Source organism: Lissotriton vulgaris, chromosome 5, assembly GCF_964263255.1.
Source record: "Lissotriton vulgaris chromosome 5, aLisVul1.2, whole genome shotgun sequence".
In the NCBI taxonomy this organism is placed as follows: Eukaryota; Metazoa; Chordata; class Amphibia; order Caudata; family Salamandridae; genus Lissotriton; species Lissotriton vulgaris.
Window position 1 is genome coordinate 1,844,329,082 of NC_141693.1, and position 72,089 is coordinate 1,844,401,170.

Consider the following 72,089-nt stretch of genomic DNA (forward strand, 5'->3'; position numbering starts at 1 on the left):
CTATCACTGATGCCACCCCACCCATAGGGGCCTGTTACCTATCCCTGATGCCACCCCACCCATATGTGTCATGTGCTCTACCACTGATGCCACCCCACCCAAAGGGGCCTGTTACCTATCACTGATGCCATCCAACCCATAGGGGCATGTAACCTACCACTGATGGCACCCCACCCATATGTGTCATGTGCTCTATCACTGATGCCACCCCACCAATATGTGTCATGTGCTCTACCACTGATGAAACCCCACCCATAGGGGCATTATACCTATCACTGATGCCACCCCACCCATAGGGGCCTTTTACTTATAACTGATGCCACCCCACCCATGGGGGCATGTGCTCTACTGAGGAAATATAAATTTTATGGTCAAGAAATGTTCCCTAACGTGTACCCCACCGTCTCCATGTACGAGCTTAAAGTGCATGTAACTTCCCTCCTGTGCCAGCTATGAAGACGCAAATACATTTGCGTCCAACGTTAACATGTCCTCTTTCAGATCCACCCTGAATGGGTTGAATATTCCGTTCCTAAGTATGCCTTGCCAACGTCTTTATGTGGTGTACTTTACACGTTTTTCAGCTCTGGCGAAGTAGGCCCTGAAATCTGCCATCAAGCCTTTTCCTGCCTTCTGACTCTGAACGCCTCAGCCTGGGCTGCCTCTGTACCCGTGACCTTTACCTTACTCCCTGCGCGGCTAACGGCGCTTAGCTCAGCCTGTTGTCTGCCAAGACTGTATTCAACCTTCGAATTATCTGCTCCGCTCCTCAGAAATACATTCCTGCCTACTAGTTCAAGTAAACACCCTTCCAGCTGCAGAGCAAAGGGCCCGGCCTCACTGTCTCCGTGCAAGTAATTCATAGCTCCTGTTACCATGGTAGGCCCATGCCCCTCGCATCTCATGCAGACACGTAGACGCTTATACACGCACTCACAGTCAGTATAGAATAGCCTCTGCCCAAGAGACCTTTCCCTCTAGATAATATGGTTCCCAAACATCAGATATCAGATATGATATAGGTACAAGTTGATCTGACATGCCAGACTTCTGTCTCTTTCCGCTAGTGTAAATGTCAAGTCCCCTGCACCCTCCAGCTCCACGTCAATCACACGTCATGCAGCTGCGCGCGCATCCAGATCTCAGATTTCTGCTGACATTGCCAGATTCAGCTATGTACCCACCTACTTGTGACACTCTCATGTGACGTTTCTAGCACACACCTCTATGTTCACGCCTAGTTCACGCCTTCTAATTACGTATTGCTAACACGTGTATGCTTTTATCTTGTCTCTCTCAGCTGTTACGCCTACTGTATTGGTATCTATTGTATGATTTAAGTATAAAAGTTATGTCTTGTCAATAAAGTATGCTCTATCCCTTCCTGAACCCCAGTGGTGTCAGGAACCCGATATCCGGTTCAAGAACCATTCCTTTTTAAGGAATAAAACCCCTAAGAACTCTAACACCACGGACTCTGCGTCTTTCTTTCCGATTGAGTTATTTTTGTTTAAGTACTTACCTGCATAGAAATTAGGACGGTAGATCAAATATTTACCACATTATTTTGGCGCCCGAACAGGGACCCCTCCCCCACCTCACGCGCCGGTTGGTGCGTTGCAACCTTTGCCCCCTGCCATAAGTCAAGACGGACAATTACGCGTACCCGCAGGATTTCCTGTATCTCCCTCTGGCCCACGGAGGTGACGGAGACTGCGATCAGCACCCAGACGAGGCGGTGAGGAGTGCGGAGGATCCCGACCAGAGCCTAGCCGAAAGAAGCAAGGTCCGAGGTGTCAAGAGGCCCACCAGTTTCCGAAGTATCCACGTGTCGAGTCGAGTCGAGCCGAGTCCGGTCCAGTCCAGTCGAGTTTTCCGAGGCCTTCTGTTCCGTGCTTCCCGGTGAGTACCATTGCTGGGACGTATCTAGACGGGTGCATTATTATGTATCCGGTAAAGACGGGTTTGGGTACACAAACGCGGTCTGCACTGTTTTAGACAGTGTATCTGTGCTGTTTAGCAGTACATCAGTTATTCAAGTTCTTGCACTGTTCTCCAACAGTGTATCTGTACTGTTTAGCAGTACATCTAGTATCGTGGGTAGTCATATGTGTTCAAAATGTTTTCATGTAATTAATGTCGTGGTATGAGTGATTGTTTGATGTTCATTACTGTGTTTTTGTGTAACTAGCTGTGTTCAGAGTAAGTAACAAGTATCGAGTGTCCAGTACCAAGTAACAAGATGCCGTTTTTCAATAAATTAAGACAGATCGGAACTAGGAAAGGGATACTAGAGGAAGAGATTCCTATCCCACCTAGGGACACTCCTGGAAATTTTATGTACCATAGGCATGGCTTAGATGCCATACTGTACCTAGATTTATGGGCCGATTATACCAAGCACCTAGACGAGAGACACAGATGGCCCGTTACAGGAACATGGGATGCCGAGTGCATCATGAAGGTAGAAGAAGCGCTATGGAAAAAGAAAGCCAGACAATCTCAGAAAGACGCCATAGAATTTTGGCGTAAAGAATCACATAAACGTGCCGAAAAAGCACTCCGTAAAGAAGACAGACATAGAGAAGAGTCGGATAAAGTCCGAGAAAACGAATTAGTTAATGAAGGGATCCGAGTAAAAGCAGAACAAGTAGACCGTATGCGAAACAATCTTGTAAATGGCATGCACTTTGTGGCCGAGGGTTTGCCTGAAGCCACTTCAGAAATACCGAAAGATCTGCCGCCACCATTGGTTCCGACTAAAGTAAGTCACAGGACCACTAAAGATATATTCCTTGCTTCCTATCTAGACGATGTAGCTCCCGCTTACACCAATTCACGTGCCCACGTACCGCCTACTGACGGTGACGGAGGTGGCAACGCACTCCAAGATAATGTCCCGCCATTACCGCAACAAAGCTCACCCGTTCAACAGTCTGCTCCACCTGCTCCTCCACCTCCACCACTTCCCACATCTAAGATTGACACTCTAAATCCGTTTGCGCCTGATTCTAGTAAGAGACAAGTTCAGGTACAGATACCGACTCCACAGACATACAATTTTCAAGCTTCCGCTACAGGAGGTGCGACAGGAGGTCTCCAGACCCCGCCACCAACACACAGATTGAACGTTAGGGACATAATGAAGCAACGTACACCCCAAACACCACGTTTGGACATGCTTAAAGAACCCCTTCCAATTTGCAGATACGATCCAGTACCAGGTAAAGACGATAGAATGTTGTTAGCATCACTACGCATACGAAAAGTTGCAGACTACCTAGTGTTATTTCCAGGAATGACTGAGCACCTAGATAGAATATATCATTTTGTCCAGACTGGGGAAAATCCTGAAAGTATTAAAGAGGCCCTGGCTCACCAGAAAGTAGACATTCAAGGTTGTATATTACGTTTTTTCATAAATTGCTTAATAAGAGAACGAGACAGGCCTGGAGTAGACCAGGAAGAGATGGAAGCACTAAACAAGTGGGGTCAAAATATAGCCGAGGGAAAACATGACAAACTGAATTGTATAGCAAGTATGTACAAGAAAATCAGAAAAGCAGTAATAGAAATACACGAAAAGGAACAAGAAAAAGAAAAAGAAAGTGACAGGAATGACTCCTCCGAGGAGGACGGACCTGAAGAACCAGACACGACTAAAGAAATGATAGCGTATGTAGGTAAGGGAAATTACCTTAGGAAAGGCATTCGTCCAGAAAGCAAGAGAGTTTTCCTCTCTGGTATATCAAAACCGAATTCTCCTGAATATCTGTTTCAAGGTACCGATAAAATTCTTCAAGAACAGATGGGGTACCATGTACTCAATTCTATGGATGAACAAGAACTAGCCCGGTCAGCAGTACTATGGGCTGACAATCCTAACACATACAATGATGATACAGTAGCACAGACATTTCTGAACCTTTCCCCAGACGAGCAGAAATTAGCTGGTGTATACATGATTCAGCATCTCATCACTTTATATAGACAACAACATTCTGATCCAGGTCCCTTACCGGATACTTTAGAAGCGCTACTTATGAATAGATGGAGAGGCCTAAGTACCAGATTAATTCAAATAATTCTAGAACAACGCCGCAGATATAACACTTTCTTAGGCCCACAATATGTTTCAGCTCCGCCCCCAGAAAGAAAAATGTGTCATTTTGACAGGCAGAATCCCTTACGAGAAGTACACCCAGTTATGAATGCCAATAATACCTTGGAACGTGTGTTTGTGTACACACCTTTAACAAAGTTAGAATTGTTAGAAATGAAGAAACTAGTACCCTGTCACGATAAAGACCCTGCAGGTTTTCACCGAGAACTTAAAGACATGTTACTCATGGGAGATTACACGTATACGGATATTATGAAATTGTTAAAAGTACTGCTGCCCACCGGCATTTACGAGAAACTCAAGGAAAAAGAATGGGAGGTGGGAGATAAAAAGATTATATGGACTGAAATAGAAGACGAGGAAAAAGGTCGTACTCCAGGGCTAGGCCTTGGGGACAAAGCTAAAGCATTACCAGGTTTAATAGTACAGGTTTTGCCAAGATTATTGACAACTAAAAAGGAAGACTGGGACGCAATCTCAGCCTGTAAACAGAAACACGATGAAGATACTAGTGACTTCTATTCAAGATTCGAGAAATGTTTCATTATTAATAGTGGCCTGAAACCAGGTAGCGAGTCATACCCACATCTTTTTGTAACAAAACTAGTCGAGAACTCCCTGACACAAGTTAAGAACCGTGTATATAAAGTTGAAAGTACATGGCAAGCAAATACGCCATCCCAGATGTTACAAATGTTACAATACCACCAGAACAGAATTAGAGAAGAACAGGATCACGAACAGAGACGTATGAAAGACACGAAAATGAAAATGTTAGTGGCACAGTCGGTTCCAGCCGACGGTCAGAGAAAGGGTGCGACCCAGACAGGTAATTCAGCAGTTCCCGTTAAAGGGACATGCAACTATTGCAAACAGCCAGGTCACTATGTACATGAATGTTCAGTCCTGAAACACAATATAGCAACAGGTAAAACTAAAGAAAGACCGCGTCAGCCTAGACCAGACCAGGTCCAGCAACAGACTTCACAGAGTACACAGCCTATGCATGCTCCACCACATACAGCACAGACTGCAGCGGTATCACAGCCACCGCCACAGCCCATTGCCGCGACGCAGCAAGTTTCACGACAGATGAACCAGTATGCTCAATCTGATTATCCCGATTATCAGCGATACACATGAAACAGCCTAGAGAGGGAGGTTGGCTTGCCTCTTATTGAGATTCCTGTAGATCAAGAGGGTCCTTATGTACACAGTCAAGTATTGGGAAAAGACCGAAAGTTTTTAATTGACACAGGGGCAAGCCGCACAACAATCAGCCATGATGAAGTCCCAGGGGCACCCCTCTCAGGCTCACAGAATGTTTCCCTTGGTTTTTCAGGACAGCCTATTGTAAATGAGGTATCGAAACCAGTCCCCCTAGCAGTAGGTCCATTGTCACGCGTTACAGACTTGTTACTCACGAAATCATGTCCAGAAAACTTGTTAGGTATCAAAACATTGAAGGTTCTAGGAGCAGTGATATGTTGTTCTCCGGAAGGAGTTAGACTTTTTCTACGTGACTTTAAGGGTCACTATGTATTACGAGAGTTAGATGTCAGATTGAAAAATGTACCGAAATACCTGTGGGCACAAGGCCCAACCGATGTAGGTTGTATGCACATTACACCATACCGTGTTACACTCAAACCAGGAGTTGTTTTACCCCGAATCAGACAATACAAGTTACCACCCGATGCTGTAGTGGCTTTACTGGAAATCATTGAAGAGCTCATTGCCCAAGGAGTGGTCCTAGAAACCGACTCCAATATCTGTAATTCCCCTATCATTCCGATTCTTAAACGTACTGATCCCAATGCACCGCCAGTATATCGGCTGGTGATTGATTTACGAGAACTCAATAAATGCATTGTCCCACAGTATCCTGTGGTTCCCGACATCTCATCCTTATTGACTACTATTGATTCAGAAGCGACGTTCTTTACTGTAATTGACCTCAAGAACGCCTTCTTCAGTGTACCCATTGATCCAGAGAGCCAATATCTCTTCGGATTCAGTTTAAATGGACGAAGTTTCAAATTTTCACGCGCACCTCAAGGATTCACAGAAAGCCCCAGCATCTATAGCCAAGCACTGAAAAGACAACTTGATTGTATCCAAATGCCAGTTAACACTGCCTTACTACAGTACGTCGATGATCTGCTGATCACCGCACGAAGTGAACCCGAATGTGAACAAGCATCACTGACAGTTTTACATTTTCTGGCCGACAAGGGACACAAGGTGTCCCCTTCGAAGCTACAATTCTGTGTTCAGCAAGTTGTGTACTTGGGTCACTTGCTGTCCAAAGTGGGGAGACAGCTCACTCCTGATCGCATCCAGTTAATTGTAAACATGCCACAACCCCAGACACAAAAGGAAGTGCGGGCCTTTATAGGCCTCACCTCGTACTGCAGACAATGGATTCCTCAATATGCATTTCTAGCTAAACCACTCATTCAGTTGACAACACAGGAGGCAGCGACTTCGACTACCCTCCCTTGGACTCAGGAACATACACAGGCCTTTGAGGAATTAAAGAAAGCTTTATGTCAAGCACCAGTTTTAGCGACACCATGTTACAGCAAACCTTTTACACTTTTTGTTACAGAACGTGATGGTACAGCGTTGTCTGTCCTCACTCAAGATCAAGCAGGTTCACATAAGCCTTGTGCTTATTTTTCAAGTACATTGGATTCAGTAGCCCAGGCACTCCCTGCGTGCTTAAAATCAGTTGCAGCGACAGCCCTAGCAATCAGACAGAGCGACTCAATAGTATTAGGACATCCCTTGACAGTACAAGTTCCACATTCTGTAGAGGTCCTTCTAAACCGAACACAGACTCAACATCTGACTATAGCACGACTGACAGGTTATGAATTAACGTTATTCCAGCCACACATAGAAATCAGACGCTGTAACCTTCTAAATCCTGCAACATTGTTACCTTCGATTACGACAGATTCAGCCCAGCATGATTGTATAGAGATCATTAATGCAGTAACAAAGCCCCGACGAGACCTAACAGATGTTCCATTGACTAATCCGGACCTGACACTTTACGTGGACGGTTCATGTATGAGAACAAGCACAGGAGAATTAGTAGCCGCATATGCAGTGACCTCTGAAACTGAAGTCAAAGAAACACATCGTATTGATACACTGTCCGCTCAAGCAGCAGAGCTTATCGCTCTGACCCGAGCCTGTATACTAGCCAAGAACAGAAATGTTAACATATACACCGATTCACGTTATGCTTTCGGAGTCGTACACGACTTCGGAGTGTTATGGCAAGAACGAGGTTTCTTGACCTCTCACGGTGCCAAGATTCAACACGGTCCCCTTATTCAAGCACTGTTAGAAGCAATACATTTGCCTTCAGGCATATCCATCATGAAGTGTAAAGCACATACTAAAGTTACAGACTCCATTTCCCAGGGTAACGACCTGGCAGATCAAACAGCAAAACATACAGCATTGACTCACACTCAGACAACTGATGTAACAAAGATCATAGTGCCGACACATTGTATGACAGTTAGGGATCCCACACTAGATGTAATCGATATTCAGACATATGCTACTCCAGATGAAATCAAGAAATGGACTGAACTAGGAGGGATCCAGACAGATCAGGGATGGATGACGAAGGGAAAATCTACATGGTTTCTCCCCGATTCTATGGTTCAAGTCATAATAAATACAGCACATAGTCCAGCACACCTAGGGGAAAAAGCTATGTTAGACAGTTTACAGAATCTCTGGTACAACAAACATTTACGAGCAGCAGCAAAACAGAAAGTGCGTACTTGCATGATCTGTTGTCAGTTCAATCCAGGTAAAAGCGTCCCTGTAGAGCAAGGTGGATTTCATCCTCCCGATCACCCTTTTGAAGTTCTCCAGATGGATTATATCCAGATGGACCGTTGTCGAGGATTCAAGTATGTCCTCGTAGTTGTTTGTGCACTTTCCCGTTGGACCGAAGCATATCCAGTCCCAGATTACACTGCCCCGACCACTGCCAAGCAGCTGGTTCGTGAATTCTTCCAACGGTACGGCTTGCCTCGTATCGTGTACTCAGATAACGGACAGCCATTCTCGTCCGAGCTCATGAAGCAGGTTTCACTTCTGTTAGGATACCAGTGGAAATTCCATTGTGTCCGACATCCCGAGGCAGCTGGCCTTGTAGAAAGACACAACCAGACACTGAAAACACGCCTTGCGAAAATATGTAAAGAGAAAGGGGTCGACTGGATAGTCGCCCTGCCAGTTGCACTGTTCTATATGAGAATGGTCCCCCATTCGAGATCAGGACTATCCCCGTATGAGGTGGTCTTTGGCCGACCACCAAATATGTGGGGGACGCCCATGCCTAAGAAAATAACCGATGTTGATTGTAATATGCTGACAGATTACCTTGCCTCCTTGATGTCTGCACTCCAATCATGTCGTTCACAGGTTGCCGCAGCCTTTCCCGACAACACTGATGTAAAGCCACACGATGTCCGTCCAGGTGACACTGTACTGATCCGCAACTTCGACAGGAGAAGCCCGCTGGAGCCCCGCTGGAAGGAGCCGAAGATCGTCCTTCTGACCACGAGGACGGCAATTAAAGTAGAGGGCCGAAAGGGGTGGATCCACACGAGTCATATTAAAAAATGTAATGAACTGTTGCCAGAAACTGACTCTTCCACCCCCTCAAAGGACTGCCTCGATTCTAGTAACTTTAAAGTTCCCAAGAGAGAGAAAACTCCCCAAGAGGAGTATAAAACGAAATTGCGGTCTAGCAAGTCAGACAGTTTAATTGTTTAAGTCCTCCCCTAGGTGAATCGGTTAAATTAGTTTCTGACATGTATCCCCTAGACCGAGATAGAGAGAGAGAGAGACAATTCAAGAAACGTGCATATTGTAAATCACTTCGTAGTCACTGTATAGTGACATTATTGGTTATGTTTTTTCTAAGCCTTCTGATTATTGCTGCCAGTATATTGCTGCATATATATTACCCTATCTTCAAGCATACTCAATCTGCTTACAATGTCACTGCCGAACATTCTTTTAGTGAATTACCCCCTCACGAGCTATCTTACAGACTTGCGCTGCGCAACAACACATTCATTAGTATGTTACATCACTCCCATCAGACTAATAATGCTACAAACTGTTGGATATGTGGCCGACTCCCTCCCTATCAGAAATACAAGGGAGTTCTGCCTCTTTTCCCATACCCGTTCACTCACAATGGCTCATGTGGAGCATGGTTTAGATTAATTAATTCTTTAGACTCTGATATTGCTGTTTTTTCGAAGGAAATTGGGTTTGGGGAAACCTGAACTTAGTTTTGCTTAACGCCTGTTACCCTGACAAGAAGGGACTTCCCACTAGAACAGGAACTGATCTAGAAAATGAAGTATATGGATTAGGTAATTATACAATTAACCTCATGATTCTTACTGTTGAATCCGAAGCTGCACCAGTTCTCCCTGCCATGTCAGTATTACCAGTCACGGGTGACTTATGTGTCAGAAAGAAGGGTTCAGTACACTTAGGTCATAGTAAATGCACTACTGTGGTCGAATTCAGTGATCAAGGCAGGTCTACATTTAGAGCTACTCGCCATTCCTACTTTGTTTGTGGCCATACCGCATACATACGCTTACCTCCAGATTGGGATGGTACCTGTTACATTGCATTCCTTCTGCCACCTGTTTTCCTAGCCCCTCCTGATTATCACAGAAATACAAATCTAGTAACTACTAGACTCCGAAGAGATCTCCCGATTGTCGACTATACTGAAACGGCATGGGAGCAATACACAGACTTCAATAAAGGTTTTTTCCCCTACTTAGGTACTGTTTTTAATAGTAAACTGATACGAAAATTTACCAGAACCCTCGAAGCAGTAGTGAATGAAACTACTTCCGCTCTAGGCAACTTAACAGAGGAGCAATCTGCCATGCGGGTTGTTGTTCTTCAAAATCGTCTTGTTATTGACGTCATCCTAGCAGATAGGGGCGGAGCCTGTAAGGTCATCGGGTCAAGTTGCTGTGTTTTCATTCCAGAAAACGCGCCAACAGTATATAAGGCTATCACACGTCTTCATAAGATTGCAAGTTTGATACATCAGACTCCAGGCACCTGGACTTGGTCCGGTTGGTTCTGGACAACGTTGACCGCTTGGGGATGGAAGATCCCATCCTTCCTAGGCATTGCCCTTGTCATAGTATTCAGTTGCTGCCTTTGCCTACAATGTGGGCCAGCGATTTGTGGTCTATGCGCCACATCATGTATTCCGCATTCAAGTTCCCACTCAAAACGCGAAAAGAAGAAAGAAGAGCAAATGATGTTACATGAACAGACTGATCGATTCATGAGGATCGATATATCATGAAGGGTCCGTAGGGAACAAGGAGGGAATGAGGAAATATAAATTTTATGGTCAAGAAATGTTCCCTAACGTGTACCCCACCGTCTCCATGTACGAGCTTAAAGTGCATGTAACTTCCCTCCTGTGCCAGCTATGAAGACGCAAATACATTTGCGTCCAACGTTAACATGTCCTCTTTCAGATCCACCCTGAATGGGTTGAATATTCCGTTCCTAAGTATGCCTTGCCAACGTCTTTATGTGGTGTACTTTACACGTTTTTCAGCTCTGGCGAAGTAGGCCCTGAAATCTGCCATCAAGCCTTTTCCTGCCTTCTGACTCTGAACGCCTCAGCCTGGGCTGCCTCTGTACCCGTGACCTTTACCTTACTCCCTGCGCGGCTAACGGCGCTTAGCTCAGCCTGTTGTCTGCCAAGACTGTATTCAACCTTCGAATTATCTGCTCCGCTCCTCAGAAATACATTCCTGCCTACTAGTTCAAGTAAACACCCTTCCAGCTGCAGAGCAAAGGGCCCGGCCTCACTGTCTCCGTGCAAGTAATTCATAGCTCCTGTTACCATGGTAGGCCCATGCCCCTCGCATCTCATGCAGACACGTAGACGCTTATACACGCACTCACAGTCAGTATAGAATAGCCTCTGCCCAAGAGACCTTTCCCTCTAGATAATATGGTTCCCAAACATCAGATATCAGATATGATATAGGTACAAGTTGATCTGACATGCCAGACTTCTGTCTCTTTCCGCTAGTGTAAATGTCAAGTCCCCTGCACCCTCCAGCTCCACGTCAATCACACGTCATGCAGCTGCGCGCGCATCCAGATCTCAGATTTCTGCTGACATTGCCAGATTCAGCTATGTACCCACCTACTTGTGACACTCTCATGTGACGTTTCTAGCACACACCTCTATGTTCACGCCTAGTTCACGCCTTCTAATTACGTATTGCTAACACGTGTATGCTTTTATCTTGTCTCTCTCAGCTGTTACGCCTACTGTATTGGTATCTATTGTATGATTTAAGTATAAAAGTTATGTCTTGTCAATAAAGTATGCTCTATCCCTTCCTGAACCCCAGTGGTGTCAGGAACCCGATATCCGGTTCAAGAACCATTCCTTTTTAAGGAATAAAAGCCCTAAGAACTCTAACACCACGGACTCTGCGTCTTTCTTTCCGATTGAGTTATTTTTGTTTAAGTACTTACCTGCATAGAAATTAGGACGGTAGATCAAATATTTACCACACTACCACTGATGACACCCCACCCGTAGGGGCCTGTTACCTATCACTGATGCCACCCCACACATGTGTCATGTGCTTTACCACTGATGCCACCCCACCCATAGGGGCCTGTTACCTATCACTAATGCCACCCCACCCATAGGGGCCTGTTACCTATCACTGATGCCACCCCACCCATAGGGGCAAGTAACCTACCACTGATGCCATCCCACCCATATGTGTCATGTGCTCTATCACTGATGCCACCCCACACATATATGTCATGTGCTCTACCACTGATGCCACCCCACCCATAGGATCATGTTACCTATCACTGTTGTCACCGCACCCATAGGGGCCTGTTACCTATCACTGATGCCACTCCACCCATAGGGGCCTGTTACCTATCACTAATGCCACCCCACCCATAGGGGCATGTAACCTACCACTGATGCCAGCCCACCCATATGTGCCATGTGCTCTATAAACTGATGCCACCCCACCCAACGGGGCATGTAACCTACTACTGATGCCACCCCACCCATATGTGTCATGTGCTCTACCACTGATTCCACCCCACCCATAGGAGCATGTTACGTACCACTGATACCACCCCTCCCATAGAGGCCTGTTACCTATCACTGATGCCACCCCACTCATAGGGGCCTGTTACCTATCACTGATGCGACCCCACCCATATGTGTCATGTGCTCTATCACTGATGCCACCCCACCCATATGAGTCATGTGCTCTACCACTGATACCATCCCACCCATAGGGGCCTGTTAGCTATCACTGATGCCACCCCACCCATAGGGGCATGTACCCTACCACTGATGCCACCCCACCCATAGGGGCATGTTACCTATCACTGATGTCACCCCACCCATAGGGGCCTGTTAACTATCACTGATGCCACCCCACCCATAGGGGCAGTTACCTATCACTGATGCCACCACGCCCATAGGGGCATGTAACCTACCACTGATGCCACCCCACCCATATCTGTCATGTGTGTAACCTACCACTGATCCCACCCCACCCATATGTGTCATGTGCTCTATTACTGATGCCACCCGACCCATGGGGGCATGTAACCTACCACTGATGCCACCCCACCCATATCTGTCAGGTGTGTAACCTACCACTGATCCCACCCCACCCATATGTGTCATGTGCTCTATTACTGATGCCATCCCACCCATAGGGGCGTGTTACCTATCACTGATACCACCACACCCATAGGGGCCTGTTACCTATCACTGATGCCACCCCACCCATAGGGGCCTGTTACCTATCACTGATGCCACCCCACCCATATGTGTCATGTGCTTTATCACTGATGCCACCCCACCCACATGTGTCATGTGCTCTACCACTGATGCCACCCCAACCAAAGGGGCCTGTTACCTATCACTGATGCCACCCCACCCATAGCGGCATGTAACCTACCACTGATGCCACCGCACCCATATGTGTCATATACTCTATCACTCATGCCACTCCACCCACATGTGTCATGTTCTCTACCACTGATGCCACCCCACCCATAGGGGCAGGTTACCTATCACTGATGCCACCCCATCCATAGAGGCCTGTTACCTATCACTGTTGCCACCCAACCAATAGGGGCCTGTTACCTATCACTAATGCCACCCCACCCATAGGGGCATGTAACCTACCACTGATGCCAGCCCACCCATATGTGTCATGTGCTCTATAAACTGATGCCACCCCACCCAACGGAATATGCAAAAACAACAGGTGATGGACTGAATGTGGATCAATGTCACACACTCACCCCAGTCCAAAGATCTGGGCCCAAATCCATCGTTTTTTTGCACTCCACACCACCCTGGGTTAGACAATGGCGATATGCAAATCAGCTCTGACCCTGTGCCCCATGGGAACAGTCCAGTCCGAACTACAAAAGCCATGTCCTTCCCAGAACGGAATCAAGCATCCGAGGACCGGACCGGTTTCGAGGTAACACCTCTCATCAGCCCGGCTAGCTTGACTCCAGTGGTGTGGAGTGCCTGGGACCCACGTCTGGGCATCCCCAGCGCACTTAGGGCGGAATATGCAAAAACAACAGGTGATGGACTGAATGTGGATCAATGTCACACACTCACCCCAGTCCAAAGATCTGGGCCCAAATCCATCGTTTTTTTGCACTCCACACCACCCTGGGTTAGACAATGGCGATATGCAAATCAGCTCTGACCCTGTGCCCCATGGGAACAGTCCAGTCCGAACTACAAAAGCCATGTCCTTCCCAGAACGGAATCAAGCATCCGAGGACCGGACCGGTTTCGAGGTAACACCTCTCATCAGCCCGGCTAGCTTGACTCCAGTGGTGTGGAGTGCCTGGGACCCACGTCTGGGCATCCCCAGTGCACTTAGGGCGGAATATGCAAAAACAACAGGTGATGGACTGAATGTGGATCAATGTCACACACTCACCCCAGTCCAAAGATCTGGGCCCAAATCCATCGTTTTTTTGCACTCCACACCACCTGGGTTAGACAATGGCGATATGCAAATCAGCTCTGACCCTGTGCCCCATGGGAACAGTCCAGTCCGAACTACAAAAGCCATGTCCTTCCCAGAACGGAATCAAGCATCCGAGGACCGGACCGGTTTCGAGGTTACACCTCTCATCAGCCCGGCTAGCTTGACTCCAGTGGTGTGGAGTGCCTGGGACCCACGTCTGGGCATCCCCAGCGCACTTAGGGCGGAATATGCAAAAACAACAGGTGATGGACTGAATGTGGATCAATGTCACACACTCACCCCAGTCCAAAGATCTGGGCCCAAATCCATCGTTTTTTTGCACTCCACACCACCCTGGGTTAGACAATGGCGATATGCAAATCAGCTCTGACCCTGTGCCCCATGGGAACAGTCCAGTCCGAACTACAAAAGCCATGTCCTTCCCAGAACGGAATCAAGCATCCGAGGACCGGACCGGTTTCGAGGTAACACCTCTCATCAGCCCGGCTAGCTTGACTCCAGTGGTGTGGAGTGCCTGGGACCCACGTCTGGGCATCCCCAGCGCACTTAGGGTGGAATATGCAAAAACAACAGGTGATGGACTGAATGTGGATCAATGTCACACACTCACCCCAGTCCAAAGATCTGGGCCCAAATCCATCGTTTTTTTGCACTCCACACCACCCTGGGTTAGACAATGGCGATATGCAAATCAGCTCTGTCCCTGTGCCCCATGGGAACAGTCCAGTCCGTACTACAAAAGCCATGTCCTTCCCAGAACGGAATAAAGCATCCGAGGACCGGACCGGTTTCGAGGTAACACCTCTCATCAGCCCGGCTAGCTTGACTCCAGTGGTGTGGAGTGCCTGGGACCCACGTCTGGGCATCCCCAGCGCACTTAGGGTGGAATATTCAAAAACAACAGGTGATGGACTGAATGTGGATCAATGTCACACACTCACCCCAGTCCAAAGATCTGGGCCCAAATCCATCGTTTTTTTGCACTCCACACCACCCTGGGTTAGACAATGGCGATATGCAAATCAGCTCTGACCCTGTGCCCCATGGGAACAGTCCAGTCGAACTACAAAAGCCATGTCCTTCCCAGAACGGAATCAAGCATCCGAGGACCGGACCGGTTTCGAGGTAACACCTCTCATCAGCCCGGCTAGCTTGACTCCAGTGGTGTGGAGTGCCTGGGACCCACGTCTGGGCATCCCCAGCGCACTTAGGGCGGAATATGCAAAAACAACAGGTGATGGACTGAATGTGGATCAATGTCACACACTCACCCCAGTCCAAAGATCTGGGCCCAAATCCATCGTTTTTTTGCACTCCACACCACCCTGGGTTAGACAATGGCGATATGCAAATCAGCTCTGACCCTGTGCCCCATGGGAACAGTCCAGTCCGAACTACAAAAGCCATGTCCTTCCCAGAACGGAATCAAGCATCCGAGGACCGGACCGGTTTCGAGGTAACACCTCTCATCAGCCCGGCTAGCTTGACTCCAGTGGTGTGGAGTGCCTGGGACCCACGTCTGGGCATCCCCAGCGCACTTAGGGCGGAATATGCAAAAACAACAGGTGATGGACTGAATGTGGATCAATGTCACACACTCACCCCAGTCCAAAGATCTGGGCCCAAATCCATCGTTTTTTTGCACTCCACACCACCCTGGGTTAGACAATGGCGATATGCAAATCAGCTCTGACCCTGTGCCCCATGGGAACAGTCCAGTCCGAACTACAAAAGCCATGTCCTTCCCAGAACGGAATCAAGCATCCGAGGACCGGACCGGTTTCGAGGTAACACCTCTCATCAGCCCGGCTAGCTTGACTCCAGTGGTGTGGAGTGACTGGGACCCACGTCTGGGCATCCCCAGCGCACTTAGGGCGGAATATGCAAAAACAACAGGTGATGGACTGAATGTGGATCAATGTCACACACTCACCCCAGTCCAAAGATCTGGGCCCAAATCCATCGTTTTTTTGCACTCCACACCACCCTGGGTTAGACAATGGCGATATGCAAATCAGCTCTGACCCTGTGCCCCATGGGAACAGTCCAGTCCGAACTACAAAAGCCATGTCCTTCCCAGAATGGAATCAAGCATCCGAGGACCGGACCGGTTTCGAGGTAACACCACTCATCAGCCCGGCTAGCTTGACTCCAGTGGTGTGGAGTGCCTGGGACCCACGTCTGGGCATCCCCAGCGCACTTAGGGCGGAATATGCAAAAACAACAGGTGATGGACTGAATGTGGATCAATGTCACACACTCACCCCAGTCCAAAGATCTGGGCCCAAATCCATCGTTTTTTTGCACTCCACACCACCCTGGGTTAGACAATGGCGATATGCAAATAAGCTCTGACCCTGTGCCCCATGGGAACAGTCCAGTCCGAACTACAAAAGCCATGTCCTTCCCAGAACGGAATCAAGCATCCGAGGACCGGACCGGTTTCGAGGTAACACCTCTCATCAGCCCGGCTAGCTTGACTCCAGTGGTGTGGAGTGCCTGGGACCCACGTCTGGGCATCCCCAGCGCACTTAGAGCGGAATATGCAAAAACAACAGGTGATGGACTGAATGTGGATCAATGTCACACACTCACCCCAGTCCAAAGATCTGGGCCCAAATCCATCGTTTTTTTGCACTCCACACCACCCTGGGTTAGACAATGGCGATATGCAAATCAGCTCTGACCCTGTGCCCCATGGGAACAGTCCAGTCCGAACTACAAAAGCCATGTCCTTCCCAGAACGGAATCAAGCATCCGAGGACCGGACCGGTTTCGAGGTAACACCTCTCATCAGCCCGGCTAGCTTGACTCCAGTGGTGTGGAGTGCCTGGGACCCACGTCTGGGCATCCGCAGCGCACTTAGGGCGGAATATGCAAAAACAACAGGTGATGGACTGAATGTGGATCAATGTCACACACTCACCCCAGTCCAAAGATCTGGGCCCAAATCCATCTTTTTTTGCACTCCACACCACCCTGGGTTCGACAATGGCGATATGCAAATCAGCTCTGACCCTGTGCCCCATGGGAACAGTCCAGTCCGAACTACAAAAGCCATGTCCTTCCCAGAACGGAATCAAGCCTCCGAGGACCGGACCGGTTTCGAGGTAACACCTCTCATCAGCCCGGCTAGCTTGACTCCAGTGGTGTGGAGTGCCTGGGACCCACGTCTGGGCATCCCCAGCGCACTTAGGGCGGAATATGCAAAAACAACAGGTGATGGACTGAATGTGGATCAATGTCACACACTCACCCCAGTCCAAAGATCTGGGCCCAAATCCATCGTTTTTTTGCACTCCACACCACCCTGGGTTAGACAATGGCGATATGCAAATCAGCTCTGACCCTGTGCCCCATGGGAACAGTCCAGTCCGAACTACAAAAGCCATGTCCTTCCCAGAACGGAATCAAGCATCCGAGGACCGGACCGGTTTCGAGGTAACACCTCTCATCAGCCCGGCTAGCTTGACTCCAGTGGTGTGGAGTGCCTGAGACCCACGTCTGGGCATCCCCAGCGCACTTAGGGCGGAATATGCAAAAACAACAGGTGATGGACTGAATGTGGATCAATGTCACACACTCACCCCAGTCCAAAGATCTGGGCCCAAATCCATCGTTTTTTTGCACTCCACACCACCCTGGGTTAGACAATGGCGATATGCAAATCAGCTCTGACCCTGTGCCCCATGGGAACAGTCCAGTCCGAACTACAAAAGCCATGTCCTTCCCAGAACGGAATCAAGCATCCGAGGACCGGACCGCTTTCGAGGTAACACCTCTCATCAGCCCGGCTAGCTTGACTCCAGTGGTGTGGAGTGCCTGGGACCCACGTCTGGGCATCCCCAGCGCACTTAGGGCGGAATATGCAAAAACAACAGGTGATGGACTGAATGTGGATCTATGTCACACACTCACCCCAGTCCAAAGATCTGGGCCCAAATCCATCGTTTTTTTGCACTCCACACCACCCTGGGTTAGACAATGGCGATATGCAAATCAGCTCTGACCCTGTGCCCCATGGGAACAGTCCAGTCCGAACTACAAAAGCCATGTCCTTCCCAGAACGGAATCAAGCATCCGAGGACCGGACCGGTTTCGAGGTAACACCTCTCATCAGCCCGGCTAGCTTGACTCCAGTGGTGTGGAGTGCCTGGGACCCACGTCTGGGCATCCCCAGCGCACTTAGGGCGGAATATGCAAAAACAACAGGTGATGGACTGAATGTGGATCAATGTCACACACTCACCCCAGTCCAAAGATCTGGGCCCAAATCCATCGTTTTTTTGCACTCCACACCACCCTGGGTTAGACAATGGCGATATGCAAATCAGCTCTGACCCTGTGCCCCATGGGAACAGTCCAGTCCGAACTACAAAAGCCATGTCCTTCCCAGAACGGAATCAAGCATCCGAGGACCAGACCGGTTTCGAGGTAACACCTCTCATCAGCCCGGCTAGCTTGACTCCAGTGGTGTGGAGTGCCTGGGACCCACGTCTGGGCATCCCCAGCGCACTTAGGGCGGAATATGCAAAAACAACAGGTGATGGACTGAATGTGGATCAATGTCACACACTCACCCCAGTCCAAAGATCTGGGCCCAAATCCATCGTTTTTTTGCACTCCACACCACCCTGGGTTAGACAATGGCGATATGCAAATCAGCTCTGACCCTGTGCCCCATGGGAACAGTCCAGTCCGAACTACAAAAGCCATGTCCTTCCCAGAACGGAATCAAGCATCCGAGGACCGGACCGGTTTCGAGGTAACACCTCTCATCAGCCTGGCTAGCTTGACTCCAGTGGTGTGGAGTGCCTGGGATCCACGTCTGGGCATCCCCAGCGCACTTAGGGCGGAATATGCAAAAACAACAGGTGATGGACTGAATGTGGATCAATGTCACACACTCACCCCAGTCCAAAGATCTGGGCCCAAATCCATTGTTGTTTTGCACTCCACACCACCCTGGGTTAGACAATGGCGATATGCAAATCAGCTCTGACCCTGTGCCCCATGGGAACAGTCCAGTCCGAACTACAAAAGCCATGTCCTTCCCAGAACGGAATCAAGCATCCGAGGACCGGACCGGTTTCGAGGTAACACCTCTCATCAGCCCGGCTAGCTTGACTCCAGTGGTGTGGAGTGCCTGGGACCCACGTCTGGGCATCCCCAGCGCACTTAGGGCGGAATATGTAAAAACAACAGGTGATGGACTGAATGTGGATCAATGTCACACACTCACCCCAGTCCAAAGATCTGGGCCCAAATCCATCGTTTTTTTGCACTCCACACCACCCTGGGTTAGACAATGGCGATATGCAAATCAGCTCTGACCCTGTGCCCCATGGGAACAGTCCAGTCCGAACTACAAAAGCCATGTCCTTCCCAGAACGGAATCAAGCATCCGAGGACCGGACCGGTTTCGAGGTAACACCTCTCATCAGCCCGGCTAGCTTGACTCCAGTGGTGTGGAGTGCCTGGGACCCACGTCTGGGCATCCCCAGCGCACTTAGGGCGGAATATGCAAAAACAACAGGTGATGGACTGAATGTGGATCAATGTCACACACTCACCCCAGTCCAAAGATCTGGGCCCAAATCCATCATTTTTTTGCACTCCACACCACCCTGGGTTAGACAATGGCGATATGCAAATCAGCTCTGACCCTGTGCCCCATGGGAACAGTCCAGTCCGAACTACAAAAGCCATGTCCTTCCCAGAACGGAATCAAGCATCCGAGGACCGGACCGCTTTCGAGGTAACACCTCTCATCAGCCCGGCTAGCTTGACTCCAGTGGTGTGGAGTGCCTGGGACCCACGTCCGGTCCTCGGATGCTTGATTCCGTTCTGGGAAGGACATGGCTTTTGTAGTTCGGACTGGACTGTTCCCATGGGGCACAGGGTCAGAGCTGATTTGCATATCGCCATTGTCTAACCCAGGGTGGTGTGGAGTGCAAAAAAACGATGGATTTGGGCCCAGATCTTTTGACTAGGGTGAATGTGTGACATTGATCCACATTCGGTCCATCACCTGTTTTGTTTGCAACACCGCCCTAAGTGCGCTGGGGATGCTCAGACGTGGGTCCCAGGCACTCCACACCACTGGAGTCAAGCTAGCCGGGCTGATGAGAGGTGTTACCTCGAAACCGGTCCGGTCCTCGGATGCTTGATTCCGTTCTGGGAAGGACATGGCTTTTGTAGTTCGGACTGGACTGTTCCCATGGGGCACAGGGTCAGAGCTGATTTGCATATCGCCATTGTCTAACCCAGGGTGGTGTGGAGTGCAAAAAAACGATGGATTTGGGCCCAGATCTTTTGACTGGGGTGAATGTGTGACATTGATCCACATTCGGTCCATCACCTGTTTTGTTTGCAATACCGCCCTAAGTGCGCTGGGGATGCTCAGACGTGGGTCTCAGGCACTCCACACCACTGGAGTCAAGCTAGCCGGGCTGATGAGAGGTGTTACCTCGAAACCGGTCCGGTCCTCGGATGCTTGATTCCGTTCTGGGAAGGACATGGCTTTTGTAGTTTGGACTGGACTGTTCCCATGGGGCACAGGGTCAGAGCTGATTTGCATATCGCCATTGTCTAACCCAGGGTGGTGTGGAGTGCAAAAAAACGATGGATTTGGGCCCAGGTCTTTTGACTGGGGTGAATGTGTGACATTGATCCACATTCGGTCCATCACCTGTTTTGTTTGCAATACCGCCCTAAGTGCGCTGGGGATGCTCAGACGTGGGTCCCAGGCACTCCACACCACTGGAGTCAAGCTAGCCGGGCTGATGAGAGGTGTTACCTCGAAACCGGTCCGGTCCTCTGATGCTTGATTCCGTTCTGGGAAGGACATGGCTTTTGTACTTCGGACTGGACTGTTCCCATGGGGCACAGGGTCAGAGCTGATTTGCATATCGCCATTGTCTAACCCAGGGTGGTGTGGAGTGCAAAAAAACGATGGATTTGGGCCCAGATCTTTTGACTGGGGTGAATGTGTGACATTGATCCACATTCGGTCCATCACCTGTTTTGTTTGCAATACCACCCCACCCAACGGGGCATGTAACCTACTACTGATGCCACCCCACCCATATGTGTCATGTGCTCTACCACTGATTCCACCCCACCCATAGGGGCATGTTACGTACCACTGATACCACCCCTCCCATAGAGGCCTGTTACCTATCACTGATGCCACCCCACTCATAGGGGCCTGTTACCTATCACTGATGCGACCCCACCCATATGTGTCATGTGCTCTATCACTGATGCCACCCCACCCATATGAGTCATGTGCTCTACCACTGATGCCGCCCCACCCATAGGGGCATGTACCCTACCACTGATGCCACCCCACCCATATGTGTAATGTGCTCTACCACTGATGCCACCCCACCCATAGGGGCATGTTACCTATCACTGATGTCACCCCACCCATAGGGGCAGTTACCTATCACTGATGCCACCACGCCCATAGGGGCATGTAACCTACCACTGATGCCACCCCACCCATATCTGTCATGTGTGTAACCTACCACTGATCCCACCCCACCCATATGTGTCATGTGCTCTATTACTGATGCCACCCTACCCATAGGGGCATGTAACCTACCACTGATGCCACCCCACCCATATCTGTCATGTGTGTAACCTACCACTGATCCCACCCCACCCATATGTGTCATGTGCTCTATTACTGATGCCATCCCACCCATAGGGGCGTGTTACCTATCACTGATACCACCACACCCATAGGGGCCTGTTACCTATCACTGATGCCACCCCACCCATAGGGGCCTGTTACCTATCACTGATGCCACCCCATCCATATGTGTCATGTGCTTTATCACTGATGCCACCCCACCCACATGTGTCATGTGCTCTACCACTGATGCCACCCCAACCAAAGGGGCCTGTTACCTATCACTGATGCCATCCAACCCATAGGGGCATGTAACCTACCACTCATGCCACCCCACCCATATGTGCCATGTGCTCTATCACTGATGCCACCCCACCCATTTGTGTCATGTGCTCTACACCTGATGAAACGCCATCCATAGGGGCATGTTACCTATCACTGATGCCACCCCACCCATAGGGGCCTTTTACTTATCACTGATGCCACCCCACCCATAGGGGCATGTGCTCTATCACTGATGCCACCCCACCCATAGGGGCACGTAACCTACCACTGATGCCACCCCACCCATATGTGATATGTGCTCTACCACTGATGCCAACCCACCCATAGAGGCCTGTTACCTATCACTGATACCACCCCACACATGTGTCATGTGCTTTACCACTGATGCCACCCCACCCACAGGGGCCTGTTACCTATCACTGATGCCACCCCACCCACAGGGGCCTGTTACCTATCACTGATGCCACCCCACCCATAGGGGCCTGTTACCTATCACTGACGCCACCCCACCCATAGGGGCAATTAACCTACCACTGATGCCACCCCACTCATATGTGTCATGTGCTCTATCACTGATGGCACCCCACCCATATGTGTCATGTGCTCTACCACTGATGCCACCCCACCCATAGGGTAATGTTACCTCTCACTGATGTCACCCCACCCATAGGGGCCTGTTACCTATCACTGATGCCACCCCACCCATAGGGGCATGTAACCTACCACTGATGCCATCCCACCCATATGTGTCATATGCTCTATCACTGATGCCATTCCACGCACATGTGTCATGTGCTCTACCACTGATGCCACCACACCCATAGGGCCTGTTACCTATCACTGATGCCACCTCACTCATAGGGGCATGTAACCTACCACTGATGCCACCCCACCCATATGTGTCATGTGCTCTATCACTGATGACACCCCACCCATATGTGTCATGTGCTCTACCACTGATGCCACCCCACCCATAGGGTAATGTTACCTATCACTGATGCCACCCCACCCATAGGGGCATGTAACCTACCACTGATGCCATACCACCCATATGTGTCATATGCTCTATCACTGATGCCATTCTACCCACATGTGTCATGTGCTCTACCACTGATGCCACCACACCCATAGGGCCTGTTACCTATCACTGATGCCACCTCACTCATAGGGGCATGTAACCTACCACTGATGCCACCCCACCCATATGTGTCATGTGCTCTATCACTGACGCCACCACACCCAGATGCGTCATGTGCTCTACCACTGATGCCACCCCACCCATAGGGGTATGTTACCCATCACTAATGCCACCCCACCCATAGGGGCCTGTTACTTATCACTGATTCGATCCCACCCATAGGGGCATGTAACCTACCACTGACGCCACACCACCCATATGTGTCATGTGCTCTACAACTGATGCTACCCCACCCATAGGGGCATGTGCTCTATCATTGATGCCACCCCACCCATAGGGGCATGTCACCTACCACTGATGCCACCCAACCCATATGTGTCATGTGCTCTACCACTGATGCCACCCAACCCATAGGGGCCTGTTACCTATCACTGCTGTCACCCCACCCATATGTGTCATGTGCTCTATCACTGATGCCACCCTACCCACATGTGTCATGTGCTCTACCACTGATGCCACCCAACGCACAGGGGTCTGTTACCTATCACTGATGCTACCCCACCCATAGGGACATGTAACCTACCACTGATGCCAGCCCACCCATATGTGTCATGTGCTCTATCACTGATGCCACCCCACCCATATGTGTCATGTGCTCTACCACTGATGTCACTCCACCCATAGAGCATGTAACCTATCACTGATGCCCCCCACCCATAGGGGCATGTGCTCTATCAGTGATGCCACCCCACCCATAGGGGCATGTAACCTACCACTGATGCCACCCCACCCATATGTGGCATGTGCTCTACCACTGATGCCACCCCACCCATAGGGGCATGTAACCTACCACTGATGCCCCCCACCCATAGGGGCATGTGCTCTATCAGTGATGCCACCCCACCCATAGTGGCATGTAACCTACCACTGATGCCACCCCATCCATATGTGTCATGTGCTCTATCACTGATGCCACCCCACCCATATGTGTCATGTGCTCTACCACTGATGCCACCCCACCCATAGGGTCATGTTACCTATCACTGATGTCACCCAACCCATAGGGGCCTGTTACCTATCACTGATGCCACCCTACCCATAGGGGAAGTTACCTATCACTGATGCCACCACGCCCATAGGGGCATGTAACCTACCACTGATGCCACCCCACCCATATCTGTCATGTGTGTAACCTACCACTGATCCCACCCCACCCATATGTGTCATGTGCTCTATTACTGATGCCACCCCACCCATAGGGGCATGTAACCTACCACTGATGCCACCCCACCCATATCTGTCATGTGTGTAACCTACCACTGATCCCACCCCACCCATGTGTGTCATGTGCTCTATTACTGATGCCACCCCACCCATAGGGACATGTTTTCTATCACTGATGCCACCACACCCATAGGGGCATGTTACCTATCACTGATGCCACCCCACCCATAGGGGCCTGTTACCTATCACTGATGCCACCCCACCCATATGTGTCATGTGCTTCATCACTGATGCCACCCCACCCACATGTGTCATGTGCTCTACCACTGATGCCACCCCACCCAAAGGGGCCTGTTACCTATCACTGATGCCATCCAACCCATAGGGGCATGTAACCTACCACTCATGCCACCCCACCCATATGTGTCATGTGCTCTATCACTGATGCCACCCCACCTATTTGTGTCATGTGCTCTACACCTGATGAAACACCACCCATAGGGGCATGTTACCTATCACTGATGCCACCCCACCCATAGGGGCCTTTTACTTATCACTGATGCCACCCCACCCATAGGGGCATGTGCTCTATCACTGATGCCACCCCACCCATAGTGGCATGTAACCTACCACTGATGCCACCCCACCCATATGTGTTATGTGCTCTACCACTGATGCCAACCCACCCATAGAGGCCTGTTACCTATCACTGATACCACCCCACACATGTGTCATGTGCTTTACCACTGATGCCACCCCACCCACAGGGGCCTGTTACCTATCACTGATGCCACCCCACCCATAGAGGCCTGTTACCTATCACTGATGCCACCCCACCCATAGGGGCAAGTAACCTACCACTGGTGCCACCCCACCCATATGTGTCGTGCTCTACCACTGATGCCACCCCACCCATAGGGTCATGTTACCTATCACTGATGTCACCCCACCCATAGGGGCCTGTTACCTATCACTGATGCCACCCCACCCATAGGGGCATGTAACCTACCACTGATGCCATCCCACCCATATGTGTCATATGCTCTATCACTGATGCCATTCCACCCACATGTGTCATGTGCTCTACCACTGATGCCACCACACCCATAGGGCCTGTTACCTATCACTGATGCCACCTCACTCATAGGGGCATGTAACCTACCGATGATGCCACCCCACCCATATGTGTCATGTGCTCTATCACTGACGCCACCCCACCCAGGTACGTCATGTGCTCTACCACTGATGCCACCCCACACATAGGGGTATGTTACCCATCACTAATGCCACCCCACCCATAGGGGCCTGTTACTTATCACTGATTCAACCCACCCATAGGGGCATGTAACCTACCACTGACGCCACCCCACCCATATGTGTCATGTGCTCTACAATTGATGCCACCCCACCCATAGGGGCATGTGCTCTATCATTGATGCTACCCCACCCATAGGAGCATGTAACCTACCACTGATGCCACCCAACCCATATGTGTCATGTGCTCTACCACTGATGCCACCCCACCCAAATGTGTCATGTGCTCTACCACTGATGCCAACCCACCCATAGGGGCCTGTTACCTATCACTGATGCCACCCTACCCATAGAGACATGTAACCTACCACTGATGCCACCCCACCCATATGTGTCATGTGCTCTATTACTGATGCCACCCCACCCATATGTTTCATGTGCTCTATCACTGATGCCATCCCACCCACATGTGTCATGTGCTCTACCACTGATGCCACCCCACCCATAGGGGCCTGTTACCTATCATTGATGCCACCCCACCCATAGGGACATGTAACCTACCACTGATGCCACCCCACCCATATGTGTCATGTGCTCTATTACTGATGCCACCCCACCCATATGTTTCATGTGCTCTATCACTGATGCCACCCCACCCGTATGTGTCATGTGCTCTACCACTGATGTCACCCCACCCATAGAGCATGTAACCTATCACTGATGCCCCCCACCCATAGGGGCATGTGCTCTATCAGTGATGCCACCCCACCCATAGGGGCATGTAACCTACCACTGATGCCACCCCACCCATATGTGGCATGTGCTCTACCACTGATGCCACCCCACCCATAGGGGCATGTAACCTACCACTGATGCCCCCCACCCATAGGGGCATGTGCTCTATCAGTGATGCCACCCCACCCATAGTGGCATGTAACCTACCACTGATGCCACCCCATCCATATGTGTCATGTGCTCTATCACTGATGCCACCCCACCCATATGTGTCATGTGCTCTACCACTGATGCCACCCCACCCATAGGGTCATGTTACCTATCACTGATGTCACCCAACCCATAGGGGCCTGTTACCTATCACTGATGCCACCCTACCCATAGGGGAAGTTACCTATCACTGATGCCACCACGCCCATAGGGGCATGTAACCTACCACTGATGCCACCCCACCCATATCTGTCATGTGTGTAACCTACCACTGATCCCACCCCACCCATATGTGTCATGTGCTCTATTACTGATGCCACCCCACCCATAGGGGCATGTAACCTACCACTGATGCCACCCCACCCATATCTGTCATGTGTGTAACCTACCACTGATCCCACCCCACCCATATGTGTCATGTGCTCTATTACTGATGCCACCCCACCCATAGGGACATGTTTTCTATCACTGATGCCACCACACCCATAGGGGCATGTTACCTATCACTGATGCCACCCCACCCATAGGGGCCTGTTACCTATCACTGATGCCACCCCACCCATATGTGTCATGTGCTTCATCACTGATGCCACCCCACCCACATGTGTCATGTGCTCTACCACTGATGCCACCCCACCCAAAGGGGCCTGTTACCTATCACTGATGCCATCCAACCCATAGGGGCATGTAACCTACCACTCATGCCACCCCACCCATATGTGTCATGTGCTCTATCACTGATGCCACCCCACCTATTTGTGTCATGTGCTCTACACCTGATGAAACACCACCCATAGGGGCATGTTACCTATCACTGATGCCACCCCACCCATAGGGGCCTTTTACTTATCACTGATGCCACCCCACCCATAGGGGCATGTGCTCTATCACTGATGCCACCCCACCCATAGTGGCATGTAACCTACCACTGATGCCACCCCACCCATATGTGTTATGTGCTCTACCACTGATGCCAACCCACCCATAGAGGCCTGTTACCTATCACTGATACCACCCCACACATGTGTCATGTGCTTTACCACTGATGCCACCCCACCCACAGGGGCCTGTTACCTATCACTGATGCCACCCCACCCATAGAGGCCTGTTACCTATCACTGATGCCACCCCACCCATAGGGGCAAGTAACCTACCACTGGTGCCACCCCACCCATATGTGTCATGTGCTCTACCACTGATGCCACCCCACCCATAGGGTCATGTTACCTATCACTGATGTCACCCCACCCATAGGGGCCTGTTACCTATCACTGATGCCACCCCACCCATAGGGGCATGTAACCTACCACTGATGCCATCCCACCCATATGTGTCATATGCTCTATCACTGATGCCATTCCACCCACATGTGTCATGTGCTCTACCACTGATGCCACCACACCCATAGGGCCTGTTACCTATCACTGATGCCACCTCACTCATAGGGGCATGTAACCTACCGATGATGCCACCCCACCCATATGTGTCATGTGCTCTATCACTGACGCCACCCCACCCAGGTATGTCATGTGCTCTACCACTGATGCCACCCCACACATAGGGGTATGTTACCCATCACTAATGCCACCCCACCCATAGGGGCCTGTTACTTATCACTGATTCAACCCACCCATAGGGGCATGTAACCTACCACTGACGCCACCCCACCCATATGTGTCATGTGCTCTACAATTGATGCCACCCCACCCATAGGGGCATGTGCTCTATCATTGATGCTACCCCACCCATAGGAGCATGTAACCTACCACTGATGCCACCCAACCCATATGTGTCATGTGCTCTACCACTGATGCCACCCCACCCAAATGTGTCATGTGCTCTACCACTGATGCCAACCCACCCATAGGGGCCTGTTACCTATCACTGATGCCACCCTACCCATAGAGACATGTAACCTACCACTGATGCCACCCCACCCATATGTGTCATGTGCTCTATTACTGATGCCACCCCACCCATATGTTTCATGTGCTCTATCACTGATGCCATCCCACCCACATGTGTCATGTGCTCTACCACTGATGCCACCCCACCCATAGGGGCCTGTTACCTATCATTGATGCCACCCCACCCATAGGGACATGTAACCTACCACTGATGCCAGCCCACCCATATGTGTCATGTGCTCTATCACTGATGCCACCCCACCCGTATGTGTCATGTGCTCTACCACTGATGTCACCCCACCCATAGAGCATGTAACCTATCACTGATGCCACCCCACCCATAGGGGCATGTGCTCTATCAGTGATGCCACCCCACCCTTAGGGGCATGTAACCTACCACTGATGCCACCCCACCCATATGTGTCATGTGCTCTACCACTGATGCCACCCCACCAATAGGGGCATGTAAACTACCACTGATGCCACCCCACCCATATGTGTCATGTGCTCTATCACTGATGCCACCCCACCCATATGTGTCATGTGCTCTACCACTGATGCCACCCCACCCATAGGGTCATGCTACCTATCACTGATTTCACCCCACCCATAGGGGCCTGTTTCCTATCACTGATACCACCCCACCTATAGGGGCCTGTTACCTATCACTGATGCCACCCCACCCATAGGGGCATGTAACCTACCACTGATGCTACCCCACCCAAATGTGTCATACGCTCTATCACTGATGCCACTCCACCCACATGTGTCATGTGCTCTACCACTGATGCCACCCCATCCATAGGGCCTGTTACCTATCACTGATGCGACCTCACCCATAGGGGCATGTAACCTACCACTGATGCCACCCCACCCATATGTGTCATGTGCTCTATCACTGATGCCATCCAACCCATAGGGGCATGTAACCTACCACTCATGCACCCCACCCATATGTGTCATGTGCTCTATCACTGATGCCACCCCACCTATTTGTGTCATGTGCTCTACACCTGATGAAACGCCACCCATAGGGGCATGTTACCTATCACTGATGCCACCCCACCCATAGGGGCCTTTTACTTATCACTGATGCCACCCCACCCATAGGGGCATGTGCTCTATCACTGATGCCACCCCACCCATAGTGGCATGTAACCTACAACTGATGCCACCCCACCCATATGTGTTATGTGCTCTACCACTGATGCCAACCCACCCATAGAGGCCTGTTACCTATCACTGATACCACCCCACACATGTGTCATGTGCTTTACCACTGATGCCACCCCACCCACAGGGGCCTGTTACCTATCACTGATGCCACCCCACCCATAGAGGCAAGTTACCTATCACTGATGCCACCCCACCCATAGGGGCAAGTAACCTACCACTGGTGCCACCCCACCCATATGTGTCATGTGCTCTACCACTGATGCCACCCCACCCATAGGGTCATGTTACCTATCACTGATGTCACCCCACCCATAGGGGCCTGTTACCTATCACTGATGCCACCCCACCCATAGGGGCATGTAACCTACCACTGATGCCATCCCACCCATATGTGTCATATGCTCTATCACTGATGCCATTCCACCCACATGTGTCATGTGCTCTACCACTGATGCCACCACACCCATAGGGCCTGTTACCTATCACTGATGCCACCTCACTCATAGGGGCATGTAACCTACCGCTGATGCCACCCCACCCATATGGGTCATGTGCTCTGTCACTGACGCCACCCCACCCAGGTACGTCATGTGCTCTACCACTGATGCCACCCCACACATAGGGGTATGTTACCCATCACTAATGCCACCCCACCCATAGGGGCCTGTTACTTATCACTGATTCAACCCAACCATAGGGGCATGTAACCTACCACTGACGCCACCCCACCCATATGTGTCATGTGCTCTACAATTGATGCCACCCCACCCATAGGGGCATGTGCTCTATCATTGATGCTACCCCACCCATAGGAGCATGTAACCTACCACTGATGCCACCCAACCCATATGTGTCATGTGCTCTACCACTGATGCCACCCAAACCAAATGTGTCAAGTGCTCTACCACTGATGCCAACCCACCCATAGGGGCCTGTTACCTATCACTGATGCCACCCTACCCATAGAGACATGTAACCTACCACTGATGCCACCCCACCCATATGTGTCATGTGCTCTATTACTGATGCCACCCCACCCATATGTTTCATGTGCTCTATCACTGATGCCATCCCACCCACATGTGTCATGTGCTCTACCACTGATGCCACCCCACCCATAGGGGCCTGTTACCTATCATTGATGCCACCCCACCCATAGGGACATGTAACCTACCACTGATGCCAGCCCACCCATATGTGTCATGTGCTCTATCACTGATGCCACCCCACCCGTATGTGTCATGTGCTCTACCACTGATGTCACCCCACCCATAGAGCATGTAACCTATCACTGATGCCACCCCACCCATAGGGGCATGTGTTCTATCAGTGATGCCACCCCACCCTTAGGGGCATGTAACCTACCACTGATGCCACCCCACCCATATGTGTCATGTGCTCTACCACTGATGCCACCCCACCAATAGGGGCATGTAACCTACCACTGATGCCACCCCACCCATATGTGTCATGTGCTCTATCACTGATGCCACCCCACCCATATGTGTCATGTGCTCTACCACTGATGCCACCCCACCCATAGGGTCATGCTACCTATCACTGATACCACCCCACCTATAGGGGCCTGTTACCTATCACTGATGCCACCCCTCCCATAGGGGCATGTAACCTACCACTGATGCTACCCCACCCATATGTGTCATACGCTCTATCACTGATGCCACTCCACCCACATGTGTCATGTGCTCTACCACTGATGCCACCCCACCCATAGGGCCTGTTACCTATCACTGATGCGACCTCACCCATAGGGGCATGTAACCTACCACTGATGCCACCCCACCCATATGTGTCATGTGCTCTATCACTGACGCCACCCCACCCAGATGCGTCATGTGCTCTACCACTGATGCCACCCCACCCATAGGGGTATGTTACCTATCACTAATGCCACCCCACCCATAGGGGCCTGTTACGTATCACTGATGCCACCCCACCCATAGGGGCATGTAACCTACCACAGACGCCACCCCACCCATATGTGTCATGTGCTATACCACTGATGCCACCCCACCCATAGGGGCATGTGCTCTATCACTGATGCCACCCCACCCATAGGGGCATGTAACCTACCACTGATGCCACCCAACCCATATGTGTCATGTGCTCTACCTCTGATGCCACCCCACCCATAGGGGCCTGTTACCTATTACTGATGTCACCCCACCCATATGTGTCATGTGCTCTATCACTGATGCCACCCCACCCACATGTGTCATGTGCTCTACCACTGATGCCACCCCACCCATAGGGGCCTGTTACCTATCACTGATGTCACCCCACCCATAGGGGCATGTAACCTACCACAGATTTTTTTTTTTGTTAAACCGTTATTATTGCAGATCCAAATATACAGTACATCATTCGGGATAAGTTCCATTATCGCAGAATCCTGGCCCCCCCTTAGTCGAGCATCCGTGTGGTATACACAGCCGTTCTGCCCACATCCCGGAGGCCGGGCGGCGACACTCAACCACATGTTACATCCTCACATTTTTCAACAAGTACGGTCGTCGTGTGAGGAAATCCGCTGTCTGCTTTTAAAGTTTTCTCTCCTCTCCCCCAGAATTCTCATGAATTTCGCATTTTTTCTCCATTAATTTTGGTCTTGCAGTCCCTCCCTCTGTCCTCCCCTCCAGTGTCCCCCACTGCGCCTAGCACGGGAAAGTTTGTCTGTGTGGTGGTTAACAGGAAAGTCTTACCATTTACTGGGTGTGTGTGACTGGCGAGGGTGCCGGCGCTATGGCTGCTCCAACTGCATTATCAGGTTCCTCCTCCTCTTCCCCCTCAGCTGGACTATCTCGCAGCGCCTGCTCTAAGATCTCCCATTCCATCGCTGCTTCCTGGGCCCTCCCATCTGGTTTGCGGCGAGCCAGTTGGTACCTGAGTGTGCTCTCACTAGCCGCCCATTTCAGAAATTCGTTCAGCCATCTCCGGTGTGTTGGACCTGTCTTCGACTTCCACCCCTTGGTCACCTCGCTCTTGGCCAAGATTAGGCCCATGTCTATAAACTTGCTGGATATCTTATTCTTGGGCGTGTGTGGGAACCAGTGAAGTATACTAACTGCCTTATCGTACTGTAAGTCCCTGTCTGATACTTCATTTAATGTGTTGCCTACCTCCCTCCAGTAGTCCTGCAGGTGTGGGCAGTCCCTCAGCATGTGAACCAGATCCGCTTCTATCTTATTGCATCTGGGGCAAGCAGCCTCCTCAGCCCCGAAGTATTTCCTTATCTTACCTTGGGTAAGGTATGCTCTATGGAGCACATAGAAATGAATCAATTGGAATAGTGCATTTCTCGTGCTTTTCTTGGCTCTTCACACTAGTTGTGTCCACGCGGTGTCTGGGATCTCCAACTGCAGGTCTAGTTCCCACTTGGCCTTTAACGCAGCCAAGGGCTGAAGGGTTTCGTTCAACATTCGTGAGTATAGACACGTCACTGCTTTGAAGGTGCCTGCCGACATCATAGTGTACTGGCAGGCCAATGTTGTCGTTGGCTCAATTAGTCCTTCCCCCCAATGTGCCTGTATGGCCCTCACCACCGCCGCGTGTAATAAGTAGTCTCCTCTCGGGAGATCGTAGCGGTCTTGCAACGTTTGATACGGGGTCAGTACTCCGTCATCATATAAATCCCCCACCATCTGCAGTCCTGCCTCCTCCCATAACTGCAGCCGAGACCAATCACCCCCATGTGGGAGTGCTGCCACCATGCCCAGTGGGATTTCGGGCGCATATGGGTGTCTCACTCCTGCACATCTCTGTGAGCGGTTCCAGCATAGTCAGAACGTGCGCTCCTCCTGGGACAAATCTCTGAGTACCAGTCTCTGTTGTAGGGCGATGTAAGCTAACACATGACGGGGGTGTCGTTGTCCCTCTCCTGTTCCGGACCGCGGAATACCCTCGCTATTTCCTGCATAAAGGTCTGCAGTTGAGCCGCCAGGTAGTAGAGCTACAAGTCTGGGACCGCCAGGCCTCCTTCGTCTTTTGGGCGGGTTAGCGTCGCTAATGCTATCCTGCGTCTGCCCGTGCCCCACCGAAAGGATATTATCTACGACCTTAGCTGCCTAAAGATCGTTCCAGGCACCCAAACTGGAAGTGTCCTGAAGTAGTATAATAATCGGGGCATGGCGATCATCTTCAGAAGAGATATGCGACCCGTTACTGACAGCGGCAGGGTGGCCCAGAAGGACATACTGCTCCGTAGGGCACGAATGCAGCGTCCTATGTTGCCCTCCAACATGTTCGCGGCGCCATGATATACATGCACTCCCAGGTAGTCCAGGCAACTAGGCTCCCATCTAATCAGCTGGCTGGTGGGGGGCTGCTCCTCACCCTGCCGCAGGGGGAATAGACAGGTTTTAGTCCAATTAACTCTGAGGCCGGACAGCCTGCCGAAGCGCGCTAGTAGTCTTTCCGCACCTTACACCGCCCCTTCGGCATCCTCCAAAAAAAGGAGGAGGTCGTCCGCGTACAGCGAAATAAAGTGATGGTTCCCTCTGAATTCTAGACCTCTGTAGTAGTTACCCATTCTAGCCACAGCTGCGAGAGGCTACACCGCCAATGCAACAGCAGGGGGGACAATGCACATCCCTGTCTGGTGCCGCGGCACAACTCATACTGTTGTGATACCAGCGTGCCCACTCTCACCCGTGCTCTCGCCGAGGAGTACAATACTTTCGTCCAGTTTATGTAGCCGTCGCCCAGGCCGAAACACCGCATTACTCTGTATAAGTACTCCCACTCCAAGCTGTCAAAAGCCTTCTCTATGTCGACTGACAGCACTAGGGGCGCCCTTGCCTCCGGTGGCGGTTCATTCACCAGTCTGATCAGCCGTCCGATATTGTGAGTGGTGTTACGGGTGGGTATGAACCCGGATTGATCCTTGTGAACCAGTTCTTGCATGTGGTGCAACAACCTGGCTGCCAGTACCGTGCTCAGAATCTTATAGTCTGTTGTCAGCATGGACAACGGATGGTAGGATGCCGGATCAGTGCTCTCCCTTCGTGGTTTCAGTAAGGGGATCATTATAGCCTCACTCATAGATCGCGGGAGCCGTCCCTTGTTCTTGGCTTCATTGTATACAGTTTGAAGCCTGGGGGCCAGTTGCTCCAGGTACCGCCCGTAAAACTCTATGGGCAGGCCGTCCAAACCTGGAGTTTTATTGCGAGCCATCCGTTTCACAGCTCCCCTAATTTCCGCTATCTCTATTTGACCGCCTAGGGCGTCTGCCTGCTCTTGCTCCAGTCGTGGCAATTGCAGCTCATCTAGAAGTGCTTCTATTTCTTCTCCCTGGGCCACTAGCGCGCTTTTGTATAATTTCTCGTAGTAAGACCTAAAGCTGTCCAGTATGTCCGGTTGCGTGTTGCACATGCGTCCCTCCTCCCCCCTTACGGCTAAGATCGGGTGACTGTTTCTAGCGGGGTTTGCTAACCAAGCCAGTAGTGTCCCTGCTTTATCTCCTTCGGCATGTGATTTAGTCAGATACGTCTTGTAGTCAAAGCTGCGAAGACGCTCCACCTCCACTGCCACCGCCTCCCGTGCCTCGCAGACCCTGTCTTGAAGCTCGGGCCGATTGGGGCGCGCTAATTCGGCCTCCCTCAGCGTGCGCTCGGCCCTGTCCAAGTTGTCCAGCAAGGTCCTGCGTACCCCCGCATATTTTCCTATGCAGTGGCCCCTCACTACAATCTTGAAGGCATCATACTCCTCCGCCCTAGAGGTCGCGGAACCTTCATTCTCTGCGAAGTAGTGGGCAATCCTCCCTCCCAGCGCTTCTCGGAACAGTAGGTCATCTAACGTGTCCGGCCTCAGCCGCCACGTCAGGACCCGTGATATTTCATTCATCCAGTCTAGCGTCAGTAGCAGGGGATTATGGTTGGATAGTGTGCGCGCCAGGTATTCCGTTCGGGCCACCGCAGGATGCACTAACGGAGAGCGCAGAAAGGTGTCGAGACGGACGTGGAGGTCGTGAAGACTGGAGTAGAACGAGTAATCCCGCTCCGCCTGGTGCTGTGCGCGCCAAGCGTCAGCTAATTCCCATTTTTCCTGCCAATCTGATCTGCTTTTCGCTAGCCGGTGCATCAGGGATGTGGGTAATGGTGGGTGCGATCTATCTAGTGTGGTGTCTGCTACAGAGTTGAAGTCCCCCCCTATCAGTACTGGGCCTGTGAGGTAGCTAGCCAGTTCACCAGAGAGCTTTGCAAAGTAGGTCACCTGGTCTACATTAGGTGCATAGATGCTTCCGAGAACTATGTGTCTGCCCCTGAGCTTGCCCTCCACCGCTACATACCTTCCCTCCGGGTCCACTATGTGTCTGGTTATCTGAAAAGGGGTGCCCGCCCTTATCCAAATCAGCACCCCTCTAGCGAAGGCGGAGTACGTGGTGTTGAATAGGTGGCCCCTCCATCTACGCTGCAGCGCTATTCCGTCCTTCTTTGTTAGGTGAGTTTCCTGCAGAAACGCAATTTGCACCCCTCTGCGGACCAGGTAAGCATGCACCTTGTGTCTCCTTGCCATAGTATGAAGCCCCCTCACATTCCAAGTCACACATTTTATTGATCCTGCATTAGCCATTGTCCCACATTGTCCGGCACATTGCGAAGATGATTCGTTCCCAGGCGCTTGTGGTGACACTGTGCCCACCCCACCTCAGAACTTCCATCACCCCCCCTCCCCTAGCCTCGCCCTGAGCCACCCCAACTTCTCCAGGCCCCCCACCCCCAGAACAGGACCTAACTTCACAAAAGTTGCTCCCATCCAAACTGCGTTCGAGCAAACGTGCTCTCCCAACCCTCCTATTCCGCAGTCTGCACTACGGAGGCCTTATGGGCCCTATGGAGTGTGAACTAGCTTCAAAGACCTCAATCCCCGTCCCATCCCCCCCGCCCCATAATGCTCATGTAACTCACGATAGTTCAGTCTTACTGCAGCCTGCTCAGGTGTCTGTAGTGGCAAACCCCAGCCACCGCCGCTCAGTAGGAGTCCCTTGTCCAACACTCAGCCCTCGACTATCTCCTCCGACGTCTACGGCGTGATCACCGGGCCTGTCTCCGAGCCCGTCCCTTGGCCCTCTGAGCCCGAGGCCCGCCCCGACTGGGCAAGCGCCGAGCCCGATAAGTCCATCACTGCTTGTAGCGCTGCCCTCCTTTCGTCCTCCGTCTAGGACTCCGTTGGTTTCCTGGATCTTTGCCTGCGTCCTCGGAGCCTCTGTGATTTCCTCACCGTTTGTTGTTGTTGTTGTTCCTCTTCTGCCCTGGCTCGAGCCCCGTCCTTGCCTGCCTTGTAGGTGTCCCACCAGGCCCATGCCTCCGCTGCTGTTAGGAAGAACATCGATTTCTCAACCACCACTACTCTGAGTCTGGCTGGGAAGAGGAGTGAGTACTGTATGCCCTCAGTTCGAAGTTCCTTTTTGATGGATAGAAAGGAGGCACGCAGCTTCTGGGTCTCAAACGTGTAGTCCGGAAATAGCGTGACCTTGCCATTGTCCACCTGAAAGGGGCCCGCATCCCTGCCCCGCTGCAGCAGCCAGTCTCTATCTTTATAGTGGAGGAGTTTGATGACCACAGGGCGAGGTGGTTGGCCCGGACTAGGGGGTCTGGCTGGCACCCGGTGCGCCCGCTCCAGTGTGAAGAAGGGCGAGAGACCTTCCGGTGCCACCGCAGTTCTCAGCCAGTGGTTCAAGTATTCCACCATGTTAGGGCCCTCCTTTTTTTCCGGAAGGCCCACCAGGCGTACGTTGTTGCGCCTGGTGCGGTTTTCGGCGTCCTCAGCCCTCCTTTCCAGAGTTTGTATTCGGTCTAGTGCCTCCGTTAACCGACCCTCCATGGATTTGTGCGCCGGTACCAGGTCCTTCAAGGTGTTCTCCGTGGTCTTGACCCTGTCCGTTAGTTTCCCGTGATCAGCACGCAGGAGCCCCAGACCCGTTGCTACCTGCGCATGTCCTGGTGCAGAGCGTCCTTCGTGGCCGCAATGGCCTCCAGGATGCGGTCTTGCATCTGCTGTAGTTCCGTCAGATTCTGTGTCACATCCTCGGGCGTCTCCAAGTTAGGGCCTCCATCCCTCCTCACTCCTCTTGGCTTCCCCATTCTGAGTCGTAATGCCCGGTCTGGGCCCTCCTAGGTTCCAGAGGGGGTCGGTGTGTCCCCCTGCAGCTGTGTCGATACACGTCGTATGCGCCTCCAGGTGGAGCCGGCCAGTCATTGCCCGCACGACCTCCTCTCCTCGCTCTCTCTGCTCCCCAGACCTCAGGGCTTCCTCCCTCACCAGGGCCGCCTCACTCCCACCTCTGCTCCGCAGTCAGCTCCGGCGCACTGCACTGTGCTTCTTCTCCCGCCTGGGGGGAGCCCCCTCTTGAGCCTCCTGCTCTAGTGCCTCCAAGCAGGTCCAGCGCGGGGAGCGGTATGTGTCCGGATGGCGCAGTCTCTGCGGATGGCGCGGAAATCCAGCGCTTGTAACACTGCTTCAAGGACCCAGAGGCCAGGCCTCACCAGGGGCAATCTCCGGTTGGGGGGGCAGATCTTCGTTCCGCGTCACCCCCGGGCTGCGACCGTCGCTCTGAGCCGATCCTCAGGCGGGAGGTGATGGAGGTCCGCTCACTGGTCGCGTTATCGGGCAGCACCGGGGGTAATCGGGGTCCCCTTGCTGGTTACCCCCTCGGGGAGCACGGATCTGTGGTGGGTGCACGTCGCCCCCCAGTCGGCACCAGCGTCAGGGAGGACTCCGAGATTTCGGGGGATTCCAGGAGCGACCGGCCTCTCCAGGCCCAGAAGCCGGGCGTCAGGTGGTTTTCGCCCAGCGCTGGTCCCCGAGCAGTAGGCAGTGAAGGCCCGCTCAGTACCCGCTTCACTGGGCAGCTCCGGGGACAATAGGGGGCCCGACGCGTGTGGTCCCGTCCTGGATCACAATCCAGTTGGAGGCGCCCCTCGCGCCCCAGTAGTCGCCGGCGATAGGAGAGTCTCCGGGTCTTCGGAGGACCTCGGGGGCGTCCGGCCTCCCTAGGCCCAACAGCCGGGGTGTCGGGTAGATCAGCACCGTGCTTGGGGGAGTTAAAATGGCCGCCTCCCAGGCCCTCCTCGTCCGGGACAAAATCTCCATCGGCGGCGCTCCAACCCAGCCGGGCGCCGCAGTTCTCCCCTCCGGGCTCCTCAGTTCGGACGGGGGGCAGGTGGGCTGTTCCCAGGCTCCAGCCTCAGCAATGGGCCCTCTAAAGTCGGGGCCTCCGGCCAGCGCCGCAGAGGGAGGGAGGAGCCATGCCTCGGTCAGCCCAAGCGCAGCCACAAGCCCGCAATCGTCGGATTTCGGGAATCTTTTCCTAGCGGGCTCCAATCCGTCCGTTCCGCAGCCCTTCCTCCATTGTAGCACCGCAGGTCACCTGGGTGGCCGGTTGGCTGCTAGCACCGTCCCTTCAGCTCAGGTTCGGAGGCGGTCGCCATCTTTGTCACCAGTCCCCTTGCGCTTCGGTGTCGCCTTTCTTCCTCACCGGCCCGGCCGCCGGGGTGAAGCCCAGACCGAGCAGGCCCAGGGATGTCCTCTGAGATCCCCCGGAGTTTCACGGGGATCTCAAGTCGATTAAAGGAGTATTTCTACGATAATCGGGCGGGGGTCAGGAGCCTCGTTAGGTTACAACCATCCTCGCCGGCTGCTAGCCACGCCCCATGTAACCTATCACTGATGCCAGCCCACCCATATGTGTCATGTGCTCTATCACTGATGCCACCCCACCCATATGTGTCATGTGCTCTACCACGGATGTCACCCCACCCATAGAGCATGTTACTTATCACTGATGCCACCCCACCCATAGGGGTATGTGCTCTATCAGTGATGCCACCCCACCCATAGGGGCATGTAATCTACCACTGATGCCACCCCACCCATATGTGTCATGTGCTCTACCACTGATGTCACCCCACCCATAGGGGCCTGTTATCTATCACTGATGCCCCCCCACACATGTGTCATGTGCTTTACCACTGACGCCACCCAACGCACAGGAGCCTGTTACCTATCACTGATGCCACACAACCCGTAGGGGGCTGTTACCTACCACTGATGCCACCCCACCCATAGGGGCATGTAATCTACCACTGATGTCACCCCACCCATATGTGTCATGTGCTCTATCACTGATGCCACCCCACCCAGATGTGTCATGTGCTCTACCACTGATGCCACCCCACCCATAGGGGTATGTTACCTATCACTAATGCCACCCCACCCATAGGTGCCTGTTACCTATCACTGGTGCCACCCCACCCATAGGGGCATGTGCTCTATCACTGATGCCACACCACCCATAGGGGCATGTAACCTACCACTGACGCCATCACACCAATATGTGTCATGTGCTCTACCACTGATGCCACCCCACCTATAGGGGCCTGTTCCCTATCACTGATGCCACCCCACCCATATGTGTCATGTGCTCTACCACTGATGCCACCCCACCCATAGGGGCCTGTTACCTATCACTGATGCCACCCCACCCATAGGGGCCTGTTACCTATCACTGATGCCACCCCGCCCATAGGGGCATGTGCTCTATCACTGATGCCACCCCACCCATAGCGGCATGTAACCTACCACTGATGCCACCCCACCCATGTGTCATGTGCTCTATTACTGATGCCACCCAACCCATAGGGGCCTGTTACCTATCACTGATGCCACCCCACCCATAGGGGCATGTGCTCTACCACTGATGCCACCCCACCCATAGGGGTATGTTACCTATCACTAATGCCACCCCAACCATAGGGGCCTGTTACTTATCACTGATGCCACCCCACCCATAGGGACATGTAACCTACCACTGACGCCACCCCACCCATATGTGTCATGTGCTTTACCACTGATGCCACACCACCCATAGGGGCATGTGCTCTATCACTGATGCCACGCCACCCATAGGGGCATGTAACCTACCACTGATGCCACCCAACCCATATGTGTCATGTGCTCTACCACTGATGCCACCCCACCCATAGGGGCCTATTACCTATTACTGATGTCACTCTACCCATATGTGTCATGTGCTCTATCACAGATGCCACCCCACCCACATGTGTCATGTGCTCTACCACTGATGCCACCCCACCCATAGGGGCCTGTTCCCTATCACTGAGGCCACCCCACCCATAGGGGCATGTAACCTACCACTGATGCCCGCCCACCCATATGTGTCATTTGCTTTATCACTGATGCCACCCCACCCATATGTGTCAAGTGCTCTACCACTGATGTCACCCCACCCATAGAGCATGATACCTATCACTGATGCCACCCCACCCATAGGGGCATGTGCCCTATCAGTGACGCCACCCCACCCATAGGGGCATGTAACCTACCACTGATGCCACCCCACCCATATGTGTTATGTGCTCTACCACTGATGCCACCCCACCCATAGGGGCCTGTTACCTACCACTGATGCCACCCCACAAATGTGTCATGTGATTTACCACTGATGCCACCCCACCCACAGAGGCCTATTACCTATCACTGATGCCACCCAACCCATAGGGGGCTGTTACGTACCACTGATGCCACCCCACCCATAGGGGCATGTAACCTACCACTGATGTCACCCCACCCATATGTGTCATGTGCTCTATCACTGATGCCACCCCAACCAGATGTGTCTTGTGCTCTACCACTGATGCCACCCCACCCATAGGGGTATGTTACCTATCACTAATGCCACCCCACCCATAGGTGCCTGTTACCTATCACTGGTGCCACCCCACCCATAAGGGCATGTGCTCTATCACTGATGCCACACCACCCATAGGGGCATGTAACCTACCACTGACGCCATCCCACCAATATGTGTCATGTGCTCTACCACCGATGCCACCCCACCTATAGGGGCCTGTTACCTATCACTGATGCCACCCCACCCATATGTGTCATGTGCTCTACCAATGATGCCACCCCACCCATAGGGGCCTGTTACCTATCACTGATGCCACCCCACCCATAGGGGCCTGTTACCTATCACTGATGCCACCCCACCCATAGGGGCATGTGCTCTATGACTGATGCCACCCCACCCATAGCGGCATGTAACCTACCACTGATGCCACCCCACCCATGTGTCAGGTGCTCTATTACTGATGCCACCCAACCCATAGGGGCCTGTTACCTATCACTGATGCCACCCCACCCATAAGGGCATGTGCTCTATCACTGATGCCACACCACCCATAGGGGCATGTAACCTACCACTGACGCCATCCCACCAATATGTGTCATGTGCTCTACCATCGATGCCAGCCCACCTATAGGGGCCTGTTACCTATCACTGATGCCACCCCACCCATATGTGTCATGTGCTCTACCACTGATGCCACCCCACCCATAGGGGCCTGTTACCTACCACTGATGCCACCCCACAAATGTGTCATGTGATTTACCACTGATGCCACCCCACCCACAGAGGCCTGTTACCTATCACTGATGCCACCCAACCCATAGGGGGCTGTTACGTACCACTGATGCCACCCCACCCATAGGGGCATGTAACCTACCACTGATGTCACCCCACCCATATGTGTCATGTGCTCTATCACTGATGCCACCCCAACCAGATGTGTCTAGTGCTCTACCACTGATGCCACCCCACCCATAGGGGTATGTTACCTATCACTAATGCCACCCCACCCATAGGTGCCTGTTACCTATCACTGGTGCCACCCCACCCATAAGGGCATGTGCTCTATCACTGATGCCACACCACCCATAGGGGCATGTAACCTACCACTGACGCCATCCCACTAATATGTGTCATGTGCTCTACCACCGATGCCACCCCACCTATAGGGGCCTGTTACCTATCACTGATGCCACCCCACCCATATGTGTCATGTGCTCTACCACTGATGCCACACCACCCATAGGGGCCTGTTACCTATCACTGATGCCACCCCACCCATAGGGGCCTGTTACCTATCACTGATGCCACCCCACCCATAGGGGCATGTGCTCTATGACTGATGCCACCCCACCCATAGCGGCATGTAACCTACCACTGATGCCACCCCACCCATGTGTCATGTGCTCTATTACTGATGCCACCCAACCCATAGGGGCCTGTTACCTATCACTGATGCCACCCCACCCAAAGGGGCATGTAACCTACCACTGATGCCACCCTACCCATAAGTGTCATGTGCTCTATCACTGATGCCACCCCACCCATATGTGTCATGTGCTCTACCACTGATGCCACCCCACCCATAGGGGCCTGTTACCTATCACTGATGCCACCCCATCCATAGGGGCATGTAACCTACCACTGATGCCACCCCTCCCATATATGTCATATGCTCTACCACTGATGCCAACCCACCCATAGGGGCCTGTTATCTATCCCTGATGCCTCCCCATCCATAGGGGCCTGTTACCTATCACTGATGCCAACCCACCCATAGGGGCATGTAACCTACCACTGATGCCACCCCACCCATGTATCATGTGCTCTACCACTGATGGCCCCCCACCCATAGGGGCCTGTTATCTATCACTAATGCCACCCCACCAAAGGGGCATGTAACCTATCACTGTTGCCAGACCACCCATATGGGCCTGTTACCTATTACTGATGCCACCCCACACATATGTTAAGAAAAAGACATTGGTCCTTGACAAAGAGAAATAACACTTTCAATAATTATAGGCCGCAATATGCACTATAATAAACAAGCAGTCCAGCCGGACTGTTGAATTTATTTGATAATTAAATAAGTAGAATCGAACAGAACAACAATAAAGCAGTGAGACACAATCCTGTATCCACAGTGCTACACATACAATACACAATACATTTAACTAGGGTATTTCAGGCATTTGAAAAAGCAGGAGCAAAAGGTAATTTTACAATATATTTGCTTCACACATGTGGAAAACACATGATTTTATGGCACATGGTAGTGAACTAGTGTTTAAGCCACATGTTATGTCGACGGCATTTCGATCCAGTTAACAATAATGGATCATCATCAGGACAATCATTGTTTGCCTGAATTAACAAGCCTGTATTGACAGGAAGGAAGGGGACATATAACAATTAATCAATCAACTGTATTACTCACAGAACAGTTATAATACCTTTTCATAGCCTGCTTGGAGTGCTGTTGCTCATCCATGTGAAAAAAGTGTAAAAATATCAATACATGCCACGATGGTGATTCGTGTCGTGAACAAACCGCAGTTATATTCGGTGCCTGAAGCATTACAAGGTAGTACATATCAGAGTTGTGGAAGGTGATGAGCCTCGGTTTACTTGTGCGAAGGTGTAGGGGTAATGTGATTACATCAGACCGTAGTTCTTATCTGTGCCTAAAGCATGCCAAGTTCTTATCTGTGCCTAAAGCATGCCGGGGATGCACATATCAGAATTGAACAGTTAATGCGATTAAGGTGGTTGTGCATCGGTTACCTAATGAAAGGGTATAGGAATGGTATAATTACATCAGCGCGGTGAAGCTGTAGCAAATTTAAGTAGTCGGGCTTCCAGAAGTAGAGCATAGGAGTGGGCAGATTGATGGTAATTTGAGCTGGCCGAAGGGTGGTGCCTACGGATGATAAAAACTATCAGAACTTCGGGCTGGCTGTAAGGCCCGGGGATAAGTTGATAGGGCAAGGTAGATAGGCTTACCTCGTAATATACGGGTCAACACGTAGTCTGGAGGAAAGTTAGTAGAGGGGCTGGTTGTAGAATGAGGCATGTGTTGCCTACGGAGCGCCTACAGAGGAAAAAACAATTTAGGAATGGTTGCCACGCTAAGGTGAAGCTGTGATGAACTGCTAAGTTGAAGGGCTTACCGCGCGGTAATTATAACCAAGGACCCGATTGGGTGAGGAAACAGCGCACTGCCGGTAGTTCAATTGTCGGAATGGGTTACAGTCAGGATTGTGGATCCCGGTAAGGATACCTAAGGTTGGAAATAATTAAGGGATTATAACGCGTGCCTCGGTGCACTAAGGGAACGATGTGTGCTGCTTTACAAACCTCAGCTTACCTACGAATTCAAGGATTCAAAGCTCCAACAAGGGAGCGTGGTAGCCTGTAATGGGGCTCCTATGGAAAAAACGGAATACCGTATAAGCCCCACAGTTGGAAAAGACGGATTACCGTATAAGTCCCACATAGAACCATAATCAGCGATCTTGTCCTAAGGAGGAAGAGAGTTAAGACGCTTACCTGAAGTTCACAGTGGAACTTCCACAACCGTCCCGGTGCACAGTCGCGCCGTGGAACGCCTAGGTGTGGGTGTGCTGGGTAAAAATTAACGCGCCGGCCATATTGGGGTGGGGAATTGGCGCGGATTGGCGGCCATGTTTGCAGGGGCAACTGTCGGAACTTGGCAGACATATTGGAACGGTTATATGAATAGTCACAAGTAGTGCTCTATAAAGGTGAAAGGATAATATAAATAAAGTGAAAATTTCTAAAAGGCATGCAGGTGACTTAATTAACATTTTAAAACCGATAAGTTGAAAAAATTCAATTTCCACAAGCAATTGATAGGTTTACATTATCACAGAAGTGAGGTCAGGTCCTTCATATAGAGACTGAACAACTGATTTTTACAAGAGTGAGGTCCAGTCCTCATTGCGATTGAGACCACTTCGTATACTGTCCAGAAGGAGGATCATTTTGAGTTCTTCTCTATTGAGCAGGAGTCCAATATCTCCTCCACGCGGTGGCAACTTCACGGATTTAAGGACAGTCCACCTCAAGTCATTGTCTGTGTGTCCTTTGTCGGTGAAGTGATCCACCAATGGGGCGTTAGGAGTCTTGCAGTGAATTCGACTGCGGTGTTGACAGATTCTTGTCTTGATTTTTTGCCTCGTTTACCCCACGTATATTAGTTTGCAAGGGCAGTGGATCAGATAGATTAAATCACTACTATTGCAGTTAGTAAAGCTTTTACATTGAATAGTAACTTTGTCAAATACAAAAGACTTCCCTTCAATAGTGAACTCACTTACGTTGCATGAACCACAATTAATATGACCCACTAGTGGAGTTTGGGTCCAAAGGGAGTCTATTGTGCTCAAGGTGGGGGGTTTGGGAGAGCAGCTCTGACCAAATGATCCTTAAGGTTGGAACTCTTTTTAAAGGCAAATAAAGGGCGATCATAATGCAGGGCGCCTGCACTTAGAGTAGGCCAATGTCTAAGAATGCTTTTTTCCAATTCATTTGATACAGGCAAGAACATTGTCACACAGGCTAGTCTTGTATTGGACTCTTTTTCTTTGGGACAGAGAAGTACCTCCCTTGGGCAATACCAGGCACGTTTGACAGCTGTTCTAACTAGCCTACTGGGGTAGCCCCTATGTTTTAATTTATCTGATAATACACCAGCTTCCTTAAAACAGTCTTCCTTGGCGAAACAATTCCGTCTGATGCGGAGGAACTGAGAATACGGCAAGGAATCCCCAAGGGCTCTGGGGTGGTTACTGTTGTAAGACAACAGTGTGTTCCTCTCCGTCGGTTTTCGATGTAGTCTTGTGTGTAAGTGACCATCAAGGTGATATATATTTAGGTCCAAAAAGGAAATGGATTCGGTGTCAATGGAACTGGTAAAAGTCAACCCAGAGCAATTGTTGTTCAGCCAGTGAATAAATAAGTACAAATTAGCCTCATCACTGTCCCAAATTAGAAAAATATCATCGATATAACGCTTCCAAGTGGAGATACCTGATGAGAAAGGATTGGAAGGTGTTAGGATGGAGTTAGTCTCTACTTGGTCCATGAACAGTATTGCCAGGTTGGGGGCAAAAATAGCCCCCATAGACGTACCTTTGACTTGTTGAAAGTACTGTTGGTCAAAGGAAAATAAGTTTTTGGTCAAACAGATTTCCAGCAGTTGGAGTATAAAAATTGTAGGGACACAGTGGGGTCTTGGCCTAGTGTCTAGGATGTCACGTATGACCAAGAGGGCAGCAGTTTGGGGAATATTTGTCTACAAGGACTCAACGTCCATTGTACAAAGAAGCTGGTCGCCTACAGTGAAGGGTGTTTCCTCGATAAAATTAACCATAGCCATGCTGTCCCTAACATAGCATTTGGTTTTTGGTACGAAATCCTTGATGAAAAAGTTGACATATTTGCCAAGAGGTTCAAGGATCGAACCACATCCAGATACAATTGGGCATCCTGGCGGGGCCGTGATGCTCTTATGAATTTTGGGAAGTGTGTAGATTACAGGCATACGTGGTGATTTGATATTAAGGAACTGGAACTCTTTTTGATTAATGATCCCTAGTTCTAACGCCTCTGTGGTGACTTTGGAAATAATAGTTTGTAATTCTTTAGTTGGAAGTCTCATACAATGGTCATTGTTGGATAATTGTCTCAGAATTTCTGCGGTATACACATCTCTGTTTTGAAGGACAATATCCGCACTTTTAATGACAAGTGTTTCAAGGTTTTTTAGCGAATTGATGGCCTTCTTCTCTGCTAATGGTAGGTTGTAGCGAATGAATCTTTTCCTTTCCTTAAGTATATTTAGATCCTTTGTAACCAATTTTTCAAAGGTAATAACCTCGGGAGGCACCATACCTGCCGTCGGGAGGAAGGTGGAGGGTGGCCTAAATGGAGTGTTGGACGTGACCGTTGGTGTAGGGTTCATTTGGAAAAAGGCATCCAGACGAACCTTCCTGTAGAATCTGAGAAGTTCAGTTTGGAGCTCTAAAAAATCTGTGCGAATTGTTGGTACAAATGAAAGGCCTTTACTGAGGAGGGAGGATTCAACGTTAGAGAGATTGTGCGCAGACAAGTTAAAAATAGGAATGGACTGAGATTCCATCATAGTGGAATTTACCACTTGTAGAATTTTTGTCTCGTTTGACGTTCGCCCGGAGGGTTGTGCCAACGAGGAACCCTCTTGGCTCTGCCCCTGGCTGGTGTATTGGATTGTCCTCTGTCTAAAAAATTGTTCCTATTTTGAACAGGGTTTCTATTTGAAGGGCCAGAGTTGTCACTGGAATCAGAGTTTTCAGATTGATCTACTGAGGAGTCGGAAAAGCCAACCAGCGTCTGACGTTGATTGAACCGACCCCAGGGTCTTGAGTTACGGGGGTTAGAGTAGGAACGATTTGAGTAAAAATCTTTTTGGAGGTATGGGTATGCTGACTCAATATGAAAAGACTTAATGTCTTTTTTGACTTTATTAGTCTTTTTGTTCTGCTCAATTCGCTGAAACTCGTCAACTGTTTTCTGAACTTGGTCTAGAAGTTTTTTAGAGTCAGGAACTAAACTGTCATCTTTGATCTTTTTCTCAATTTCTTCAATTTCAGCTAATAAAGTACTAAGTGTCTCAGTAGCTATCTCAATACCCAAAACGAGCCAGTGTCTTGAGCAAGTTGTGCCAATATGGCTAAAGCCTGTGATGTATTTCGGGTTGTCGGTAAATATACCGGGAATATTCCTTACTATTAGACCTATTGGAATGATTTCTGCTTTTAAATATTGTCTCAACATAAGAGTCATAAGTTCTAACGGTACATAGTTTTTCTTTAGTTTCTCTAATTGTTCAGGTAGGGCAGATGGTGTAGTAGATAGGGTCCTATTGGTGGTATCAGAGAATAAGGAAGGACCTTCACAGATCTTCTGGATATATTCTAGTTAGTACACAGGTGGAGGAACAGACATATTAAGAGTAGTGAGGACGGGGAGGGTACAAAGGAGCAAGGGGATACCACTGATGCCAACCCACCCATAGGGGCCTGTTATCTATCCCTGATGCCTCCCCATCCATAGGGGCCTGTTACCTATCACTGATGCCAACCCACCCATAGGGGCATGTAACCTACCACTGATGCCACCCCACCCATGTATCATGTGCTCTACCACTGATGGCCCCCCACCCATAGGGGCCTGTTATCTATCACTAATGCCACCCCACCAATGGGGCATGTAACCTATCACTGGTGCCAGACCACCCATATGGGCCTGTTACCTATTACTAATGCCACCCCACACATATGTTACGAAAAAGACATTGGTCCTTGACAAAGAGAAATAACACTTTCAATAATTATAGGCCGCAATATGCACTATAATAAACAAGCAGTCCAGCCAGACTGTTGAATTTATTTGATAATTAAATAAGTAGAATCGAACAGAACAACAATAAAGCAGTGAGACACAATCCTGTATCCACAGTGCTACACATACAATACACAATACATTTAACTAGGGTATTTCAGGCATTTGAAAAAGCAGGAGCAAAAGGTAATTTTACAATATATTTGCTTCACACATGTGGAAAACACATGATTTTCTGGCACATGGTAGTGAACTAGTGTTTAAGCCACATGGTATGTCGACGGCGTTTCGATCCAGTTAACAATAATGGATCATCATCAGGACAATCATTGTTTGCCTGAATTAACAAGCCTGTATTGACAGGAAGGAAGGGGACATATAACAATTAATCAATCAACTGTATTACTCACGGAACAGTTATAATACCTTTTCATATCATGCTTGGAGTGCTGTTGCTCATTCATGTGAAAAAAAGTGTAAAAAAGTTTTCAGACTAACTGTGCCAGGCATCCACGGCGCATTGGTGATCAATACATGCCACGATGGTGATTCGTGTCGTGAACAAACCGCAGTTATATTCGGTGCCTGAAGCATTACAAGGTAGTACATATCGGAGTTGTGGAAGGTGATGAGCCTCGGTTTACTAGTGCGAAGGTGTAGGGGTAATGTGATTACATCAGACCGTAGTTCTTATCTGTGCCTAAAGCATGCCAAGTTCTTATCTGTGCCTAAAGCATGCCGGGGATGCACATATCAGAATTGAACAGTTAATGCGATTAAGGTGGTTGTGCATCGGTTACCTAATGAAAGGGTATAGGAATGGTATAATTACATCAGCGCGGTGAAGCTGTAGCAAATTTGAGTAGTCGGGCTTCCAGAAGTAGAGCATAGGAGTGGGCAGATTGATGGTAATTTGAGGGGGCCGAAGGGTGGTGCCTACGGATGATAAAAACTATCAGAACTTCGGGCTGGCTGTAAGGCCCGGGGATAAGTTGATAGGGCAAGGTAGATAGGCTTACCTCGTAATATACGGGTCAACACGTGGTCTGGAGGAAAGTTAGTAGAGGGGCTGGTTGTAGAATGAGGCATGTGTTGCCTACGGAGCGCCTACAGAGGTAAAAACAATTTAGGAATGGTTGCCAAGTTAAGGTGAAGCTGTGACGAACTGCTAAGTTGAAGGGCTTACTGCGCGGTAATTATAACCAAGGACCCGATTGGGTGAGGGAACAGCGCACTGCCGGTAGTTCAATTGTCGGAATGGGTTACAGTCAGGATTGTGGATCCCGGTAAGGATACCTAAAGTTGGAAATAATTAAGGGATTATAACGCGTGCCTCGGTGCACTAAGGGAACAATGTGTGCTGCTTTACAAACCTCAGCTTACCTATGAATTCAAGGATTCAAAGCTCCAACAAGGGAGCGTGGTAGCCTAAAATGGGGCTCCTATGGAAAAAACGGAATACCGTATAAGCCCCACAGTTGGAAAAGACGGATTACCGTATAAGTCCCACATAGAACCATAATCAGCGATCTTGTCCTAAGGAGGAAGAGAGTTAAGACGCTTTCCTGAAGTTCACAGTGGAACTTCCACAACCGTGCCGGTGCACAGTCACGCCGTGGAACGCCTAGGTGTGGGTGTGCTGGGTAAAAATTAACACGCCGGGGGGGCGGAGCTTGCCGGCGTCCATGGTAGACGCGTGAGCGCTGAGCTCCTCGCCTTAGCCCCATTACAATCCGGCAATATAATCCTACGAAGTGCCAAACAGGTTCTAACAGCTGCTATTCACTCCCTAGCAGCCCCCAGGTGTGAGCGACGGAGTCTCGGCGTTCCGACCGACGGAATATCGGGACGTCCCGGAGGGAAGATTCCGGCGGTAGCGGACCAGGCCTGCATCCACGGCCTGGCCTGAAAAGCCGTCCGAGCGACGTCACTCGACGTGCGGCCTGAGAGGTGCCGGGCGAACCGGCAGCGCGATCCTAACAGTGGACTTGGGACGCCCCGGAGCTGCAGCCTTCATACCTCCCTCCGAAGCGGGCAGTGCCTTGGACATATTGCACTGCGGCATAACGAGCCTTTGCTGGACACTCTGGGGGACGGTGGCGCTGGGGGCCTGGGAGCGCTCCTGGCGGTTTGCCCCGACTGCATTCCCCTACCCGATCTGCCATTGCCATCCGGATTAGCTGTGTGAGGCCCTACACTGCCGGCGGGGGCCCGCTGATCGGGCGTGGCACAGGACAACGTGGCGCACCCTCGGACCTCGGGGGCCTGGCGCGGATCTAACTGCTGACCGGAGCACCATCAGTGAGTACCTGCGGGGGCCCAGTTGTTGCGCGGCGCTGGGGAACGAAATCGCGTCTGTTGCAGACGCCACCATTGAGCCCCTCACACAGTCAGGAGACAACGGGTGGGCGCGCTGAAAAGATTGTGCAGGGGCGGCATTTGCAAGAAACCTGCTGCCGCGCTTCCGGCCTTTCGGTTGCCGCCATTTTGGAGACCGGTCTGCCTCGGTGGCAGCCATTTGCAGCAGTGATCGCGGCCTGTAGCTGTAGCTGGGCGTAGCGACTGGGGCACCAAAGCACAAAGACTGAGGATCCTGAGCCGCACGGACGACGGCAGAGAGTGTGATTGTACGCCCTGGCGAGGGCACCCTGTTACTTGGGTTGCGAAGTGTTGTGGAAGCCCTGGGAACAACTTGCCCCGGAGACGGACTGGGTCCCTGGCAGGAAGCGGTTGGCGCAGAAAGGCTGTGACATAAATTGGACACTGCGCGTCCGGCTGGGGGGACTCACAGTTGGCTGCCAATTGGTACTCCCGAGGTGAGCGGTTCATTGGATCACTGGAGCGGCTGCACGTGCTCTTGAGAGCACACACGTGTGTATTGGGCTCCGGTGCTTGGAGCTTGAAGTACACGATTGAACGCGGAAAGGCACTAGTCTGCTCCGACTAGGTACAGGAACCTGCGGCACAGTACGCTTTGATGTCCAGCAGGATAGCCATGGGCAAAACCGACAGAACACAATCCAAACTCACCTTTGAGCAGCGACGGACCAAGGGGACTGAGGTGCCGGCTACGGAGGCGTCCCCGCGGGGAGCCACCTCTGACGGTTCCATGGGCGCCGACATCCGCGAAATGCTGGTATCGATGGAAAAAGGGCTACAAGACAGTATAGCGTCAATTGGAACTAAAATCGATGCCCTGACATATCGTATGGACCGCATGTCGGAACGAGTGGACAAGCACGCTGAATGTCTTGACATGGCGGAAAGACGACTGACAGAAGCGGAGGAGGCACAGTCGGAGCAATTCGGCAGATTTTTGCAGGTGATCCAAGACAAGTCGGAGGATTTGGAGGCGAGATCGCGGCGATCCAACATTCGCATAACGGGTGTGGCGGAGACTACACAAACTGGCAAGATGGAGCTTTTTGTGGAGAAACTCTTGAAAGCGCTACTTGAGGACGAGGTTTTTTCCCCTATGTTTATAGTGGAGAGGGCCCATCGCACGCTAGGACCCAGACAGAAGCCTGGTGTGAATCCGCATCCCATAATAGCGAAACTGCTGAATTACCGGGATAGGGACACAGCGCTCCGTTTAGCCAGAGACAAAGGCAAGCTACAATATGAAGGAATGGATGTCTCACTTTATCCGGACTTCACCGCGAAACTGCAAGAGAAAAGGAGGCAATTCGCTGCATACAAAAAAAAACAACTGCGCGAACTTGGGTTGGACTATGCCATGATGTACCCAGCGAAGCTCCGGATAAACAAGCAAGGGCATTCACATTTCTTTACTGACCCCAGGGAGCTGCAAAAATCTCTGAAGGAATGGTCCAGAGAGCATAGAAATAGCCAGAGGAGTGACCGAGATGACATTAATGCCTCTTCACAACTGGAGGAACAGGACTGAACACTAAGTGATTGTTTGATTCGGACATAATATTGATATGGTCGGTACGTCCCCCCCCTGGATTGCTCAAGCTCCAAGTTGTGTTGTAAGCTGCAAGGACGCTACGCAATGTCTGCTCCCAAACGGTGGAGCCCTGGAAGAACTCTGAAGACGCCCGGCTGGGTGAGATCTTACTGATTTGTCTCTGTGTCATGGAGGGCCAGGGGGGCTCCTTAACTGGGGCTGTGGCTACACGCCTAAGGGTTTTGATAGTTGGGTTTGTGGAGTGGGCCGTGGGTGGACCTAAGAGGGGAGCTGGGCTACAGATGGGGGGGGGGAATATGACTATGCACCTATTGGACTGGGACTCATGTAGGCACCGAATGCTCGACAGGGGCATGGCACTGGGACGCTTCAGCATTGCAGTTTCGGACTGGTAGATAACTGCTCTTGGCTGGCAACGTCTGCCCCAGCGCTTTCGGCCCTCAGGCTCCGGTGAGAGCCAGTTAAGGGACTGTTTAAGTTTGTTTATCAGGGGAGATGGGGGGTGGAACTGGGCTCTGCCTGACCAGGTTGGGGGTGGTCAGCTGTGGGCGGGGGGAGGGCGATTACTCTCTGATCAAGTTGGGGTCTGTTGCCTGGGGTATTTGGGAGGTTTGGTTTAAAGGGAGTATTATGCCGGGTATTGTGCGTGTCGTTGCTGCAACTGTGGTCCTACCTACAAATTTTAGATATTCAAGATATCCTGAGAGGCTGCCCACACGTATTGATTCTAGATGGAGGACCATGAAGATCTAAGTATGGACAATGGTCCCGATCTTGTGCGGGTGTTGACCTGGAATGTGAGGGGGCTTAATGACTACCGCAAGCTTAGAAAAGTAATGAGCTATCTTCACAGACACCGTATTGATGTAGCCCTCTTGCAAGAAACACACCTCCCACTTATGAGTAAGATGTTGTCTACGAGAGGTTTGGGAGGTAACTGTGTGGCAGCTGGTTTCACTACCCACTCTAGGGGAGTGGTGACATGGGTAAATCCCCGTTCGCAACTAATGTTGACGCCCCTGTCTGCTGACCCGGAGGGTCGATTCACCATCTCACGATGTACAGGTAAAGGTCATGACTTGATTGTGGTGAATGTCTATGGCCCCAACTACGATAACCCTGCTTTTTACTCTGCCCTAGCAGATACATGCAGGATGTATGTTGGTTCTAGAATGGTATGGGGAGGGGATTTTAACTTTGAGATGCACCCGGACCTGGATCAGTCAGCTGGGACGGCCCGCAGCCCTACGGCAGCCGCCGTTCTTATGCACACGGAACTAATCAAGTTAGACATGGTGGACATATGGAGGCACAGACACCCAGGGAAGGAAGGGTTTACACATTACTCGGCCTACCATAATATACATAAGAGGATCGATTATTGGTTCATATCTTCCACTCTCCTGAACTCGGTGAAAGGTTGTACAATTCTCCCTCGCACACTGTCGGACCACTCACCACTGCTTCTGTCCCTCACCGCTCCTCCTAGGAAAATCCCCCCGTTTACTTGGGGGTTCCTGCCATATTCTCTCCTAGATGAGGCTTTCAGAGGGGAGATAGCGGAAGACATAGAAACATTCTTCGACACTAACTTGGGGTCTGTGGACAGCTTTCAGACAGTGTGGGATTCCTTTAAGGTTTACATCCGGGGAATGACGATGGCGAAACACTCTGGGGTGCTCAAATCTATTAGACACAGACTCAAAAGCCTGGAAACACAATTGGCAGATTTAGAAAGGCAACACAGGCGCACATCGGACAATGACACGGAAGAGCAGATTAAAAAACTGATCATAGAATTTAATGAGGAAGCTGACAGAGAGGTTAAACATATGGGGAAGTATGCTACGGCGCGAACATATGGGGAGAGTGATCGCCCAGGTTCATTGCTGGCCAGATTGATGCGCAATAGTAGACCCAGACTTGTTGTAGAGGAGTTAGTTACATCCACGGGAGAGGTAGTTACAGAGGAGGCTGACATCATTGCAGAATTTAAGGATTACTACTCTAAACTTTATAGGTCTAGGTCTGAGCATATGGAGGAGGAGATTGATGACTACCTTAGTTATATTAAAATGCCCTTCCTGGAGAATTTCCAAAGAGAATTGCGATTCTCCTATTAACATGACGAGAGAATCTGGATTTCATTAAAGACACGGAGGCTAACATTATGCATAAATCTTTTAATGCAGCTCACAAACACAGCCGCTTACGTCACAAAGGTAAGAATAAGAATTAGGTGACATCATAGTATCTATAAAGGCCAGGTGCCAAGGGAGATCAGCCTCTTTTAAATGCCTCGAGTGACAGGAGAAGTTGAAACAGAAGAACAAAGCTTGAACTTGAATGAAGAATTGTAGACCATCTTGAATTCCAAGTAGGTTCGTCAATTAGAATTGTCTGAAATTGAAAACAAAGTAAATCAACGAAAAGAACAGAAAAGGTCTTCATAAGAAGCATGAACAAAACATCAGAGCAAGAAAGCATCCAAAAAATTGTACACCAGATTAAATAATAATTCACAATTACCCTCAGGGAGGGACGGGAGGGATAATGTTAGCCTCCGTGTCTTTAATGAAATCCAGATTCTCTCGTCATGTTAATAGGAGAATCGCAATTTCATTACAAGACAGGAGGCTACATTATGCATGTTGGTAGCCTTGAATAACTGCATCAGAAACATGTTCAATTGGTTTACAATAATGATGTGCGAAAGTATAGGCATTAGACCAATCAGCAGACTTAAGGATAGCATCCAACTTACCACCAGACCAGAATGACTTGCTGGCCATAGCACTCCTGAGAGAGTGAGCTTGGAACTTAGACAGGTCAATACCAGCAAGGTTCATAGCAATTTTAACCCACCTAGCGATAGAACAGCATGAGATGGGTTTAAAGGGACTAACGTAAGAAACTAAAAGTTGATTAGCATCAGGAGGACGAAGATTAGACATTCTGGAATCGTATTCCTTCATGCAATCAACAACACATAGTTTTGGATGAGAATCAAAACGAGGGTAAAAGATAGAATCAGACATGGTTTTAGTTCTTCTAAATATTTCAAATTTAACACCAAACATGTCATAACATCTATTAGAGATGTCCAGAGCTTTGACATCGGAAACTCTGCGACAAGAAACTAGGCATAAAAGAGAGGCAAGCTTAATTGAGAGACATTTCCTGTTAAGGAGAGAATTGTTAGGCCATGAACAAAAAAGATCAAGCAAAAGTCTAACATCCCAAACAGATTGATATTTAGGGCGAGGAGGCCTTTTAAGTCTAATACTTTTGAGTACTCTACAAATGATAACATTCTTACCTACCGTCTTACCATTGACGAGAGAATGTCCAGCTGAAATTGCAGATCTAAAGCAATTTATTGATCTATAGGAAAGACCATTGTCAAAGAGTTCTACCAAAAAGTTAACTATGTTAACGATAGGAGCCTCCACGGGATCCAAGTTCCTCTCCATGCACCAACGAGACCATTTCTTCCAGATGTTATTATATCTGTAGTGGGTTCCTGGTGCCCATGATTCACCAAGGAGGGTGAGAGCAGATGACGAAAGTCCAGACAATTGGTTAGATTGCCTGACACTTTCCAAGCAAGAAGGTTCAAACTCCCTGAAAGAACTAGGTGGTGATCTTCTCCGTTTGCGTTTAAGAGGAGGCCCTGAGTTGCGGGAATCAGGAAGGGAATGTCGCAAGAAAGTTCCAGAGCTGTGGGGGACCAGGCTTGGGACGGCCAAAAAGGAGTTATCAGGACAAGAGAGGACTGTTCCTGTCTCACTTTCTGAAGAGCTCTTTGAATCATTGCGAACGGAGGAAAAGCGTAAGGGTGAAGAGGAGCCCAAGGTTGGAGAAAAGCATTGACAGCCAGAGCACCCGGGTCTGGCATCCAGCTGAAATACTGAGGGAGTTGGGAGGTTAACCGGCTGGCGAAGAGGTCCACGTCGAAAGGACCCCAGAATTGATTCAGGGAATTGAAAATTGACACATCGAGTTTCCAATCGCTGAAATCTTGAAGGAATCTCGAGTTCCAATCTGCTGAGATATTGGATTTTCCTGGGAGATATTCTGCTTTCAAAGCAATCTTGTGCTCCAGACAGAACATCCAGAGTTTCTTGGCCAGATCTGATAAGTCCGCAGATCTCGTACCACCGAGACGGTTGATATAAGAGACTGCGGAAACGTTGTCCATCTTCAGAAGGACAGATCTGCCCTGAAGGGAGTGTCTGAAACTCATAAGAGCATAGAGACCAGCGGTCAATTCTAAAAAGTTTATATGGTGAGTAGACTCTGAATGGGTCCATAGTCCACCGGTGTCTTGGTCGAGGAGACGTGCTCCCCAACCGTGAAGGCTTGCGTCTGACTCCAAAACAAAGTCTGGGGTCGAGCCAAAGATCGCCCTTCCATTCCATGCGTCCAAATTGTCCAGCCACCAAGAGAGTTCTAATTTCGCTTGTTGATCTAGAGAAACATGGTCCCCGTACCAAAGACCGGACCGAAGAGCATTGGCTTTCACCCTCTGGAGAGCGCGGTAATTCAGTGGACCTGGGAAGATAGCTTGGATCGAAGAAGAAAGTAGACCCAGGAGTCTGGCCAGTTCCCGGAGAGAGAGAGATTGTTGTCTCAGAACAAACCTGATCTCTTTCCGAATTTTGGCAATCTTCTTTTTGGGAAGTAAGAGGAGACAACTGGAGGTGTCTACAGTGAAACCTAGAAACTCTAGGGATTTTGAGGGCGTCAGAATGGATTTTTCCCTGTTTATAATGAAGCCAAGGTTCTCTATGAGGTCCATGGAGACCTTGAGATCCTCTAAAACTTGAGCGTGAGTTTGAGACATTATAAGGATGTCGTCTAGGTAGATAATTAGTCGAATACCTCTCGCTCTCAGAATGGAAACAATGGTTCTCATGACTTTGGTGAAACACCAAGGGGCGGACGAGAGACCGAAAGGGAGAGCTTGAAATTGATAGAGGTGACCGTCCCAAATAAATTGGAGAAAGGGTTGGTGTTCCTTGGCCATAGGGATGGTAAAATAGGCATCTTTTAGATCCAATTTGACCAGCCAATCTCCGTGAAGGAGAAGGTCCCTGAGAAGATGGATTCCTTCCATCTTGAAGTGTCGATAAACAAGATATTTGTTTACTTCCCGTAGGTTTATTACAGGTCTCCAACCTTTGTCCTTCTTCTCGACTAGGAAGAGGGTACTTACGAATTTCTTTTGGGACCAAGGTACCTCGATAATGGCACCTTTCTTGAGCATAGAGGAAACCTCCCCTCTGACGATTGCTAGATGTTCTAAAGGAAGGTCTAGAGGTCTGGGAGTAGTGGTCTGGTAAGGAGTATCTACAAAGTCTATCCTGAATCCCTGAACAGTCTCTAGGACCCACGGATCTTGTGTTTCCAAACATGAAAAAAGTGTTTGAGTCTTCCCCCGACCCTGGGAGGTGAGAGAGAAGAAGGGGCACTTACTTTGGGAATTGTTGTTTGATGCTCCACGGGAGGAGAAGCCTCTGCCACGGGAACCCCGTCCTCGTTGAGGGTAGAATTGTTTGTTGGAAGGGTAGAAGCCTCTACCGGTGACACCTCTTCCTCTGCCGGATGAGAAGGGCCGGAAAGTTCCACGGCCGGAAGAACGGCCCCTTCTTCCGGCCTGTCCAAAAACATTTGTTGGGAAGACTTTTCTCATGTTGTTCTGGGCTCTATCTAAGGCAGTGAAGGTGGCGACATATTTTCCAATTGTCTTGATCATATCTTCTCCAAATAGGAGACCTTTAGGTTTATTAGAGGGTTCTTTTTCAGCGAGGTCCCCAAGTTTGGGGTTAATTCTGTTGAGGATAGTTTTCCTTCTTTCCATATTAAGACCGGAATTAGCGTTCCCTAGGAGCACGATCGCCCTCTGGCTCCAACCTCTTATTAGCCCAATGTCAAGGGGTATATTAGAGATATGCGATTCCTCTGCTAAATCAAGGATTTTGGTAAGTGGGCCGAGTACATCTAGGAGGCGGTCTTGGCAAGCTTTAAGGGCTCTTTCCAGGCCTTTCCTGGGATCTTTTCCCAGTTTAAATAAGAATTTAATTAGGTCAGGGTCTAGGTTGGGGGTCTGGCAGACCTTATCGTCAATCCATGGTCTGGGGCATTCAGAACGCATGGTATTGCGTGTATCTGTTTCAAGGGTATTCCTTAGCCACTTTGTAATGAACTTGGCGACGTGGTCGTGAGGAAACCATTTAGAGCTATTTGGGCGGGAGATATTGTTAGGGGAGAACATTTCTCCACCTAAGGGGTCAAGAATAGCGTCTTTAGAGGAAGGGGAGGAGTCCGCTTCAGAAAGCGCATTTAGATCTATGTCATCCAAGTCATTATCATGAAGATCAAAAACGAACTCGTCGTAAGGTTCATCATATACTTCCTCTACATCAGAGTAGGAGTCTGAGTCAGCACAGGCGTCTTCACCAATTGTGCCGCTAAGGACACCTCCCAAAACTGTGCCGCCAGGGGCACCCATCCTTGTTGTGTCGCGAGGGACACCAAAACCTTTTGGGGCGCTATGGCCTCCCATATTCCGTGAGGTGCTAGGACCTCCCATGTCAACTGGATTAGGAATAATACCAGTATTGCCTTGATTGTGCTTGACTTTTTTAGTGGCTTTAGAAGTGGAAGAATCATGAGTTGTATCACCTTCAGTACATAGGGTTCTTTTATGAGACATGACTTCTTTCAGAGTATTAATCATGCAAGATCTCATCTCTTTTTTAAGAATTTTTTTAAAAGAGTCGCTAGTATGGGTAGGGGAGCTTGCGACGGCATCGTCAGAGTCCATGTCGGACATAATGCCGGTATATTTTGATATATACCAATATAAGGGATTATTAATGTGGTTAAATGTAGCAAAAGGTATTAATCCAATATTATTATCTCAATAGTTGTTTATTATACCTCAACTGCTAATTATAAATATACTATCCAATGTTAAATAAGATAGTGTCTCAAGTTATTAGTTAGACTTGAAACCCAATATGTAATAAAAAGGTTGCTTTTCCCTTTTTTTTTTTTTTTATATATACCCCAAAGGATCTCAGGAGTGAAATATTCGACAATATCCCTCCGTTGGCAGTGTAATGTGATTTATTCTGAAAATGACCGAGCGGGGCCGAGGAAAACAGCTGATTGTCGGGTCGGAAGAGCTCTTCAGAGCAACCGACGCGCTCGAGGCAAGGAAACCTCGAAGGAAAGAGGAATGACCCTTAGGAGGCAGGGCGCGCTGCGCCGCCGCTGCCGAGGGTCATTCCTCTAATGCGGGGTGATGTATGCGCTCCTCACATTGAAGTGGGAGTTATGAGCGCGAGCGTGAGTTTCACCGCGTAGGAGGCAGAGAGAGGGATAAGTGAATTTTAAGGCAAATAAGATATTAAAACGGGTCGCGCATCAACGTGGATCGCGGGGGTGAACACTGAAAAGCTTCAAAAGCGGAGATGGGTGAAAGAAAGGTAAGGGAAAGACGACCATAAATTGGAAGTCTTTGAGGGAGGGGGGTTACGGCGAGTGTAACCAACAGAAGGAAAAGACGGTGGTCGAGTCAAAACGAAAAGGATTAAACATATAATCATAATTATTGAGTTAAATCATGCTTTAAGACATACAAGGATATTGCACAAAGCTTAACAAAATTAATTAGGTCAGCTTAACAAAATGAAGTAGGTCACATGAGCTTAACAGATATAATGTGGCTTATCAGCATAATCTCTAAACAATATCAAAGAGATAGGTTAAGGAAAGACAACTTATCTGTTTGAGAGCCGCATTTAAAAGAGGCTGATCTCCCTTGGCACCTGGCCTTTATAGATACTATGATGTCACCTAATTCTTATTCTTACCTTTGTGACGTAAGCGGCTGTGTTTGTGAGCTGCATTAAAAGATTTATGCATAATGTAGCCTCCTGTCTTGTAATGAAATTTCTGATGATGCCCATACAGCGAGACGAGATTCTAGAGGCGCTGGAGGGAATGAGATCAGGCAGTGCTCCGGGTGCTGATGGACTTACGGTAGCCTTCTATAAGGCCTTCAAAGATACCCTCGTACCACACTTGATGTCCCTTTTTGATGACATATGTCAACAGGGTAGTATGTCGAAATCCATGAGAGAAGCCCTTCTTATCACTATCCCTAAACCAGGGAAGTCCCCCAGGGAATGCGGCTCATACAGGCCACTTTCTCTACTGAATGTGGATGCCAAGTTATACGCGAAAGTACTTGCTGCGAGGTTGGCTATAATCGTCCCGGAGATGGTTGCTCCGGAACAGGCGGGATTTGTTCCCGCAAGGAACTTGACATATAACCTCTGCACTGTCCTAGGTACTATGCAACACGTGAAACAAGACAACAAGGCAGTTGCGATATTTCTAGACTTGGAGAAGGCCTTCGACTCTGTGGAGTGGCCCTTCATGCTAAGGGTACTGCGGAAGGGGGGGCGCTAGAGGGCGCCGAGCAAGATGGCCGTACGTATGTGAGGCTCTGCAGAGACCGTCGAAAATCTGCTTTAATATCCTGCATATCCCAGCTTCCCAGTACCCTGGCTTGATGGCAAATGATGGCGAAGGAGACTGAGCGGAAGGAGAGGCGCTTTCCCTGAGCCGGGACGACCGTGTGAGCCGCTTTCTGTGGGGCGGTGTTTGGCGCCGGAGCGGAGGACGGACTAGAGCGGCTCTGCCATCGGCGCCCGGCGGAAGCCTTCAGGCCTGACGGCTTCTCCCCTGCTCGACGTTCCTCCCAACGGAGAAGGACGGCCCGCGCTGCAGGCGGCGAAGACATCGGGAGTGAGCGGAGACAGCCTGTGGGCTGAGCAGCCTGGACCCTGGCCCTGCTGGTCGTGGTGAGTGGGGCGGGGAACTAGGTGAGCCCGGGGCTGCGGAGGCGGTGCTGGGCCGCACTGGGCCGCGCCGCGCGAGCTGTGGCTGGTGGGGACGCGGGGGGGAGAGGAACACAGCGCCGTGCAGGGGCTGAGAAACGCTGCTGATTACGGGCTCGCTGCTAACTGCGGCAGACATTGGCGAAAGTGGCCTGGTGCTGGCACTCTGCTCTGAGAAGCTGATACTACCGGTTTACACGTGGAGCAGGCCGCGGAGGTGACGGGCGGTGGCCTGGTGGTTTTCGGCTCCCACACGCCTTGGGCACTGCTGGTGACTGCGCCGAGAGGGACATTGGCTGCGCTTGACCCACAGACTGCGGAGCCTGGGCGGGGCCGCGGAACTAACGGGAGCCATGGGCAGGCCGGAAAGAAACCAGCCAAAAATTACATTTGAAACCAAGAAGACTGCACTGTCTTCCTCGCAAGGGCCTCCAGACTCGGACCCGGCTGAGGTGGTTGGGGGCACCCCGAACTTAGAGGCCACATTGGTGGCGGTGCAAAAGACGCTGCAGTCCATTGAATAAACAAACAAAGGGGCCGGACAGTGAAATGTTTAAAAACAATTGCAGACCTAGTATAATGAATTGCTAGGCTGCACAACCATTTGTGTTGAATCACTTATTTTTTATGCAAAATTATGAGACAAGTATTAGAGCATCTAAAGGTACACTACCACATTTACAAAGGTTCACGAATACATTGAATAAACCACAAACAATACATACAATCAAATAGTACACATATAAACAATTGTGATGAAAAAATAAATAAATATAGACAACTGTACAATGCCTCAACAGATTACGTCATTGAGGCACCAATCCTGAATATAACATAAACAAGTGGACTAACAGGTTGAAAGACTAGCCTACTTGTTACAACCACCACAGAATACACAATGGGTTTGTCACACGGTGCGGAAAATAGGAAACCACATAAACTATACGGCAGTGTAGAAATGTGTAAGTTATATTCCTATTACGCCCTAGTGGTTCGGTATCTTAGTGGGACTGGACGCCGACGCGTTTCGAACCCAATCAGACATTTAACGGGTTCTCCTCAGGACATGGATTGGAGGGGTCGTTGTCACTGTAAATTGAATTAAAAAAAGGGGGTATCAATGCTAAGCTGACTAGAAACTCACTGCGGCTCGAACACTCTAAAAAATATGTACAAATACCTTATACACGGGGTGTCAGGATGCTCCCTGTGAAATAAGATAGTAAAGAAAACCTCAGTTACTATAGTTTTCTGGAACTACATGTGAGCCATCGTGCTAAATTGTGGGGTTCAAACACATACCTCGATGTAGTAGAGTCTGGACAGTAATTACGGTGCCGGTGCGCCTGAAGTCAATAGTTTATGGTTTTTGAGCCCTTGAAGAATTCCACGAATGAAATTTAAACATTTCACTGTCCGGCCCCTTTGTTTGTTTATCCTATAAGAGTGGTCCAGGCCGGCCAGGGACAGGACCCAAGCCTTCCCCCTTTTTCTCTGCAGTCCATTGAAGGCACCATGGAGGCGGTTAACCACAGGCTGGACCACATGGCGACGCAATTCGACCGCCAAAATGAACGAATGGGGGAAGTGGAGCAGAGAGTGTCCGCCACGGAAGATGGATTGGCCACGTGACGACCAAGGTGTTCAACATGGAGAGAGTCTTGGCGGTGATTCAGGCGAAGAATGAGGAATTGGAAGGGAGATCGAGGCGCAATAATATACGCGTCACGGGCCTGCCGGAATTCACGAATGTAGGTCGAATGGAGGACTTCATGGAGCGCATGCTGGTGGACATCTTTGGTTCGGACCAATTGTCTCGAGTCTTCATCGTGGAGCGGGTTCATCGATCTCTGGCGAAACGGCCGGTGCCTGGGGCGCAACCGCGTCCTATCATCGCCCGCATTCTCAACTATCGAGACAGGGATGTCATATTGCGTCTTGCAAGAGAGAAGGGCACTATTGAATATCAGGGGAACAAACTTGAATTTTATCCTGATTTCACCGTGGCGGTGCAAACGGCGCGCAAGGAATTTGCGGCGGTGAAACAGCTGCTTTGCGCCGAAAACATTCCGTACGCCATGTTGTATCCGGCGCGTCTTCGAATCGGCCCCCCGGCAGACAACAAGATCTTTGCCTCCCCTAAAGCGGCCATGGACTACGCAAAGAAACAGAAAAAACGCAAAAGAGACTCGAATATGCGACAGGATGGAGAGGAAGACCTGCAGGAAGAGGTGGCTTAGGGACTTCATTTCTAGCTGTTATCCAATTGGAAATGTTCGAGCGCTGTTGAGTGGGCTACCGCCCGGGTTTAGACTGCTTTCCTCGCCGTTAACAATACTTCCCTTGCAATATGTGGAGCAACCTCTGATGCATGACACTGACCACCTGCGGGAGCTAGCTTTTACTGTGTAAATAACGCATTGAACATTGACTTTCCTGCAGGTGCATTTACTGGTACTTGGATCTTGCGGGCTCTGAGTAGCTCTGTGGGCCTACACGGTGACGATCGACGCGCAGACATGCGCCATTGCAATATACTGTTTGACCATGACATATTCTATGTGCAATGAGAGATATATTGAGGTGCAACAGAAATATTGGTGTCTCTGAGGTTATATACTGAGTGCCTTTTCTTGCTCTGATTCTTAATGCTGGGAAGTCGGGGCTGGGGGGATGGGACGCTCTACTGATCTACACGGTCTGCACTCTCGTTGGTTTTCTGGCGGGAGTTGTGTGCCACTGCGCCCCCTCGTATGGGAGATCCCCACACTCTTTCATGTATACTGTTGGGTTTGTTGGGGGTGGGGATTGGGGACAGCTTTGGCAGGTTGGGGATGCTGAAGTGGGAGGCGGGGGGACGGAGGGTTTCTGGAGTTCTAGGGAAGGGTTGCTGGGGTTCCTGGTCTATGGTGGGAGGAGTAGGTGGTTTGTACAGAGGTTGCAGCACTGCTGGTTGATGGACTGTTTGACTTACGGGGTGCTACCAAATAACATTCGGTTGATAATGTGTTGCATGCAATGTGCCCTTGGCAGCCCTTTGGGATGGTACTATGGTTTTTGGGGCATATTTCAAAATTGGATGCATGGATAGGGGGGGACAACTTACCTGTGTTACTTGGAATGTCAGAGGGTTGAATCGTCCACAAAAAACTAGACAAATGTTGGCGTTCCTGAACAGGCATGGCGCTCAAGTAGTGTTTCTTCAGGGGAAGGGCGGCAGAAACTGTGGGTAAGCAATGGGAGGGTGTTAGACTGGCGACCGCTTATTCATCCTATGCACGTGGTGTGATGATCCTGATAAAAAAAAATGTACCGTTTGTTATTCAGCACGAAGAGATTGACGAAGATGGTCGGTATATTATAGCACATGGTAAACTATGCGGTACTCTGGTGACCCTCCTTAATGTATATGGTCCTAATGTTGATGATCCTGACTTTTATGTTATGCTTTGGAACAAAATGTACATGCTGCCTCCATCGGCGGTGATATGCGGTGGGGATTTGAACGTTGCTCTGGACGGGGAGATGGACAAAAAACAAGATAGGCCCGGTGTGCGAAAGAAGGCGGCTGACGCGGTGTGTGAGGGGATGAGAGGTCTGGGGCTGGTGGATGCGTGGCGCTTGCGACATCCTGGTAGGCGGGAGGGCACTTGTTACACGTCGGCCCATGACACATGGTCCAGATTGGACTATTGGCTTGTGACCAGAGATGTTTGCGGATGGGTAATGGATGTGGGACACCTGCCGCGTACAATTTCAGATCATGCCCCGGTAAGCTTGGAGGTGCGATTGCCGGCACTCACACCGGCTCCTTTCACTTGGCGTTTATCGCCGGGGACTTTGACAGATCAGGTGCTGCGTGAACGTCTTAGAGGGATCATTGAGGAGTTCTTTGTTAAGAATGTTGGGTCAATAGACAGTATGTGCACGGTGTGGGAGGCCTTCAAAGTGACTGTACGTGGGGCATGTATTGGTCTTCAATCTGGAGTCCTCAAGTCGCTCAGAGACTCCATGTCTAATCTGGAGAGAGACTTGTCGAGGCTTGAACGTCAATTGGAAGAATGCCCAGATGAGACCTTGCTAGCTGCCATTAGATCGAAAGTTACAAAATATAATGAACTGGCTGATCAGGAGGTGAAGTTCCTGTCCAAACGCACTAGGGCGATATACTATGGCGAAGGGGGAAGACCAGGGAAAGGATTGGCGGATCGTATAAGGGAACCCTGGGCTAGACACTGTACTGTGCAGGAGATAGAAGATGGGGAGAACACCGTGACTAGCACTGCTGGCATTCTGGACTGTTTTACCAAATATTATGAACAAATGTATGAATATAATGAAACGGCGGAAGAAGGGGAAATAGCCCAGTATTTAGAAGACATTGCATTGGTCTGGCTATCAAGGGGACAGCAGGAATTCCTTATGCATCATATCACGGAGGGGGAATTTTGAGATGCGATAGCAGCCCTTCCAAATGGAAAGGCGGCTGGTACAGATGGGCTACCATCCGAATTCTATAAAGAATACGTTGATCTTCTGCTTCCGCATTTGGCAATGGTGCAGGAGGAAGCGGTAGAACAGGGCCAGTTCCCAACTACAATGAGAGAAGCACTGCTTGTGGCACTGCCGAAGCCAGGCAAACCTCTTAACAAATGCGAATCATACCGACCTCTGTCCCTCATAAACACCGATGTCAAAATTATAGCTAAAGTGCTGGCGACCAGGCAGCGATTACTTCTTCCAGTCATGGTGCTGCCGGACCAGTCAGGATTTATTCCGCTCCGGTCCACCACCCACAATTTGAGGGCACTGTTCGCGGTGCTCCATCTGCTCAAACCGGACTTGCCTGCAGTGGCTGTCATGCTTGACGCCGCAAAGGCCTTCGATTCAGTTGCATGGCGATACATGATGGCAATATTACACAGGATGGGGGTGCCCTTCTTTTTTACATCACTGATAACCCTTCTTTACACTAATCCCATAGCGCAAGTGAGGGTCAATGGACATGTTTCGGGCTCGTTTCCTGTGCAAAGAGGGACGAGACAGGGCTGTCCGCTTTCGCCTTTACTATCTGCTATCGTGATGGAACCCCTGGCTTGCATTTTAAGGCAGAGGTATGCGGGCGCAGCTTTAAAGTTCCCTCTTCGGTCTTTGGCGGTCTCCATGTACGCTGATGACATGGTCCTGTATGTGCGTGAACCTGCTCAATTTCTTGAACCTATACTCAGAGAGTTTATCCGTTTTGGTCATCATTCCGGGCTCTCCATCAACTGGGAAAAATCTGTCATGCTCCCTCTCACAGATGCAACTCTCCCCTTTCCCTTAGAATTCCCGCTGGAGTGGGCAACAGAAACAGTGCGTTATCTTGGAATCTGGATGCACCGGGATAGCCAAGAGATTATCAGGGCTAACTATGAGGTGGCTATATCCAAGTTGGAGGATCAGGTAGCACGTTGGATCCGGCTGCCTCTTACCTTGGCTGATCGTGTATCTCTAATTAAAATGGTGGTGCTACCGAAATTTTTGTATCTTTTTGTTAATATCCCACTCCCGTTAAAATCGCACTTTTTTGCTAGGCTACGGTCCTTATTGATCACTTTAACCTGGGCTGGTAAGAAACCGCGAGTGACGTGGGAAGTCCTGATTAAGCCGTATGACTTGGGAGGTTTTGCTATACGGATATGAAATTGTATTACTTATGTGCTCAAGCGCACTTTGCCACCTACTGGCTTTCAGCCCCTCCGTATACCCCACACATGGCGCTCGAAGCCAGTGCAGTTCTGCCGAATCCGCTAAGGGCCATGATAGTCAATACTCATTCGGTGTTCGAGAAGGGAGAAGTGGACACGGTACAAACCACCGCCAATGCTTGGCGGGAGCTGGGTAGGCGGGCGAACAAGTTGCCGTTGTACGCCCCTGATATGCCACTGCTGTATCACTCGGAGATCTCGGTGACGGGTGAAATTGGGGGTTTGCAGGTTCTATAGGGTGCCGGCCTCCATACCATGGGGAATCTATTCCCCGGGGCCTCATTCCTCTCCTTACAGGCCATGATGGACAGATCCACCAACACAGTTATGTCCACCTTTATCTATGTCAGACTCAGGGCTGCAATACATTCCTTATATCCTACATACCCAGAGGAACCACCGGCACTCGGTACCTTGCAGTTGCTCTATACTACTACGAATAGGGTCAAGCTACTCTCTAGGTTATACCGTGCTGCACAAGAGGACGAAGGGGGAGGGGCAGTGCTGGCTAGGACCAGATGGGACGGGTGCCTTCCAGAGCCACTGACTGATGAAGAGTGGACTGAATGTTGCTCCATGACTGGGGGGTATGCGGCGAATGGTAATTTTCGTCTCCTTCATTACAAATTTGTGCATCAGTGGTACTATACACCTGTGCAACTGCTCCGTTACGGTCTCCGTGCCACTGCACAGTGCGTTCGTTGCGGTGAGGATGATGCTGATTTTGTGCACCTAGCCTGGGGATGTGCAAAAGTGTATGCCTTTTGGGGGGCCGTGACTGCAGCACTGACTACAATGACGTTAACTGAGGTTGTGTTGGATATACGCCTGTGTTTGCTGGGAATAGCCTCCGGACTACCGGCGAAAGTGCAACGCTTGATTGTATTGGTGTTACAGCTAGCTAAACGGAGAGTTGCTATGGTGTGGGGGGGCAGGAGGGCACCTGACGTTCAACTGTGGCTGAAGGATATGGCATATTGCAGGGACCAACTGACCTGTTACTATGAGGACTTGCCAGCGGCATCACGACCAGCGGACATATGGACCCCATACACAATGTATATGTTATCCCTGGCTGATGATGACAGCACTGGTAATGAGAGTGGGGGGCCATCGGCGGGTGGAGGAGGGTCTATGTGATTGCCGGCATATGCAACCTCACTGTGAGAGACTCTGATGTATAGTACCTGAACTCTAGCATGCGGGAGGCCCTTAAGAGCATGACTGTTATACTGGGTCGACAATCCCTTTGACAACCAATGGTTACCGACACATGCAGGGCCTAAAAGTCAGGAGCTACGCACCATATTTGTTTACTATTATGCTTTTCGGCAAGTTGAGTGTTGCTTTACAACTCTGAGATGTACCACACGATCTTACTGTGACCAGAAATCGGGAAAGTTTGGGTGGGGGGTTGGGGGAGGGCGTTGTTGGGTTTTAAACAAAAAGTCATAAAATGAGACCGTGCTCTGATATATGTGCCATGGCGACAGGACATGAGTTGTGTCTGACAAGTTGGTGATTACTGACTTTTGCGTTGTATCAAATGGTATTGCTACATGCCGTAGGATGAGGGCTCTGCACTATTTGATACTGTACTGATTGCAGCCGGCCCTGACATCGGGTTGTAGGCACACTGCTGTGTATATGTCTTACCTGCAATAAAGGTCTCGCAAAAAAAAAAAAAAGGGTACTGCAGAAGTATGGGCTGGGAGAGCCTTTCCTACAGATGCTAGGTGCACTTTATTACAAACCCTCGGCTCGCCTGAAACTAGGAGACACGGTCACTGACCCAATCGCAATAAGCAGAGGCACTAGACAGGGTTGCCCCTTGCCTCCTCTGTTGTATGCGCTTGTGGCAGAACCCCTGGCGTGTGCGATCAGAGAATACCACGAACACGAAGGGATCAACTTTCCTGCGTATAAGATCGGTATATCCACGTATGCGGATGATACCTTGCTATATGTCAGAGAACCGGAAGTCAATCTTGCATCAGTGCTGCTGGAGGTGGTGAGATTTGGGGCACTATCTGATCTACGCGTGAACTGGGACAAATCGGTTGCTCTTCCGCTAACGCAGGTGATTGTCCCGTTTGCAGTGGAGTACCGGCTGCAGTGGACCTCGGACTCCATAAGATATCTGGGTATCCGTCTGCACATCGATCCTGAGTTATTGGTTCGTGAGAACTACGGGAGGGCATACAGTAAACTGGTGGACGATGTGGAGGTCTGGTGTAGACTACCACTATCGCTAATGGGGCGGATAGCGATTATGAAAATGGTGGTGCTACCTCGGTTCCTGTTTCTCTTTAATAACATACCGGTGGTCCTGTCTAAATCCTTCTTTTGGCGACTCACGCAAGTCCTTGTTAGGTTGGCGTGGGGAGGTAAACAATCCAGGGTCCAATGGAAGATTTTGACGCTTCCCTACTAACAGGGAGGTCTGGGAGCGCCGGATCTCGAACAGTATTACCGAATTGCGCAGGCGTCACACCTGCACACGTGGATCCATGGAAATCCTGATATACCGCATGTAAAATTAGAACGGCTGTTTGCGGATCCGGTACCACTCCCAGCCACGATATGTCACCCGGTGGACCGCAGGACGGGGATACTAGATTCCATTAAAGCCACGAATCATGGGTGGCATGAGTTGTTGAGAATACAAGACGGTGATAGACTGTACTCTCCAATTATGCGGGTGGAGTGGGCTGTGTGGATACCTCCTCTTGTGGAGAAAGGGGTAACGAAGGCACTTCAGGAACTGGGTATTACCAAGATGGGGGATTTGTTCCTTGACGGCACTATGAAAACTCTCCACCAGGTTCTGCAATCGCAGACAGGGAAGTCGCTGCTTCATAGCTTCCAATACCATAGGATGCGTAGTGCCCTACAGGAACTTCTTGGTCCGGAGTTGGCTGAACCTCCGGAAGTGCCGGAACTCACCTATGTTATTAAGAACCCTGCAGCTGGTAAACTGGTGTCCAAACTCAAAAAAATGGGGGACCGACATAAGTCTGGTCTGCAATCTAAGGCAAGGGCGGCCTGGCAGATTGATCTCCAGACGCAGATCACTGATGAGATGTGGAGTTATTGTTGCACCAGTACCAAGAAAATATCTCTGAATAACAGACATAGGCTGATTCACTTCAAATACTTGCAGCGTGTCTATTACACTCCGGAGAGACTGCATAGGTATGGCCTGAGAGGATCCGCAGAATGTGAACGCTGCCATCTCCCGAGAGCAGACTTCATACATATGGCTTGGTCCTGCCCCGGAATTTACAGATTTTGGACGGAGATATTCTCCGAGCTGGGGCTGATTCTAGAAGTAGAAGTCCCGCCCGATCCGGCCCTGGCACTGCTGGGTTATTCTAAACCGTTACCGGTAGCGTTGAGGAGACTGGCAGATATAGCCCTGCTAACCGCCAAACGAACGGTAGCAATGTGCTGGATGAGGGGGCCACTACCGACGAAAAAAAGGTGGGAGGCGGATCTGCTATACTGCTGTACACAGTCAGAGACATACAGCGAATTACTACCTCCCAAGCATCGCCCTAAGAATTTCTGGGGTCTGTACAGGGCCTATCAGGATACTAGAGATAGCGCAGACACAGGATCGGACCTGGAGGATGCAGGGGGAGGAGAAACTCAGGATGAGGCCACGGGGCACCAGGGGTGCGATACCTCAAGCATTTAAAGATGCTCCGGGCGAAAGGCGAAGGTCCTGGGCACAGGGGGCCTGGCAGTACGCAGAGGGAGTTACACCTCGTAGTGACATGAGATATAAATAGCGGGAGGGAGGCGGTGACACTCGGGGGCCTAGTTCCAACTCTGAATGTCTACGGGTGTTTGGACTGCAGGGACTGACACCACGGCACACGGGCAGCGCACACAACTGTAGCACATGCTAGAACGGCTGGCACACTTTGGGTTGGGAGGTGGTTGTTGGGAAGGTGGGGTAGTTTAAGGGTTAGGCATTTCGAACAGTTTCTGCAAGGGCACTATTTTTGGCCTATAAGCCTGGGAGCTCCGACGTACTATGTTACCAACAGCAGTATGGTCGGGGGCAGTTTGCTCTTCCTAGACGCACAGACAAGAGGTAGTAAGTGTTTGATGGGGCCCTACTACATGCTTTGCATTCCTATTTGTCCTTCTATTACTCAATTTGCCGCCAGGCCCCAGGGATGCTGGCATGTAGGCTGTGTACGATACATCTAAACTGAAGTGATGTGATGATGTGGACTGCTGCCGGCCTCCGGGTTGTAGGCTATAAGAGCTGTGTGACAATTATATATGCAATAAAGTATAAAGTTAATTAAAAAAAAAATAACGCGCCGGCCATATTGGGGTGGGGAATTGGCGCGGATTGGCGGCCATGTTTGCAGGGGCAACTGTCGAAGCTTGGCAGACATATTGGAACGGTTATATGAATAGTCACAAGTAGTGCTCTATAAAGGTGAAAGGATAATATAAATAAAGCGAAAATTTCTAAAAGGCATGCAAGTGACTTAATTAAAATTTTAAAAACAATAAGTTGAAAAAAATTCAATTTCCACAAGCAATTGATAGGTTTACATTATCACAGAAGTGAGGTCAAGTCCTT